Source organism: Malania oleifera, chromosome 1 (genome assembly GCF_029873635.1).
Source record: "Malania oleifera isolate guangnan ecotype guangnan chromosome 1, ASM2987363v1, whole genome shotgun sequence".
NCBI classification, from domain to species: Eukaryota; Viridiplantae; Streptophyta; class Magnoliopsida; order Santalales; family Ximeniaceae; genus Malania; species Malania oleifera.
Genome location: NC_080417.1, coordinates 19182073 through 19254161, shown reverse-complemented (window position 1 = coordinate 19254161; position 72089 = coordinate 19182073). Strand labels below are relative to the sequence as shown.

Sequence of the window (72089 nt, the reverse complement as noted above, 5' to 3'; positions counted from 1 at the left end):
CAGCATGGCTGCAAGCAGATAAAGCACTTAGGTAAGTAATGGAATCAGGTCTAATCCCTGAATCTTTCATCTGTAATAGAAGCGCAAAAGCAGCAACACCATCCCCATGCAACCCATACCCATTTATCATAACACTCCAGGAGACACTGTTCTTTTCAAGTAACCCCTCAAATATCTTCCTTGCAGTTGAGATGTTCCCACATCTTGCATACAAATCTATCAGAGCATTTCCTACAGCCGCGTCATTGTCAAAGCCCTTGCATATTGTATAAGCCATCACAGAATGGGCAAAATTTTCACTAGTTAGCTGAACAGAAGCCGATATCAAGCTCAAGACTGTCACTTGGTCAGCTTGGATACCCATTTGGTGCAATTCACAGAATAAAGCAACTGCCTTTTGAACATCTTTTAATTGGACATTCACAGAGATAATAGCATTCCATATAGAAATATTTGCTTTTTCTCCCATTTCAAACAACAAGGAACATAAATCAATGTTGTCAAATCTAGCATACATGAATATAAGAGACGTGAGTAGAGGAATTTCTACAACAATCCCCATTCTAACTGCTTGAGCATGAATTGACTTACCTTGTGACTGCGTGCAGCATGCAGGTAATATATTTAGCAACGTAATATAATTTGGCTTTTGATTGTCCTTTATCATTTGGCCAAATAAGACCATGACTTCATTATGTAAGTTGTAATATCGATAACCAGTTATTATAGCATTCCAGGATACCACATCCCTTCCAGGAAGCTCCTCAAAAACTAGCTTCCCAGCAACAAGATCATCACAGTTGATGTACATGCTAATCAGTGCATTAGCTAATGTAATGTCAGAGTCAAATCCAGTTTTGACAGCATAGCCATGAATTGCCATACCTTGCACCAAGTTCTCATCCCCATCATAACTTGGCAGAATGCTTATCAAAGTAACCAAATCCAACTTCACAGCCTCTTGCTGCATCTGTTTAAGAAGAGCAATTGCATTTTTTGTTTCCCCATTGTATACACATCCAGATATCAAAGTATTCCATGAAATAGTATTTCTCATTGCCATTCTATTGAATAGGTTAAAGGAAGAGTGCAGCTGACAGCAATCAGAATAAAAAGACAAGAGTGCATTGGATACATTCAGATTTGAGTCCAATCCATTTTTAACACTAAATGCATGGGCAGACTTGCCCAGCAAGATGGTTCCTAACTTGGTGCATGCAGAAAGCATGCTAAGAATGGAGATCGCATCTGGAGTGAACCCTGCACACTGCATTTCACCAAATGCAGCCAAACTCTCATCCCAAATCCCATTATGCACATACCCAGAAATTATTGAATTCCATGAGATAAGGTTTCTTGTGGGCATATGATCAAAAAGAAACCCAGCTGAATTGATATCTCCAAGCTTAGCATACATCGACACAAGCACTGTCATGACTGAGAGGTGATCATCGAACCCATTTTTAATTAGGCAAGCATGAAGTGATTCCCCAACAAAAGCACTACCTAGGTTTTCACAAGAGGGAATGATGGACACAAAGGTGACCATATTTGGTTGTGTATTAGCCCGAAACATTTTCCGAAATGTTTCAAAAGCTTCAAAGGATTTCTGGTTCTGTGTGTATGCAGAGATCAAGGCATTCCAGGCAACAACATTCTTTCCACATGAGAACTCAAATAAATCTTTAGCAATAGACAAATCCCCGCCACCAGCATACATTGAAATAAAAGCAGGCATCAAAGACTCATCGGAGAAATTTCCATATTTCACCGCAAATCCATGGAGACTTCGACCAATGTCCAGACAACCCGCTCGAGTGCATAAGGGAACTATGCTGGCCAAAGTGCTCGTGTTAGGCTTCAAGCCAATCGCAAAAATCTTCCGGAAGACATCAAACGCCTCCTCAATGAGCCCATTCAACGAATATCCGGCAATCAAGGCATTCCAAGAAACCGCATCTGGTTTGGGAATCCTATCAAACAGCATGCGAGCAGTCTCCATATGACCACTTTTCGCGTATAAATCAACCAGAGCAGTCTGTGTTACAAGATATCTCTCAAACCCAGTTCTCAAAATAACACCGTGAATTTCTTTCCCAATCCAAAAGGCACACAGAGCCGAACACGCCTTGATGACAAAGGGAAACGTATAATTGTCCGATGGGCAACCTGAAACCCAACATTTCTGGTAAACACATAAGAGATCTTCGTATAACCCGTGGTTGCAAAGACCCCTAATCATCACATTCTGCAAAAACAGGCTCAGATTTTCGATACTTCCAAAAGCAAAGAGAGCTAAATCTGGAGCACCCAGAAGGAAACAGGACGTGGCAAATTCTATAACAAGAGATTCGTCCCTAATTAGTCCTTGAACGATGAGGAGAGACGTGAGGGGCTTCAAATGTTCCATCTTTCGGCAAAGGCTTAACAGACTAAGAAAGCTAGTAGGCTGTGAAGGAATTGAATTATGAACTGAACTGCTCGTCAAGGGTCGTTCGTTTGCAAGAGACCGGGAATCGATATTGATGGGATGTTGATAAAACGAGATGGTACGAAAGTAGAGGGGTGGAATCAGGTTTAGAAGAGAGGAAGCAGAGAAGAAACGCCATTGGAGACTCAATACCATGTTAATATTTCAGGACCCTTGCTGCTTGGAGTGTTCTCGAGTGTTCCCGCCACCCACCATCCCCCACATTTCACCTCACTTTCATTTTTCATATAAGAATGAAGAAACAAAATGACTACGGAGCTTCGCTCCGGCCGAGTTTGTTATTTCTTTCTTTTCTGTAGTGCGCGGCGGTGTCGTTTTGCTTCTGGTAGGAAAAAATTAAAGAAATGAAAGAAAACCATTACCCCTGTATTTGGAACCTTAGTGTTCGAACCATTATGGAATTTGGGGTTGTATAAATTTAGATAAAATATTATATTAAATTTAATTTAAATGTATATAAAATTTTAAAATTAAATTTATGTTCTCAAATACAATCTTAACTTTTAGCTTTGAAGTTTAATGCATTTTTACAAACTTTAGTTTTTCAATTTTCTTTGAAATGGACTCATCCTAATGATTAAACATTGGAATTTATAAAATTTTAAATATTATGTCATAAGATTCGGAAGGATGAGGTTGGACTATCTTGTTTGTGCAACTTAAACTCAAATAGCCTTTTAATTTGTCAGAAAATTCTCAAAGGTTATGTTCGGCTAAACAAATTTCTAATTTTAGATTTGGATTTATATGAATTTGTACCAAACTCAATATGTTTTATACTACATTTTGTTCAAATCATTATAATTTTGAATTTAAGGTCTAAACATTTAAGATAAGTTATTTTTTTAGAGACTTATAGAAGTGTCCTTTTTTTTTTGTCCTCTTTTAATAATCTTTTAATGTGTATTGATCTCTGTTATGCCGAGCACCCCACTTGTGCCAAACATCAATACTACAACTATTGATATTGAATATATAAGAAACTAAAGTAATGAAGAAACTAATAATAAAACAGTAAAAAAAACAAGACAAGAAATTAACGAGGTTCGGTATAGAATTACATATGTTCTCGGGCGTTGACGATCAATCCACTACTTCTTAACAAAGTACAACTTTGAGGTGTATTTTACAAATAAAGAGTTAGCTCTTTATATAACTTCAACCTCAAGTCTAAAAAATACTTCTCTCCAATGTAGGAAAAATAATATAAAAAATTTAAAATAACTTTTTATACTAATGGGGAACTGTTCTATTAATGTAGGACAAAAAATAACAAATCTCCACCTTGACGATAAATTCAACAAATTTTTCAGTCACCAACATTTTTTGGAGTTCCACAACATCGGCGCCTTCAAAAAATATTTAGACTTGCAAGATATTGATCAAGTCCAAATAATGTTTGAACTTGATTGTTGTCACAATCTTGGTCAACATATTTGCCGGATTTTCAGTTATAGCAATCTTCTGAAAAAGTATCTTGCCCCCATCAATAATTTCCCGCATAAAATGAAATTGAACATCTTTGTGCTTCGTTCGTGCACAGTAGACTTGGTTCTTTACCAAATGAATAGCACTCTAACTATCACAGAACACAACAATGTGCTTCTGAACAACTCCCAAATTTTCAAGTAAACCCTGCAACCAAATTGCTTCCTTACTGTTGTAGACAAGGCAATGGGATTGTGAGGTAGACCTCCAACTCACTGGACCATTAGCAAATGTAAAAACATATCCAGTAATTGATCGACATTTATCCAAATCACCTGCAAAATCAGAATTCACATATCCAACAACACATTGATCAATAGTATTATTTTTCTCAAATACTATACCAACATCAATCGTATTCATAATATATCTCAAAATCCATTTCACAACTTGCCAATGTCCTTTACCCGGATCATGCATTTACTTGCTCACCATACTAACAGCTTGTGAAATATCAGGTCTAGTACAAACCATTGCATACATCAGACTACCAACAACACTTGCATAAGGAACCTGTGACATATACTTACGTTCCTCATCTAATTTAGGAGATAAAGCCACACAAAGTTTGAAATAAAAAGCAAGAGGACTGCTTACTGGTTTTGACTACTCAGACATGTCAAAACTCTATACTACTTTCTTCAAATACTGTTTCTGAGACAAACTAACTCTTCCTCTCATTCTGTCTTTGCAAATCTCCATGCCAAGCATCTTCTTTGCTTCACCAAGATCTCTCATCTCAAACTCTTGATTTAACTGACTTTTCAACTTGTTGATTTATTCCTTATTCTTTGAAGCTATCAACATATCATCAACATACAAGAGTAAATATATAAAAGATCCATTTTGTAGTCTGCGAAAATAAACACAATGATCATGTTTATTTATAATGTACTTCTGACCCCTCATAAACTGATGAAATCGTTTGTACCACTATCTTGGAGATTGTTTTAAACCATACAACGCTTTACCCAATTTACATACCCAATTTTCTTTTCCAGCAACCTGAAATCCATCTAACTGAATCATATAGATTTCCTCTTCCAAATCACTATGTAAAAATGCAGTTTTTACATTAAACTGAACTAGTTCAAGATCAAATTATGCTACCAAAGCCAATAAAATAAGAATGGAAGGATGTTTAACAACTGGAGAAAATACCTCATTATAATCAATGTCTTCCTTCTGTGTGTAGCTCTTAGCTACCAATCTATCTTTGAAGCGAACATTATTTGCATCTAGAAATCCTTCTTTCTTTACATAAATCCATTTACAACCAATTTCTTTCTTACCCTTGGGCAGCTGGGCTAGCTCCCAAGTCTGAATCTGATGAAGAGACTGCATTTCTTCATCCATCGCTCTTTTCCACTTGGCTGATTCAGAGTTTCTCATTGCTTCTTTGAAAGTGTAAGGAATATTATCATCCACAACTAGAAGTGCATAGGCCACCATATCAATATACCGAGCATGTTTCGAATTTCTCGTCTTGGCCTCTGAGAAACGATTGATTCTTGTTGCTGTGAAGATTCTCGAATTGAAATCTCCTCTTCTTGTGCACTATTCCCCAGCATAACTGGAGAGTTACTATTTGCAGTCTCATTTCTCACTGGGTTTCCCAAAATTGTCTCAGCCTCCACCTATTGTTGAATACCACTGGTCTTCTCTTCAACTCGTGACTCCTTGCGTATTGTTTTCTTCATCATTGCAAGTTCATCAAAAGTCACATCCCTACTTAACATCATTTTTTTTTTGTCTCTAGACACCAAAGACGGTATCCTTTGACACTTATCCCCAAGAATATTGCTTTTTTGGCTCTTGGATCCTACTTAGATTCTTTAACATGATAATAAGTCATAGTACCAAATACATGTAAAGAATCATAATCACTAGCAGACTTTTCAGACCATACCTCATAGGATGTTTTTCCCCTTATTGCAGATGATGGTAGACGATTGATGAGATGACACGCATATTTAATAGGCTCAGCCCAAAACCTTTTGTCTAACCCAGCATTAAACAATATACATCGAACTTTCTCCAGCAAAATCCGATTCATGAGCTCTGCCACCCCATTCTACTGTGGTGTATCTCGAGCTATGAAACATCGAGCAAGACCTTCATCCTAACATACCTTCATAAATAGGTCACTTGTGTATTCACCACCATTATCTGATCCGAGCCATTTAATCTTTCTGCCAATTTGAGTTTCAACTAATTTTTTCCACTTAAGGAAAATATCACACACTTCATTTTTATGTTTCATAAAATACATCCAAACTCTTTTGGAAAAATCATCAACAAAAGTGACAAAATAATGCATACCACCCAACAAAGTCGTTTTTGTGGGCCCCCATACATTTGTATGGATGTAGTCTAAAATACCTTTAGTCTGGTAGATTGTAGTGCCAAATTTCATTCTAGTCTTTTTTCCCATAATGCAATGCTCACAAATTTCAAGTCTACGCACCTTTGCACCCTTTAACAAACCTCGTTTAGCTAATTGTTGCAAATATTTTTCTTCTACATATGCTAATCACATATGCCATAACCTGGTTGTATCTGAACCTGCATCTTTCTCAGAAACAACAGCTGCTGAGCCAATAATTGTACTACCTTATAAATAATACAAGTTATTTTTCCTTATTCCTTTCATCACCACCAATGCAACTGATTTAATCTTTAAGACTCCATTTTCAAAGTAATAGTGAACCCTTTAGATTCTAAGGCACCCAATGAAATCATATTCTTCTTTAGGCTTTGAACATACCTAACATAAGTCAAGGTCTTAATAGTTCCATCTTGACATTTCAACTGTATTGATCTTATTCCAGTTGTTTTACAAGTATTATCATTTCCCATAAAAATAACCTGACCATCTAATTTTCAAAATTAAAAAACCATTCTGTTGGAAGTTCCAACCCGGAGTCTATAGTCTAGAGGGGGGGTGAATTTGCGGAATACGTATTTTTCTACAAAATAAAAACTCTCGGCAAGATACAAGAAATTATATCGCAATATAGATATAAATCATGCACAAGATATAAAATCAAGAGTGTAAGGGAGAGAAAGAACAATAACGGTATTTTTACGTGGTTCGGCACCAAGCCTATGTCCACCCCTTAGCACCAAGCCAAGGATTCCACAATCCACTAAAGATACTCCTTCACCAGTGGAGAAGCCTTAAAATTTGAGAACAAATCCCTACACTTGGGAACAAACCCCTACCGCGCTCACCAAAAGCCTTCGCTTCTGTTCACAAAGAACCTTACAACAATGGTTCACAAAGAACCTTACAAGAGATTGGAAATACAATTTAATGCTCTTTAAATGAGCCAATATGAAACACAATCAAATCCTCACTCTATTCTCTCAAGGAATGAATCTTACAAGATGGGTGAGCAAGAGAGGATTGAGCACTTGTGAAGAATAACTAAAATGCAAAGTGCAAAGTACTTAGGTTTTGGATAAAATGATATTTTTCACAAATATGATCAACAATGCTCAAAAACCATTTTAATACAAGTCTAAAAGCTTGTATTTATAGCCCAAGAACCTTAGGAGTCGTTAACTAGCCGTTGGGGGGAAGAAAAAATACTTTATTTAGCAAACTAGCCGTTTTCCGCCCGTTGGGGCGCTTCTGCCCAGAATTCGTCGACGAAATCTAAATTTCGTCGACGAGGTCCCTGAATCAGAAAAAGTCACCAAAATAAAAGTTGTGGAATTTTGTCTTAACTTTCCAAGGACAACAAGATAGTCCCATTTTGAATTTTCTATAAAAAGTTATGCCCAAAATACCGTAAAGTGTTCAGGACTCAAGACTGCACTACGGCAGTGACGATTACTTTATTTTTCCTTATCAAAAAGTGTTTTAATGACTGAAATCATTCTTGGACAAAATTATATGAAATATATTAAGTCTAATGAAGATTAAAACTTGTCCAAATGAGTTTACTTTTGAATATAAGATATTTTAATTAAAAGAACACGTTTGAAAACCCATTTTGATATCTTATATGCTTGGTATGTCCTTTTGTAAATATACTCGACTTTCTTTGAACCTTTAGGACGTTAAACTTGTTTTAACACAATCGGGACTAAGTATAAAAATGTTCTTAAAACTAGGATGTTAAAAACTTGTCCCTTTGAAAACATATTTGAGTTTTAGGATTTATTTGACAAACTCTTGTTTTAACTTAGAAAGCTATGAAAGGTGAGTTTGTGTTTATGTCTTTAGTGCAATCCTATAAACTCATGTGTCCTAGTATGCTTATGCAATGGCTCAACTCTTACTCAGAAATCATGCAAGATACACATCGCAAGAGTTATAATACGCACTCACTCACACAACCCTTATTACACTTAATTTATACACTTAAGCTTTCTTTGGTTGTGCTTGGGTCATTTCGAGTACGTGTCCATTTGATCTTTCCTTCTTGACGTCTACTCGGTCTAATCTTTGCCTTCGATCCAATAATTCATGTACAAGTACCTGTACTAAACATGATCTGCAAATATAGGAAAACACTAGGAACAACATGTAGGTTAATATCATCAAAACACAATTAAACAATGATGGTGTAGCCACTAAGGCTAACACATTCCCTATTGGGTAACATGTGATAGGAACAACCAAAATCCAAAATCCACTCACCAAAATAATGTGACGAAAATGTTCCAACAAGAGAAAAATCTAACTCACTTTCATCATCATTGGCTATATTGGCATTAGAATGTGTTTTATCCTTATTCTTCTGCTGTAATTTAGGGCAATCTTTCTTCTCATGCCCTCTCTCATGACAAAAGGAGCATTCATCTTTAGTAGGTCTCCCCACGAGATTTACTCCCCCTATGAGATTTACTCTTCCTTCTAGGCATACGACTCTGAGAATGTCCCCTTATTGTTAGTGCTTCTGTTGTTTCCTTATGGACCCTCTGATTTTCTTTCTGCATTTAGTACTAATCAATGTAGTACAAACAACAACATAAGTAATTTTATCTTTCCCATACAATAAAGTGGTGATCAAATGTTCATACTCATCAGGGAGAGAATTCAGTAACAATATGATTTTATCCTCATATTTCACCTTTTCATCCAAATTTAACAGATCGGCCAAAACTCTATTGAAAGCATTTATGTGGTCATTAATCGAAATACCTGGTTGATATTGAAAGAGAAACAATTTCTTTTTCAAATAGAGTTGTTTTTCCAAAATCTTGGTCATAAATGTATCTTCCAATGTCTTTTACAATTTCTTTACAGATTTCTCCCTCATAACACAATATTTCTGATTTTTAGCGAGACACAAACGAATCATACCACATGCCTGACAATTGATCTTTTCCCAATCTCTGTCACCCATATCTACTGGTTTATCATCCAAAGCAATATCTAGTTCTTGTTGATACAAGATGTCCATCACCTCACATTGCCACATACCTAAATTATTGGTACCATCAAATTTCTCCACCTCAAACCGAGCATTAGCTATCGTCTTCGATGATGATGTTGAAGCTGAAGGGGCTAGAGTTTGTGTGCACAGAGTTTCTTCTACTGCTGCACTAGTTTCTACCATCTTCTATATGTTCAATAGCAACCAACAAAGCAAAAGGCTTAGGATGAAAAGTACGTACCAACTATGTCTACTCTTTTTTATCCTATAAAATTTCACTTTGACTAGGCCGACCTCCAGGGAGCGACTGAGCCGCAATGGTCTCTAGGCACTCGCTTAAATAAGGTCTTTCTTAGACACCAAACGTGAAATCAAAGATCCTAACAGAGGAACACCTTCGTATCGACACTATTCAACCTAGCTATGATACCAATTGTTATGCTGGGCACCCCACTTGTGTCAAACACCAATACTACAACTATTGCTATTGAATATATAAGAAACTAAAGTAATGCAGAAACTAATAATAAAACAGTAAAAAAAAAAAAAAAAGACAAGAAATGAACGAGATTTGGTATAGAATTACCTACGTCCTCGGGCGCCGACGATCAATCTACTACTTCTTGACAAAGTACAATTTTGAAATGTGTTTTACAAATGAAGAGTTGAGCTCTTTATTTAGCTTCAACCTCAAGTCCAAAAAACACTTCTCTCCAATGTGGGATAAATAATATAAAAAATTCAAAACAACTTTTTATACTAATGTGGAACTATTCTACCAATGTGGGACAAAAAACAACAATCTCTTAATTTAAGCTGATTAAGAATTTGATACTTTGAAAGAGATGTTTGCTTATACATTTCAATGTGCTCTTATTATCTCTTATATATGAAGACATGGAGACTCGTCTTATTCGCACAACACTCTACTAAGGGGATTTTGTTGACGAAATTACCTTCAACAAATAATTAAAAAGGGTAAAAGACACTCACCTTCCCTGAAATTTGACAAAAAGACAGGGATTGCTCCTGAGGTTTCAAAATTTTTATTGACCCTCCATGTGATTTCAAAAATGACACAAACCTTTTATAAGGTTTACCAAAAAGATACAAACCTTCCATCAAAGAACTTGTCTTTTTGCTAAATATAAGAAAATGTTTGTATCTTTTTGAAAAATCTTAAGAAAGGTCCCCTAAAATTCTCAAAACCTCAAGGGAGGTCCCTGAAATTTTAAAACTTCAAGGCAGGTTAGTGTCTTTTATCAAGCCTCAAGGCAGGTTAATGTCTTTTAACCTAACTAAAATTATAATAAAAACATTATATTATCTCAAATATCTTCAAGTTTTGCACTATATCCCAAATATAATGAAAGTTTCAACTTTTCTAGTAGTGAGAGGGCTTTTATAGCCAATCCACCTTGAGGCACAATCATGCATTATATTTTTAATTTTTTTTTTATTGAGAAAAAAGTTTTCAATTGTGGAAAGTTTTTTCTTGTCTTTAAAATGTTCATCAATTTTTCTTGATATATATTTTTAATTTTCTTTAGAACTTTAAAGATGATGCTTTTAAAAAAATAAAAACTATTTTAATTGTATCAATTGTTTGGTTTTTTTACAATTTTTTTACTAAATACCTTGTTGTATTTGCATGGGAACTTTGACCACCGATGAGCCCTTTTAGACCCCCTGGTAAGCCCACTTGGGCTTGCTCAAGTGGTAAGGGCAAATATGTGACTTTGGTAACCTCACAATCACGGGTTCGATTCCCCTACTGTGGATTGCCCGATGAATAACCAGGGGTGCGTCAATGGGCGGGCGGTGACTTCTTTTCCCCAAGACTTCAGATTAAGTAAACAAAATAGGCATATCTATTAAAAAATTAATTATCAAACAACTACAAATAATTAAAATATAAATTCAAAAATATATTCATGTTCCATTCAGTTTTTAGAACCTAATTGAATGTCATTAAAAGTTCATTCAAAATTCAACACTAATGCTTAAAAGCAAGACATTAGAACTTGCCACAGAGAACTTTCAACACCTATGTTTGTGTTTTGAAGATTGTAGACACCCTATTTTGTCCATATATAGAAAAACCTTGGGATTTTTTTTTTTGTTAATATTAGTTCTTTTTAGTTTATTTTTGGTGTCATCTAAGATCTTTTCCTAAGTGCGGTCTCTCATTTCCAATTACTCATCCTCACCACTCGGGTTCAAGTATGTCGGGATTAAACTATTTTATAATAATACCTTTTTCACTAATACAATCAAGAACCTCCCAAAATCTTGCACCTGCAAACATAAAAGAATCCTACACCTGTGCACATAAAAGAAAAGGATTTAAGTTAGTTGCAGCCCAATAGGAAGCCCAATTTAGGCTTGTCTTGTATTTTTGACAACCCATAATGGGTCTGTGTTGAATTTAGGCCCATTGTGGCTTGTGCTAGCATTAAGCTCACGATGGGCTTGTTTTATGTTAGAGGCTCATACTGAGTCTAGCCTAGTCTAAGGCCTGACCTAAGGAGGGGAGGGGGAAGGCTCACTCAAAAATAAAAAATATAGTAATAAATAAATAAATCGTTTGGGTAGCCCACCGTAGTCTGAATCCCCTATTTTCTCCCCTTATAAGCAAGCCTTAATTGTTTTCCCACCAACTCCGCTCTGCAGCCATAAAATGGAGCAAGCTCCCCTAGAGTCTGCTTTCGTTAATTAGCCCCTGCGCCCCCCCTCCCCCCCACCCCCCAAAACAAAATAAATGAGGGACCAATCGGGGCTCTTCTCCCTCTTTTCCCTTGTCTACAAATGACAACTTCTTAAGAAGGAAAGAAGACGACTAGAAATTGGAAATTCTTAATAGAATAAGAGAGAGAAGTAAAGAGTGAGGATAAGGAGATTGAAGAGAATGAGTAGAACTCTTCCAAGAATAGAGAAGGAGAACCAAAGGCTTCCCATGACAAAATAAACAGTAAGGAGTTGCTGAGAAAGAAGAAGGAAGCAACAAAATGAGGGTGTCAAGAAAGAAGGAACCAAGTTAAGGTCATAAAGAAGAAAGCAGGTCTAGAGGGTTGTAGAAAAGGGATCAGGCTGAGGAAGTGAAAGAAGGAAGAGGAGGAGCGAGAAGCCTAGGAGGTAAGTACCCTACCGTCCCATTTTATGAGTCCATAAATCATCTTGTTTGAATTGATTGGCTAAAGAAACTTGAAAATGAAAGTTCAACAAAGAGAATTTTGCAATTTGGAGTTTTGACTTGCCTAAAATTTGTTCTAGTCTCTACCAAAATAGCAAATTCCCCCAAAATGAAAACCTAAAATACCCCAAGTTAGAGACCTTAAACCTTCCAAAATCAAAACCCAGAATCCTATAGGTTACATATCTTAAGTCCCCAAACAAAGCCAACAAAAATCCCAAACAAAGCTCAAGCAAAAATCCTTCCAAAACACTAAAAAAACCCAAAATAAAACCCAAAAACAAAATAAATCGGGTCAACTTGACCCAAACACACTAAAAGGACCCGAATACCTGGGTCAACCTAACCCAAATACCCGGGTCAAACTACCCATGACCGAGGTGAAAGGACCCAAAAACCCACACCTGAATGCCCAGGCCACTTGACTCAAACCCAAGTCAAACCAACCTGAGGACCCGGGTCAACTTGACCCAAGTCAAAAAACTATAAACATACCCAAAACCCAAACCAAACCCAACTCACCCTGACTTAGCCTAGCACACACCTAAACCAAGCCTAACTTAGACCTAAGGTCCATAACCCAAACTAGACCAAACTTAAACCTAAAACCCAAGCTTCCCCAAAGCCTAACCTAGAGGCCTTAACCCAGGCCCAATTCAGCTTGGTCCAACCCAACCTAACCTAGACTAGGCCTAAACATAACCAAAAACACCTAGATCCATTTACCCTAGGCCTAACCCACCTAAATCCTAGGCTTGGCTCAACCTGACCACCCCCAACTTAGACTTAAGCCCCCCCCCCCCCCCCCCCCCCACAAAAAAAAAAAAAAAAAAAAAACAAGACCTAAGGCCCAATTGGGAGATACCAAGCCTAAATCGAGCCTACCCTTACTTATGCCCAACTAGACCTAGCCCATACTAAAACTAAAACCTAGCCCACCCTCAAGCCTAACTGGGTCTAGCCCAACCTAACTAAACCTCTTTCCTAACCTAACTAAACCCCTAGCCCAACTTGACCTAACCCAACCTAAATTCTAAACCCAACTTTACCTGAACCTAACCTAACCCTAATCGTGCCCAACCTAACCCTAACCCTTGACCTAAGCTAATCCAATCTCCAACCTAGCTAACCTAACTTGAATTAAGTACCCAGGTCAACCACCCCCCCCCCCCCTTTAACTCACCTGTTTGGCTTAAGTGAAATGCAAAAAACAAAAACAAAAAAAGAAACAAAAAATAAAACAAAAAAAGACTGAAATAAAATTGAAAAGAATGAGAAAGAGAAAGATTAAAGAGTGAGATAGAGATGTTGGTTTTACCTCTAGTGAAACCCCATCCTTTGGAGGTCTTATTAGATATTTCTAAATCCCACTTGAATTTGTATTCTTTTTAAAAATTTTAGCATTCACTTGATTTTTTATGAGTTAATTAAAGATCATCTAAGCCAAATTGAAAAAGAAAGATTAACGAGAGAGACAGAGATGTTGGTTTTACCTCTAGTTAAACCTTATCCTTTGGAGGTCTTATTAGATATTTCTAAATCCGACTTGACTTTGTATTCTTTTTAAAAATTTTAGCATTCACTTGATTGTTTAGGAGTTAATTAAAGATCATCTAAGCCAATTTGAAATAATCCATAGTTAATTAAATATTATTCATAAAATAGGTGCATAGGGGGTGCTAATACCTTCTCTTTACATAATTATACTCTCGAACCCAATTTTGAAACAAGCAGAACGAAACTATTGATTCCTTGACCTTAGAAGTAGTCTAGAAACCAATCAATAAGTCATAATTAAGTGAACCAACCATACCCAAGTAAATAACATATTAACAGGACTTCATCGAACTTTCAATAAGACTATATCTTTCACCCCTCGCCATTTTGGATCCCTCAAGGACATTGTGACAAGAGGCCACATACAGCCTCTAAAATTTTATAAGTTTATCCAAGTGAAAATTTTCTTAAAAATAGGATCTCAATTACGTCTTCTTGGGTTAACTTGCCTCACCAATTCTATCCAATGCATCCTTAAAATCTGAATTATGAATATATTAAGATATCAATGATTTAAAAAAGTAGAATTATGGTTTACTTTAAAGACTTTATTTTGTAACATACTCTTCATACTATACTAAAAATAATATTAAGCACAATTTTGATCCTCAAGTAAAAAGAAGAGAACATGTTGGGGATGTGGCTCATATTCACAGTGTATCACATGTACCAGAGATAGCTACATGAAGCAAGGGACAATTACTTGAGAGGAGTCTGCATGTATGAGGGCAAACCATCAATGGATTGGGCCCTAACCATCGAAGGTTTCAAAAAAATGCAAAATGTGTTTTTTTCAACACCAAACTGTGAACAGTTTCAATCGGCGGAGATTACTTAAATTCAAGTCGGGGCTTGTAGATTGGGCTTATCAGAGGATTTTCCTCCGAGAAATTGTTTAGTTTATATATACTAGAACACTTTTGTACGCATTGGGTTCATACTTAAACAATATTGTAACCCAAATATTGTAGCTTTAACATTGTTCATAGTGAAAACTGAAGTGTTGCTCCCATGGACGTAAGCTATTGCCAAACCACGTAAATCTTGTGTGTTCTAGTTGTGCTTTTTATTCTTCTTATTATTTTTTTCTTGCTTCTTAAGTTTATTTCATCATCAAGTGATTGCATTGGTGGTTGTTGATTGATTCGTGTGTGATTGTGTGGTTTCGTTGCACGTATCTGGCTAACAAAACAACAACAAGTGGTATCAAAACTATTGGTTCAACAATAGCTAGGGTCTTCGATTAAGTTCGATGTGAACAAATTCAATGGAACCGGTAATTTCGAGCTTTGGCAACAAAGAGTGAAAGATCTGCTAGTGCAACAAGAGATGGTGAAGACTTTGTATGGAAAGAAGTCGGATGACATAAACAAAGCAAGTTGGCAGAGCTTGAAGCAAACGCGGTTTCCACGATCTAACATTGTCTGATCGATGACGTTATATACAAAATCATGGATGAGGAATCACCGGCTACGATTTGGTTGAAGCTCGAAAGCCGGTACATGTCCAAGTCGCTTACGAAAAGTTGTATCTCAAGCAAAAGATTTATTGGCTTAAGATGGCGAAGGGTTTGAACCTTTCTCAGCATTTCAAAACTTTCAATCAGATCATTAGTGATCTGAAGTGCGTCAATGTAAAGTTCAAGGAAAAGGATAAGGCATTGATGTTGCTAAATTCCCTACCGACGTCTCCTACATACGAAAACTTGGTTACAACGCTAACTCGGGGAAAAGAAACCCTGGGGTTGGAGGACATCACCAGTGCGTTGCTAGGGTTCTACCAAAGGAAAAAGGCTAGCGACGAGGGTTCACATGTTGAAGGGCTTGTGGCGAACTTGAATCGGGATCAGGGGAGGAGCGGTTTTCAAGGTGGATCAAGTGGCCATAGGGCTGAGTCCAAGTCCACGAATAAAAAGGATGTGCAGTGTTTTAAATGTGGGAAAATAGGGCACATAAAACCCAAGTGACTGGAGAGGAGGGAGGGAGGTGCTAAAAAAAACGGAAGGTTCATCGACAACAGCGAATGTAGTAGAAGAAGGAGACTTTGGGAGTGGTGACCGTGATATGCTCTCGATTTCAGGTTAGATGAGTTCGCAGATTCTTAGATTTTGGACTTTGCATGTTCGTTTCATATGATGCCCAATAAGGACTGATTCATTACATGCAGACTGGTCAGTTCTTGTTCCGTTTTTATGGGAAACAATGCTACATGCAAAGTGATTGAGATGGGGAATATCAGAATCTAGATGTACGATGATGTAGTGCGGACATTGTGTGATGTGAGGCATATACTAGAGTTGAGCAAGAATATAATTTCATTAGACACCTTGGATTGTAACGGATTCAGTTATAAAGGGATTTGCAGAATAGCCCTAAGATCTAGTTGTAGTGAATACCGATAAAAAAATAATCTGATTATGCAAACCCTAATTACGTGATTTGGATTATACCTGTGAGATATGTCTGGTTTGATTCCAAATCTGTAAGTACAAAAACGAGCTTTTGAAGACAACCAAGAATCTTCTACCGTATTCCTTGAACACACCTTACTCTTGAGAGAGTGGGCTCGTAAGCGGCTGTTAGGGTTTTCTTCTCTCATGAAAAATGTCTGCCTTTGTGAGAGTTCGCTCATCTCACCCTAACAGCTGAATGGAGCGCATGTATATAGGCTACAGAAGGGACCTCTAGGCAAATAAGACTAGGGCTTCCCACGTTATTAAGAATTCCTAATCTGACTTGAATTCATCCTTAATTATGTTAATTATAATTCATACCACTAAAGAATTATAATTGCACTCCTTGTCAAGTTTGAAATTAAATTTCGAGCTCCTATTATTAAATGCTTATTTATCTCCCCACGTAAAGATTACAGATACCCATCTATTAAATTAAATTACTGATAATTTAATTAATTGAAATATTAATTCTCTAAGACCGTCCACTTAATTTATTTGATGTGTCGGATTCAAAATTCACCTATAGGGTTTGACACAATCAAAACTTATAAGCTTCCTCAAGGGGGTATCATCAATCCTGATACTGGGACGTGGATTCCATCAATAATTAATGTTCACCATATACATAATGTCATCACCCAACTTACTGAGTTTTTTGACCCATAAAGAATTTCACTCTTCTATGAATCAAAGTAATAAACAATATATGCACGTGTCCAATAATCATATCAAGATTAAGAGCATAAACACTCATAATAACCATAAGGTATTAATTATCTTATATAGTTAGTATAAAAATAATTACCCCAAGATGATCATGTTCAATACACACAAAGTGTACTAGTATAAGGAGTTGGAACTGTACCATTCCCAATAGTCAAGAAAGACCTATTAAAGCCTTGTGCTACAGTCCTACTAAAGGTGTGTCCAATTTCATTTAAGACTGTGAACAATAAACTTATATTCTATAAGAACTGATGATCTAATCTTCTATATATATGTCGTACTCTACGCACTAGATCACTTACTATATAGAATAAAAGGCACACATGCATAATCATTAAATAAATAATGTCGGGAAAACATTGCTCACAAATATTCTCATTAAAATAGAATAACTAAAGTTATTAATAAGTACTAAAATTGATTAGATAGAGCATGTCTTCCAATATAAATACCTAACGATCTCCCACTTAAACTCAAAGTTATGTTGCTATACATCTCACTCTCATTCGCTCTACATGACTATCAAAAGTCATAACTAGTAAGCTCTTTGTAAATGGGTCTGCCAAGTTGCTTGCCAATACAATCTTGGTCACCATCACATCACCTTTCTGCACGATATCTCGTATCAATTGATACTTACGCTTGATGTATTTTGCCCTCTTGTGGGTCCTGGGTTCCTTTGAGTTAGCAACTGCCCCGCTATTATCACAGTAAAGTGTAATAGGCAATTGTACCGAAGGCACCACTCCTAGATCCAATAGAAAGTTCCTAAACCAAACGACCTCCTTAGCTACCTCAAAAGCTGCCACATCTTCGGCCTCCATAGTGGAATAAGCAACACATGATTACTTGATACTCCTCCAACTACTGGCTCCACCTCCAAGGGTAAACACATTTCCCGAGGTTGATTTTCTGGAATCCTTATCTGACTGAAAATCAGATTATGTGTACCCAATGGGTACTAGACTATCTATCTGATAAACCAACATATAATCCCTAGTCCTTTTTCAGGTACTTGATTATATATTTTACCACAGTCCAATGTTCCCACACTAGGTTAGACTGATATCTGCTGACCATGCCTACGGCAAAACAGATGCTAGGTGTAGTGCAAAGCATAGCATACATGAGGCTTCCTACTATTGATGCATACATGTTCTCTACCTCAATCGGTGTTTTAGGACACCGATCCTTTGATAGAGAGATTCCATGTCTGAAAGGGAGTAACCCTTTCTTGGAATACTACATACTAAAACGTGTAAGAATCATATTGACATAAGTAGCTTGTGATAAGCCCAACATCCTTTGTTTGCAATCTCACAAAAACTTGATCCTAAGGATGTGACCGGCTTCTCCCAAGTCCTTCATGTCGAACTATTCAGATGACCATACCTTAACCGAAAATAATACTCTCACATTGTTTTTGATGAGTAAGATATCATCCACATATAGCGCCAAGAATACCACCACGTTTCCATCATGCTTTTTGTATACACATGACTCGTCAGGGCATTGATCAAAACCATAAGATTCAATAGCTTGATCAAAATGGATGTTCCAAGACCTAGATGCCTGCTTAAGTCCATAGATGGACTTCTTATGCTTGCACAACATGTATTGTTGACCTACTGCTACAAAACCATCTGGTTGCACCATATAGATGCATTCATCAAGACTTCCATTAAGGAAAGATGTTTTGACATCCATTTTCCAAACTTCAAAATCGAAATGAGCTGCAAAGGATAAGAGAATCCAAATAAACTTTAGCATGACTACCGACAAGAAAGTTTCCTCATAGTCGATTCCCTCTTTCTGAATAAACCCTTTCGCAAGAAGCCTAGCCTTGAAGGTTTCCACCCTCCTGTCCGCTCCTCTATTCTTCTTATAGATCCACTTGCATCTAATAGGTTTTATCCCTTTGGGTAGCTCTACAAGATTCCAGATTTGATTAGAGAACATGGACTCCATCTTTGATTTCATAGCCTTCTGCCAGAGTTCTACATCTTTATCTTGAAGTGCTTCACAGTAGTTGTTGGGTTCGGTATCCAGTTCATTAGGGATTCTGTCATAAGACTCTCCCAAAAACATATACCAATCAGGCTAGTGTACAACCCTCCCACTACGATGAGGCACGTTTTGCTATGTTGATCCTAATCCATGTGCACCATCATTCTGCCTTGGTTGTACAACCGGCATATTGATGGTAGCTGCACATGATGGGTCAGACTTAGCTCGAGTTACAACATTCCTCCAATTACGACAAGGCAATGGGATGTCAATAACTCTGTCGTATGGTGGTTCTTCTTGCACTATTGGTATAGCTGATATATCTCCTCTCAACTCTTCTAGAATAATCTTACTTTTGGGTTTGTGATTCATTACATAGTCCTCTTCTAAGAATCGAGCACCGGTGCTAACAATGACCTTCTGATCCTTAGGACAATAAAATAAATCACCTTTCGTTCCTCTAGGGTAGGCAACAAATAAACAAACATTTGTCCTTGATTCCAACTTATCGATTTCCCTTTTTAGCACATGTGCTGGACTATCCCATATCCAAACATGTCGCAGACTATGTTTGTGCCCAGTCCACAATTCTATGGGTGTAGTAGGTACTAACTTAGATGGGACCAAGTTCAGAATATAGGTTGTTGTTTCTAATGCATGCCCCCAAAACGAATTAGGAAAATCTGAATAATTCATCATAGATCTGACCATGTCCATAAGAGTTATATATCTTCTTTCTACTACATCATTTTGTGGCATACTAGGTGCAGACAACTGGGATTCAATTCCCTCCTCTGATAAGTAATCCACAAATTCTCCTAAGATGTACTCGCCACCATGATCAGATCGTAGTGCCTTGATACATTTACCCTGACGCTTCTCCGTTTCTTCCTTAAATACCTTCAATTTCTCAAAGCATTCAAACTTACGGCGCATCAAATAAATATAATCATATCTTAAGAAATCATCAATTAAAGTAACGAAATTCTCAAAGCCACCTCTAGATTGGATATTCATGGGGCCACACAAATCAAAGTGAACCAGTTCTAGTGTCTCTTTTGCTTTATAACCCTTGGCCGAAAAGAGCTACTTGGTCATCTTACCTACTAAGCAAGATTCACAAACTCGTAGTGCCTCAACTTCTAATGAACCTAATGGTCCATTCTAAACCAGCCTTGAAATCCGTTTCAAATTAATATGACCTAGGCATAAGTGTCAAAGATAAGTTTGGTTCAATTCAAAAGGTTTCTTTCTCTTGCATGGAAGCTTATCAGTGTTATTCAATTCATTTACTTGCACTGTAGGAGAAACATGATTAATAATATAAAGACCATCCACCAATGTACTAAAACAGATAAAATGTTTATTTAACTTAATGACAATTGAGTTATTAAAATAAATGGAATATACGTGATCAACCAAGTGGGAAACTGAGATCAAATTCTTTCTAATGGAAGGTATATAAAGAGAGTTTTTCAATATTAAAATCCTATCTCTACCAAAAGAAATGTGAATATCTCCTACTGCAACTACTGACACTCTCATGCCATCTCCCAGAAATACGTAAATCTCCCCATCACTTAGCTAACGAGTTTGCTGGAACCCCTGTAAAGAATTACAAATATGATTAGTGGCTCTCATATCTACACACCAGGTATTGGTAGATATCACCGCTAAATATGTTTCAACTACTAGTGAATGAGATATATCTTTGTTGTTTTGTTTGGCGAAATAAACTAGACATTACGATTTCCAATGCCCTAGCTTCTTGTAGTAAAAACACTTGCCCTTAGGATTTTTCACTCCATCCTGTGGCCCATGTACTACTGAGGAGCTCCCTATGGTTTCTAAACCTTTTTATACTTCTTTCGGCCTTTTGACCTAAAATAAGAACATTTCTCAGTCACAAAAGCAATAGTTGGCTTCCTGATGAGACCCTCATCTACTTGAAGCTCTTTAAATAGTTCTGCCAATAAGTAAGAGAGCTTATTCATGTTGCAGTTCAGGCAAAACTGCTTGAAAGAATCAGGCAGCAACTGGAGAACGATATTGAGCTGGGTTTCCCCATCAATTTTAGCTTTAAGGATCACTAGCTCATTGAGAAGACCAATCATCTTCAGAACATGATCCCTTGTTGGGGTCCCTTTTGCCATAGTAGTATTCATAAGTTCCTTCATAGCAGTCTGCTTAGCAGCACAATTTTGATCCCCAAATATTTCTTTGAGGTTTTGCATTATATCATAAGCAAAAGGCATACACTAATGCTAATGTTGCAGATTATTCGACATAGATGCCAAAATGTAATACTGCGCCATCTCATCAGCCTTAATCCACTTCTGGTAAGTCTGGGTTTCCTCATTGGTTGCCCATTTACCGAGTTTTTGTGGACATACCTCTACGAGCACATACTTGTACTCCTCTGCAGTCAGTACAATCTCTAAGTTCCTTTTCCAATCAATATAATTAGGTCCAACCAATTTGTTTTCTTTGAGAATAACAGCTAGGGGATTGAAAATCATTTTAATCCTGAGAATCACATATTATAACAAAATATAATGAGCAATAATAAACTTTTAATTCAATTAAAAGAATATGATTCCCTCTACCAATATTTTCTTTTAAAGAATCTATCAACAACCTAGCACACCGTGAGTAGTATACCTTGATGGAAGGTCATATGCTATTCAACAGTTGTGTAGACAGGTGAGGACTTATTAATTTTACTATCTAAGCAAGTAATGTCAAGCAAAACTAAACTGTTGGCTTAACTTTGGTACTATAAACAATAGCAGTGACTCAAATGGTGAGGATACTATTATTTATAGTTAAGTGTATACCATTACATAATACTAGACCTATTGTCCCGTAGTGAATCCCCAGATGGAAAGGTGACCCAATACTAACAATTACTAGAGCTTATACTTGGTGAGTCTGTAATTAATTTTCGATGGGGAGGAAGATACTAATATCATCACATAAAATTAATTACTACACCTATAAACTAGTGATGAAGACCATGAGATTTATATGTAATAAATTATCTCGCCTACTTAGTTATTTAATTCATGAGGAAAACAAACACGTGTTTAATATTTCAATAAATTTAATATTCCAATATTTGTAACTAAAATACATGCAACAAATAAAATTCCAAATTCCCTTAATTTTTTTTTATAAAAAAAATTGTATTATAACTTGGGAATTAATTTTATTCTCTAGTTGCACATGCATAAACCAACATTGAAATTTTAAATTTTACATGCTAATGACATAAAACAAGAACAACAAACACGCCAAGCAAGCATATATAAATAAGAAATATGATATAATAAATATTCTGGCTACTATAGTCAAGCAGCTTGCATCATAACATTGTGAATCCTTGTTTGCCATTATGCAATGCTGGGGTTCGGCGGGGTCCCGAGGGCAACGCCCCCGGCGGGGTTCGACTTGCCCAATTTGGTCGTAGGGGTCCATAGGCCAGCGCCCTCGAAACCTAGATGAAAAACTGCATCATTGTTCAAGGGTTTTTCCTATTTTTCGCCATTGCTATGCGCCGCTATCGACCATTTAATCATTATTTCGTAACTAGGGTTTCACCTAGTTTTCGACCACTATTCACACGCCACAACTGTGCCTCCTTCTCGGATGAAGCTGCATCAGATTACAAAATCCTATGCCTCCATAATCAAAGTTCACATGCTATGAATCTTGTAATAAACAATCGCAATCACAAAACATACATTCGTGTTACCATAATTGCCAGACAGAACATTGCAAAACAGAGGTTAGTGCATACACATATTCTACCCTAAGCATGCATTGGTTCAATTTTTGAAGAACATGGTTTTATTATCCGTATACAGTATCAATTGAGACTCTAATACCAATTGAAGGGACTTGCAGAATAGCCCTAAGATCCAGTTGTAGTGCATACAGATCTAAAAAAAAATTGGATTATGCAAACCCTAATTACGTGATTAGGATTATACCTATGAGATCTGTCTAGTTTGATCCCGAATCTACAAGTACGAAAATGAGCTCTTGAAGACGACTAGGAATATTCTATTATATTCCTTGAACACGCCTTGCTCCTCAGAGAGTAGGCTCGTAAGCAGTTGCTAGGGTTTTCTTCTCTCACGAAAAATGTCTGCCTTTGTGAAAGTTCGCTCGTCTCACCCTAGTTGCTGAATGGAGCATGTGTATATAGGGTACAGCAGGGACCTCTGGGCAAATACGACTAGGGCTTCCCACGTAATTAAGAATTCCTAATCTAACCCGAATTCATCCTTAATTAAGTTAATTATAATTCATACTACTAAAGAATTATAATTGTACTCCCTATCATATTCAAAATTAAATTTCAAACACCTATTATTAAATGCATATTTATCTCCACACATAAAGATTACAAAAACCCGTCTATTAAATTAAATTACTGATAATTTAATTAATTGACATATTAATTCCCTGAGACCTTCCACTTAACTTATTTGATGCATCGGATTTAAAATCCACCTGTAGGATTTGACACAATCAAAACTTATAAGCTTCCTTATACTGATTAATCCTAATACTGGAATGTGGATTCCATCAATAATTAATGTTCACCATACACATAATGTCATCACCTAACTCACTGAGTTTTTTGACCCATAAAAATCTCACTCTTCTATGAATCAAAGTAATAAACACTATATGCATGTGTCCAATAATCATATCAAGATTAAAAGCATAAGCACTCATAATAACCATAAGGTATTAATTATTTTATATAGCCAGTATAAAAACAATTACCCCAAGACAGTCCTGTTCAATACACACAAAGTGTACTAGCACAAGGAGCTAGAATTGTACCATTCCCAATAGTTAAGACATACCTATTAAAACCTTGTGCTACAGTCCTACCAATGGTGTGTCCAATTTCATTTAAGATTGTGAACAATAAACTTATATTTTATAAGAACTGATAATCTAATCTTCTGTGTATAAGTCGTACTCTACACACTAGATCACCTACTATATAGAATACAAGACACATGCATAATCATTAAATAAATAATATCAGGCAAACATTGCTTGCAAATATTCTCACTAAAATGGAATAACTGAAGTTATTAATAAATACTGAAACTTATTACATAAAGCATGTCTTTCAGTATAAATCTCTAACAAGTTAGAAGTCCAAAAGTGGAGTAATGAAGGTGAACAAGGGAGTTCTGGCCGTGATGAAGGGGAAGAGAGTGCCGAGTAATATTTACACACTGCTGGGTACCACGGTTGTAGGTGGAGCTGCAGTCTTAAAGTCTGAGTCTGACAATACTTTGATGTGGCATATGCATCTAGGGCATATGGGAGAGTGTAGGATGCAGGAAATTAACAAGAGAGATCTTCTAAAGGGGGTAAAATCCCTAACAAGACAGATCTTCAGGTTCAGTTCATGACATCCACGCACAAGACAGAGAGAGTACTGGACTACATTCATTCTGATGTTTAGGGACCAGTAAGAGTGGCATCACGAGGGGGACATGTGTATTTCGTGAGTTTTATCGACGACTGCTAATGAAAGGTGTGGGTTTACTTCATGCATCACAAGTTAGAAACATTTGTTAGGTTCAAAGTGTGGAAAGATGAAGTGGAAAACTAGACTGAGAGAAAGATCCAATTTCTCAGGACAGATAATAGGACTGAGTACACAAACTCAAGATTCAAAGAGTTCTCTAAGCAGCAAGGCATAAGGAGGTATTTTATCGTGTGTCGGACACCACAACAAAATGGTGTGGCGGAGAGGATGAACCGAACCCTGGCTGAAAGGGCTCAGTGCCTCATGTTGCAGGCTGGGCTTGCCATGAATTTCTAGGCTGAGGCGGTTAGTATAACATGTTTCTTGGTAAAAAAAATCATCTAGGGCATCATAGAATGGAAAAGTTGCAGAGAAGGTGTGAACAGGAGAAAAGGTAGACTACTGTGGACTCAGAGTATTTGAGTGTACAACCTATGCACATGTTCCCGATGAGGAGAGATCTAAGCTTAAGGTGAAGTCTAGACGGTGCATCTTTCTGCGATAATAGAAAGGCGTGAAATGGTTCAAGTTGTGGGATCTAGTGACAAATAAGGTGGTGATCAATAGGAACATGGTTTTCGATGAAAAGTCATGTTGCGACATACTCAGGATGAAATAAAGAAACAAATGCTAGAAAACCGCAATAGCAATGATCGTGCGATTCAGGTGGAGTTAGAGATTTAGGGCAAACATGGAGGGAATCCTAACCTGAGAGATCAGCCAGCAGTGCAGGCGGAGTCAAAAACTCAAAGTGGAGATGACACAGTGAGTTCTAGCTTAGATGACCAACAGTCACGTCGGAGCATAGTTGTAGATAGACCTAGATGCGTCATCAAGCCACCCCCAAGATACGATTTTAACGATCTAGTGTCTTATGCACTTATCACCAACAGTGGGGATCCTATTACCTATCAGGAGGCGATGCATAGCCAGGAGAAGGGTAGATGGATAGGTGCTATGGTGGACGGGATAAAGTCATTGCATAAGAACCAGATGTGGAACTTGGTGGAGCTTCCAGCTAGGAAACGGGCAATTAGATGCATGTGGGTATACGAGAAGAAGGAAGCAGTTTCAGAAAGGGAAAGAGAGAAATACAAGGCTCATTTGGTAGCGAAGGGGTACTCGCAAAGGAAAGGAGTAAATTATGATGAAATCTTTTGCCCTATGGTCAGGCACACTTCCATCAGGGTAGTGTTGGGAGTGGTAGCGCAACATGATGTGCATTTGGAGCAGATGGACGTAAAGACGACGTTCCTTCATGGTGACTTGGAGAAACTGACTTACATGACACAATCATAAAGGTTTAGCCAACCCAGGCAAGAGCACTTATTCTGCAAACTAAAAAAATCACTATACGGGCTAAAGCAGTCTCCGAAACAATGGTACAAGAGGTTTAACACCTATATGACCCATATCGACTACAGGAGATGTGAGTATGATTGCCGCGTCTATGTGAAGAAACGTGTGTACGAATCTCTCATTTTTTTTTTTTTTTTTTGCTATTATATGTTGACGATATGCTGATTGCTATAAAAGACATGCCTAAGGTAAATTGGTTGAAGACTCTGTTGGGAAAGGAATTTGACATGAAAGACTTGAGTACAACCAAAAGAATACTTGGCATGGAAATTCGCAAGGATAGAGCTATAGGGAGATTATGGTTATCTCATGGCGGCTATGTGGAGAAGGTATTGAAGAGGTTTAACATGGCCAATGTTAAGCCGGTGAGCACGCCTTTGGCAAGCCATTTCAAGTTGTCTACCGCCCAATGCCCAAGGATGGACGATGAGACTTGTGATATGTCGAGGGTCCCCTATGCTAGTACATTGGGGTGCTTGATGTATGACATAGTGTGTACGAGGTCGAACCCGACACATGCTATTAGCATGGTGAGAAAATTCTTCTCAAATTCAGTTCAACAGTACTAGGATGCTGTGAAGTCCATCGGGTACTTGAGGGGTACAACCAGATATGGTATAGAGTTCAGTGCAGAATAGAGTGATCCGTCGATAATAAGGTATGTGAATGCTAACTACGCAGGAGATCTGAATGACAAGAGGTCTACCACATGGTATGTATTTATCCTTGTGGGAAGACTTATTTGTTAGAGATTTATGATTGTGGCATTGTCTACTAATAAGTCAGAATAAATGGCAATGGCTGCGGCTGCCAAGGAGGCGTTGTGGCTTACGAGGTTCATCAGAAAGCTAGGTGTCCAACAAGGTGGAGTTTAGCTACAATGTGATAGTCAGAGTGTCATCTACTTGACGAAGGCTCGGGTGTACTATGTGAGGACGAAGCAAATTGATGTGTGGTATCATGAAGTCAGGAAACTAATTGCTTCAGGAGAACTTCTTCTTGAGAAGGTTCATACATCTAACAATGCGATTGATATGTTGACGAAGCCGATCACAGCGGACAAGTTCAAACATTGCCTAAACTTGACCAACGTCTCCAAGTGCTAGATGGAAGATGGACCCAATCTGTAGGCCCGAATGGAGCAACAATTATGCTTTCAGATTTTCAAGGTGGTGAATATTCACTAAGGTGGAGATTGTTGAGGATGTACCTCATATTCAAAACGTATTGCATGTATCAAAGAGAGCTACGTGAAACAAATGACAATTGCTTGAAAGGAGTCTGCAAATCTAAGGGCAAACCATCAACGAATTAAGCCCTAACTGTCAACAATTTCAGGCAAAATGTAAAATGTATTTTTCTCAACACCAAACCGCCGACAATTGGTCAAATGATCGACAATTTCAATTGACGCAAATTACATAAATTCAAATCAAGGGCTTATAAATTGAGCTTATCGGAGGGATTTCCTCCGAGAGATTGCTACAAATGTAGTTTAAATACACTAGAATACTTCTATAGCATTGAGTTCATACTTTAACAATATTATAACCCAAAGATTATAGTTTTGACATTGTTCATATTAAAAATCGAAGTGCTGCTCTAGTGGACGTAGGCTATTGTCGAACCACATAAATCTTATGTGTTTGTGTTTTTTATTCTTCTTATTATTGTTTGCTTGCTTTTTAAGTAGATTTTATCATCAAGTGATTGCATTGGTGATTGTTGATTGATTCGTACGCACAGCTAACAAAATAATAGAACAATTGCAGAGAGAGAGAGAGATGAAACGAAAAACGATGCATTCAAGAAATGAAATTTGATAAGCAACAAACATATGGTACGAGGATAACATGGTATTAACATGCACAAATAGCTTCATTTTGGTTCATGAAACAAATGAAAACCCAAGTAGCATATCCTATTAACATGTATTTTTTCCCGTATATTTTGCAAAGAAAGCAACCCCGCTACCAAATCAAAATAAAAATGAAATAGTAATATTGTCAAGGCTATAAAATTATGTCATTCCAACCACATTATAGTAATAATAATAAATAATAATCTAGAGAACTTATATTACAGTATAGCAGAAACCAAAACCAAAGTTTCCGCCCAGATTTGACTCTAAAACATTGACAGCACATCTAGCATTGGGACTCTAATAGCCATATCCAGTTGTCCTCATCATCCTCATGAAATCGTCAAAGTGCACTTCTCCATCACCTGTGGATTTCCAAGCGCAGTTGAATTTGTTGCGGGGGATAAATGTTACAAGGGACAAAATCACAAACAAACAGATGAAAGTTCAATATGGCACGACACTCGTGCAATTTGCAAAAATAGCAGTCAAACAATGATGCCCGCATGAGGAGACTATCAATAGCCCTCCCTCAAGCAGCAAAGTTTGCTGGGGAAGAACTGCACAAAACCCTAGGCTTTTTGCAAATTAACCAAAACCATGCCCGTTGCTTTTCAGTTAAGAAGAGAATGACGGGATTTAAACCAACAGTTGACCATATTTACCAACAAGATCTGAAGTAGTTGCATCCCTTTACCACAAGTCTGAAGTAAAAGGAACCGTTTTCTGCATATGAATTGGATTCCTTGGACATAACAATTTCATCATATCCTCCAGTCCTACTCTTCTCCTTCTCTCATAATATAATTTCTTCTTTCATACAAATAAAATGAATGTGCAGAAAAATGGAAGATTTAAAAAACAAATAAGCAAAAGCGCTGATTTACCGATGCTCAGAAAAGTGAGACGACCCAAAATAAGAAAACCTAGTTTCACTAAATTAACAAAAATGTAAATAGACAGATTAGAAATAAAATTAAAAACTCAGAATCCACCGGGTGAAGTGACATGCGTATTTGGCCATAAAATCCTTCGCTCTCATAAGGTCCTTATAAGTGGCTTTTGAAATGCATGGTTGAAAAGGAACACTTTTGGCAGAAGGTTATTGTCGCAAGATATGGCAGTGGGAGGAGCAGTTGGAGGTTGATTTAGCGAGGGAACTGGGTGGTGTGGAGCTGTAAAGACGGATTAGCAATGGTTGGAGTGACGTCTTCCTGCACTTTCCCTTTTAGGTGGGAAATGAGGGAAATGTTCTGGATAATTAGTAATTTGGGAGTACTCCATTGAGAATAATACAAGTCTCTGCTCTCTTTCTTGGTTGATAGAGAGAGTTTGAGTGTGGCTTAACTGCAGGGGAACCAAGATTGGAAGCTAGAGCTCAAGATTTTTAACTTCAAGTACAGATAATGATTGGTTTCCGAAGGTTAGAGTCAGATGGAGACTTTCTAAAGGAGTATGTTTTAATATTAAATCCTGTTATTGGGTCATTGCAGCAATGGTGAAGCAGAAGGTTGGGTTAATTTTCTTTGAAGGCTGTTTTGAAAACTCTACTCCAAAAGTAACGTTTAAAGATAAAATGATCAAAGATGGTGATTGAACCATAGAGGATGGTGTAAACACAAACACTCTTTGGAGTAGGATAACTAACTCTATTAAAAAATAGAAAGAGAGATTTTAGGTGAATTAAGGGGAAGATTCTCGAATAACAAAGAAAGTAAGTGGTGGGATCAAGATGTTCAAAAAGCCGTAAAAACAAAGAAACATGGAAAAAACGTAGAAACATGGATAACTTTGAAAAGTATAAAAAGGCTATTAAAAGATGCAAGAAAAAGGTCATTAGTGAAGCTAAACATAGATCATTTAAAAATTTCTATAATAAATTAGATGCAAAAGATGGGGAAAGAAATATATTTAAACTTGTTAGAGCTAGAGAAAGAAAAAGTAAGGAGTCGGGTCATGTAAAAATGTATAAAAAGTGAGGATGATATTATCTTGGTCAAGGAAGACATAAAAGAAAATGGCGAAGTTACTTTAGTAAGCTATTTAATAAAAACTAAATCGAAGGCTTAAACTTAGAATTGACAAATGAGAAAAAGATTAAAAATATGAGATTTATTTACAAGATTAGAGTTAACAAAGTTAAGTTTGCACTGAAAAAGATGAAAAATGGAAAAGCTATAGGATCGGATAACATTCCTCTTGAAGTTTAGAAATGCTTAGGTGATAATGGAATTATATGGTTAACTAAGAAAATGTCAGATGAATGGAGGAAAAATACTTTAATACCTATATACAAAAATAAAGGAAATATTTAAAACTGTCATAACTATCACGGAATTAAACTTATGAGTTATACGATGAAACTGTGGGAAAGGATAGTTGAACAAAGATAAAGGTAGAATTGAAGGTCTCAAAAAATCAATTTGGTTTATGTCTGGAAGATCTACTACAAAAGTTATTTATCTTTTAAGAAGATTAATGAAAAAGTTCAAGAAAAGAAAAAAGGGATTTGCATATGGTATTCATTGATTCAGAGAAAATGTATAATAGGATTCTATGTTAGGTTTTAGAAAAAAAAGAGTGTATATAATAGGTATACTGATGTCATTAAGGATATGTACGATAGAGTAATGACTAGTGTAAGAACTATAGGTGAAAAGACTAGAGAATTTCCAATCACCATAGGTGTACATCAAGGATCTACTTTGAGCTCTTATCTTTTTCCATTAGTGATGGATCAACTAACTGGAAGTATCCAAAATGAGGTTCCTTGGTGTATGTTGTTTGAAGATGATATTGTATTGATTGATGAAACTAGGAATGGAGTAGAGGTTAAGTTAGAATTATGGAGAAAAACTTTAAAATCTAAAGGCTTTAGGATAAGTAGAAATAAAATAGAATGTATGAAATGTAATTTCAATAATAGTAGGAGGAATATTGGAGACAAAGTTAAACTTGATGATGTAGAAATAAATAGCACTTGTAGATTTCAATACTTTGGAATTATTATGTAAGCTGAAAGAGAAATTGAAAAGAATGTAATGTATAGAAATAAAGCAGGTAGGGTAAAATGGAAAAGTGCTTCAAGTATGCTTTGTAATCGTACAATACCCTTAAATTTAAAAAAAAAAAAAAAAATTATAAGACGGCTATAAGACCAGCTATGCTTTATGGATCAAAATGTTGGGCAACTAAGAAACAATATATCCAAAAAGTGAAGAGTTGTCGAGATTAGAATGTTTATATGGATGAGTAGTATAACATTGAAAGATAAATTAAAAATTGAACATATTCATAGTAAGTTAGGCATAGCTACTATAGAAGATAAGGAGGGGCGACTCAAATGGTTTGAACACTTACAACATAGGCTACATAGTGCACCGGTGAGGAAGAATTAGTTATTATATGAGGTAGTAGAAGGGGTAGGGATAGACCTAAAATAACTTAAAATGAAATGATGAGTAAGGATTTAATAACCCTGAATTTGTCGAAAGAAATTGTCCATGATCGCATAAATTGACAGAAAATGATTCATATAGTCAGCCCTACCAAGTGGGACTTAAGACTTGGTTTTGTTATTTTGTTGTGTTGCTGTTACTTCAAAAGTAAAGTTTGTTTGCTAACTAATCAATCCACTTTGAAAAGCTTATAGGGGTGAAAAAGAAAAAAAAAAAAAAAACCAAAAACCAAAAACAAAAATCAAAAGGCAAAACTATCAATCAAAAGCATTGATTTTGTGGGACGATGGCAAGGGAAGCTTGACCTCGGAGTTGAATTGAATTTCACTGCACTGTAGCAGAAACAGGTTGAGGCTAATGTAGCAATGTTTTTCAATTTTCACAAGGATGTTTCAGGTTATTTTTATTTTACTATGGTTCCTATTTTAGGGGTGCTTCGGCTCTTTACTAGAGTTATTTCCTGAGTTTCTTTTATTTTATTTTTTATCTGATTTATATGATCAAGATTTGTTCATTTCAGCAATCGAGATGAATTATTGATGGGTTGGGAAAGCAAGAGTCATATATAAGCTTTCTTCTAACTTTCTTTGGAGAACTTGTGAAGAATTATCTACTTCGCTGCTAACTCTGTGTCCCAAACCCTGTAAAGTGCATTGGTTTCTTCTTCATGAGAGTGATTCCTAGAACCTTTTAGTGCAAGGCTAATAATTTTATGCCTCATTGTCTTTACAATTCTCATAAATTGGAGTCTGAATCACATCAAATTCTTACTTTCTAGCCTTAAATTTTTTCTTTTTTTCAATTTTCTTCACAAACCCTAACCTTAAATCAGTTCCCCTACTTTCCCCTAGTTGTCTTCAGTTTGGTATCAGAACTCTGGTTGGCGAAAAACAGAACATGTCCACTAGAGGGGGAGGATGTTTGGGGCAACTTTTATTTATTTGCCTTTGAAGACTGTTGAGAAGGGGGATAATCTTGAGGTTCTCATGAATGATTGGAGACTCACAATATGCTACATATGGCTGACCCAATGGCTGGAGTTGCAGAACAAAATGTGGATGGATCTAGCAATAGCACAGAAACATCTACCAACAATAAACCAAGGATAGGCCACCCCAGACCTGTTGGAGGATGATCATCCAAAAGGGTTGCAAGGAGATACGGCACAAGAGATGCAAACAAATTTCAGCACCAGGATCTATTGGGAGATATTACAAGTGCAACGTGCGCTTCCTGATTCTATGAGTTAAGATTGATCCTCACATTGATTGGCTCGTTACCATGGATTATTATATTGATTGGTATGAAAAGACTAAAGATAGCAATTTTTGATTTGTGAACATTAAATTGACTGGACATGCAAGTGTGGTGGCAATATCAATGATGGCTGTTGTCTAGCAGGGCCGCCACCAATTGCCAACTGGGAAGAGTTGAAATTGAACTTGAAAGAGAAGTATCTACTAGCTGATCACCAAGATCATTATGACCAGCTCAAAATTTTCAGCAAACAATGACTCATCAAATTTTGATTTGCTATCCATTCAATGTGCACTAAACAAAGATGAAAAATAGGCTCTCTTCAGATATAAGAATGGCCTGCCGTCTGAAATTTGAAGGGAACTCACCAAGCAAACAAACAGTCTTGAAGATGCTTTTCAAATAGTTTTAAAGGTAAAGCTGCATAAAGCAACCTGCTAGTAAAAGGTTGAGCACAAGCCAGGATGACAAGTGCTAAAACGGTAACCAGCTCAAGCCAAACAAAGGCAATTGCTTTTCCTTCTAATGCAGGTCAGCTGTTTGTTCTTGCCCTTTAGAAGGAACTAATACAAAGGGAGACACAAACAGAGATGTAGTACATCCATTTTGGATTGTGTGCAAAGAACTATTTGGATTCTTGTTATCGAAAATGAGAACAGTCGTGTTGTGCATATTCTGAATTCAAAAAATGTTTTGAATAATTAATCCAAATAGAATTTTCGAAAATGAAAAGCAAAGAATGTGTTTAGATAATTTGGAAACATATCTTTTCCTCTTCTGTCTCATGGGTGGACGGCATTCAGCAGTTGGTGGGGGTTATGGTGCAGTTAGTGGTGAGTGATGACAGTTTGCAGTGGTGGCGCGTGGTATTGGCCAATGGTGGTTGGTGCTAGCAGTGGTGGTTGTTGGTGGCAGTGGGAGATGGTTAAAGGGTGTGTGGCTGGAGGCAGTGGGTGCCAGCATGAGTGGTGATGAGCGGAGGTGGATGGATGGCAGTGGCAGTGGCCACTAGCCAGTGGTGGATGACAGCGGGTGGTGGAGGTAGGTGATAGTGCATGATGGTGGTTGGCAGTGGTGAGTGGTGGTGGAACAGGTGAGAGATGGAATAGGAAAGGGTTGGGAGTTTTTGGTCCTTTCTTGGATTGTACTTGGAATCACAACAACAACAACAAAAAAAAAACTCATTTTATAAGATCTTACAATTTTTTTTATGACAGAACCCCAAAAACAATTTTGTAAAAATGACTAATCAAATCATGGTTTTAAGTCGCGGTAGCGGGTATAGTAACGTAATGATAACAGGTGTAATGGGAAGCGGGAGCAGCAGATGTTACATAGCAGGAAGCCGGTGTAACGGCTGTGAATTTTTTTAGCTCACACAACCTTGTGCATTTAGCATACTTGCATGTTTTAAACTTTTAGCCCTTCTTAGAGTGTGTATTTTGAATCCTTTAATTCGAGTAACTAAGTTATTTGGTAAGGGCAACAAATTTACATTTGTTTTAAACCACCATTGATAGAAAAATTACGTATAAATATTTATACTTTTCATTGTTCTTATCTGTGATAAATTCTTATGTGTGCTAAATTAATTAATAAAACAAAATACATTATACACTCCATTAATCTGTCAGACACATAAGACATACGAATAATACAAATATACAATAGATAGAAAAGAAAGACTGAAGTTGAAAAATATAGAACATAAATATCACACTACTAATATTATCAAAATAAAATATTTTCTTAAATTGTTAATTAATACATCTCTTGCGAGAGTATTTAAAGATATAGTTAATTTTGTATCATTGTCATCCTCATTATAATCTTTTCCCCCTCTCGCCATATGGTATATTGAGAATGATTTATGAAAGTGAGGAAAAAAGTGAGAAGAAAAAATTAAAAAAAATTAGTGTACCAGTCCTGTAGCGGGCCTTTACGTAACAGTCCTACAGCTGTGATTTTTCTTCCCACTGATTTCGTGGTATGTAACAGTATTGGTAACCCAAAAAATCATTACGTAATGGCATTACGTAACAGTCGCAGCTGTTTTTTAAAACCATGTATCAAATGCATTATTTTGTATTTTCTTGTATCCCTTGTTCTCAGATACAGAATATTGTGTCTGAGAACTTAAACAAACAGGCCCTTTGGTTTAGAAGGCATTACACTTAGATTTGCAGTTTATGTTGGATTTTGTGGATTTTTTATATGCAAATTAGCTTCTTTGCAATTGGCTTCGCACCCCATTCATGTACTTTTAATTTCAGATGTTATTTAATCATAAAAAATAAAAAATAAAAAATAAATTAAAATTAAAAATGAAGAACTCAGGAAATGACCACTGAAATTTAAAATGTGAAAAAAATAAAGTTTAAGATCTAATATTAGAAAAGGCAAAAACACACACATAAATTGAAGTAGAAGACACAACAGAAGCTAAAGAAACAAAATATCAGACATCTATAAACCTGAAAAAAAAATATTACATCACCCCAAAAAAAAAAGGGAAAATGAAAATATAAAAATCAAAAAGTGATTTTGAAATGCACTTGGATGGGAAAAAAAAATTGTTAACATGACTATAGGTGCATATATATGTATATATGTACAAACAAAAATGCTTATTACAAAGACAAGCACACACACATTCATGTGTGTTTTATTAGTATCCCATTTTGCAAATCTACCAAATTTTATTTCACCAAATACCCCATGCCATTATTACTTTCCTGCAGCTTTGCATACCAAAGCCATACAAAAATCCTAAACACCTCTTTGACAGTTCACAAAGGGCCCGTTTAGTTAGGAAAATAATTTTCATTTCCATTTTAGTTTTCTGAAAAATTAAAAGAGTTATCTAATTTTTCATTTTTACAACATTTATAAGATATAAATGAATGATAACAAGCAATTTCCGCACTATTTGTTTGAGGAAATAGTTTTATTTTCAATTTCTATGTTTTCAAATAATTACAAAAAATGCCACTTTGTTTTCCAAGTTTCAAAATTTATATAGAAAAGTTTGAAAATATATTTTAATTATTTTCTAGACTTCTAAATCTTACTTTGCGCATGAAAGCATAAAATTTAAATCTTGGACTTTAATTTGTGTTTGATTATGTATACAATTTCTTCCAAATCCATACAAATTCAAATTCAAGTCTCAAAATTCATGACGTCAAATGTTATCTTATATAATATTTGAAAAATTGAAAAACAAATTATCCTTTTGGTAATTATTTTGAAGTCTAGAAATAAAAAATAAAAAATTATTTTACACATTGAAACAAACTTTTTATTTTCTACCTTTTTTAATCCAATTCCAAGGAAAACTAAAAAAAAAAAAAGATAATTTTTTCATATTTCTTTGGAAAACTAAAAAAGTGGAAGACAGAAAATTTTCTCCACAACAAAATGGGCTCTTAAATTCTCTCTCTTATTTTAATTTTCGCACCCTCACATAACTGCTTCCTGAAAATGAAATATTCGCAAATTTGTATTCGATAAAAATATTCCCCCGTTTCAGAAGGTATAATTAGTTAGGTGCACACATGCACATGCATTGTGTGTGCACAACTTGCAGCCCCAAGTTAGGTGCAAAATAGGAATACATATTTTGTTGCAGAAGGGAGATTTTTATGAGGGTTTCGACCAAAAGGTTTGCCATTAGATAAAAAATCCTTGGAATCCATAATTCAAATCAAAAGTTTACCAAGTACAGCAAAGAGTCAAAAGAGCCCATATACTTGCCATTTTTTCATGTGGCAAGCCCATTTTGTTGCAAAAACCTTTCTCCAAACAGCAAACCCATGGAAAGCAGAAATAAAGTTCAGCTATGTTTGGGATAATGCCATCTTTATTTTACCTTGTTATTATGTTTCATAAAAGGGTTGAGGTGCTGTTTTATAATCAGGAATTGCTTCTATGAATCAGCATGGTCAATTCCAATTCTAACATTTAGTTTGCAAGAATCCCTTTCCAATTCTGTCTCAAATTGTGTTTAACATTACATTTTGATTCTGGTCTCCAAATCTTGAAACATAGTCCAATTCTAACTGGAATTTTAGGAAATTATAAGAACCCAAAATTTCCCCTCACTAGACATACATATACATCTATGCATAAAACAAACATCCATCCATCCATCCATGCATCCATGCATATGTACATATAAACATAGCATATCTACATACATATATACATATACCCATACATATATACACATACCCATACAGATGCAACATGATACATTATAGGCACATACACAAGTACATACATGTAAATACACATTCATACATAGTACTCACACAGTATGTTTATGTACTTACATATTGTAAAATAATACACTAAATATCGTAATATTTTTACAATATGTATAATGTCCTATAAAAAAATAATGTTAACATACTTATATCATTAAGTACATAATAAAATTTAATAATATTAGTTCAACTGGAAAAGAAAAACAAAAGAATAGGATAGGACTTAGTGTACCGTATACAAAGGCTTAAAAAGGAAAATAGTGCTGCCAACTTGTAAATGTTAAGAGAGTAGGAGATGGAATAATAAAAAATCAAAATGGTCTTAGGACAAGAAAACAAAAGTCATTGCTCCTCAAAATAGGCAAAGTGGAAAACATTACGAAGCAAATTTGGGAAGATACAGATAATATAGTATGCAGGATAGTAAGGAGTGAAAAATAATCATAGGAGCAGATCCCAATAGTCACATTGGAAAGGACAACAAAGGTTATGCGAAGATACAAGAACATAGATACAGAGATAAAAATGAGTCCAATGATATAATCTTAGACTTCGCCATTCATATGTTCTTATAACAATGAATATGTGCTTCAAGAAGAGAGAAGAACAGTTAACAACCTTCAAGAGTGAACAAATAAAAAACAATTAGATTTTTCTAACTAGGAGAGTAGATTGCTTATCATGTAAGGAATGTAAAGTTAACCCAAGTGAAAGTTCAACTAATCAACATAGAGTATAATAAAATTTTAGGATAAAATGAAAAAAGAATTGTGGCTGGACAATAGGAGATAATATAGATACAAACACTCTTTGAAGTAGGAAGGCTACTTCTATTGAAGAGGTAGAAAAAGGGGTTTTAGGTCAATTTAAAGGAAGGTAAACAGAATTGGAGGTGGGATCAAGATGCCCAAAAATCTGTTGAGACAAAAGGAATGCGATTAAGACATGAGAAAAATGCAGAAACCTGAAAAAAAATTGAAAGGTAAAGAGGCAAGAAAAAATGCAAAAATGATTGTCAATGAAGCTAAACATAGAGCATACAATAATTTATACACCAAACTAGATACAAAAGAAAGGGGAAAAAGACATTAAACATACTAAAGCCGGAGACAGAAAAAGTTGAGACTTAGATAACATCAAGTGCAAAAAATTATCGTGATATCTATTCTATTTAAAGAAAATATTTTAAAAGAAAAATTGATAAACTTATTTTAATAAACTATTTAATTAAAACCAAGTAGAAGGCTTAAAATTAAAATTGACAAATAAGAAAAAGGATAAAATTGATATTTATTCCCAAAATTTAGAGTCAATAAAGTTGAGTTTGCATTAAATAACATGAAAAATGGAAAAGTTACACAACTAGATGACATCCCAATTGGAATTTGAAAATGCTTAGGTGATAACAAAATGCAAAATAATTTATTTAAGATAATTATAAGAACTAAGAAAATACTAAATGAATGGAAGAAAAACATTTTAATACCTATATAAAAAAATAAAGGAGATATTCAAAATTGTAATAATTATCATGGAAATAAATTGAGCTGTACAATGAAAATTTGGAAAAGGTAATTAAACAAACACTAAAGTTAGAACAGGATTTCGAAAATCAGTTAGGTTTTACGCTCGTGAGATCAATTACCAAATGTATAAATCTGTTAAGAAGATTAATGGAAAAGTGCAAGGGAAAGAAGAGGGATTTGCATATGGTTTTTATTGACCAAACAAAGCCTATGATAGGGTATCTAGAGAAGTTCTATAGTGGGCTCTAGAAAAAAATGGTACTATGCAGTGGGTCTGTGTGTGTGTGTGTGTGTGTGTGTGTGTGTGTGTGTCACTAAGGATATTTAATCAAGTGATGACGAGAGTTAGGGCTAAAAGTGACAAGGCGAAGGAATTTGCAATCACAACAGATGTATGTCAAGGGTCTAATTTGAGTCCTTATCTTTCTGCATCAGTGATGGATGAACACACTAGGTATATCCAAAAGAGATTCCATGGTGTATATTTTTTGCAGATAATATTGTCTTGATCAATAAAACTAGAGATGGAATAAAATCTACACTAGAATTCTAGAAAGAAGTAATAGAATCTAGAGGTTTTAAGATAAGTAGAAAGAAGTTAGAATATATTAAATGTAAATTGAGTCATTTTAGGAGGGATATTGGAGAAAAAAATAAACTTGATGGTCGTGAAATTATTAGCACAACTAGTTTCAATATCTTGGATTTATATGCACACTCATGGAGAAATTGAAGATGTTGTGTTGGGCTTGTGATCATAGAAATATAGAACACCCTTCAAATTAAAAAGAAAGCTTTGCAACGCAGCTATAAGACCAACTATGTTATATGGATCATGAATCCGAATTTTGGATAACTAAGAAACAACATATCCACCAAGTCAAAGTTGCTCAAATGAGAATGTTAATATGGATAAATAGTATAAATTTAAAAGATAAATTAGGAAATAAACACATTTGTCATATGTTACACATCACATAAGGAAGGCTGGTTAAGATTGTTTAGGCACTTGCAGCGTTGGCCTATTAATGCACAAATGAGGAGTGAACTAGTCAACGTTATTGGCGTAGGGATAACAGTAGATTTAGTATAACTTGGATTGAGATACTGCGCAAGGATTTGAAACCCCCAATTTGTCAATGGATATCCTAGATCATGGGGAAGGTAGACTAGGATTCACTTAAATGGCACAACCTAGTGGGCTCATGTCTTGGTTGTCTGTAACAATAGTTTGATACCATCATATAACAAAATAAAATGTTATTATTTTGGCATGATTATTTACTATATAATAATCTGATCTTAAATTGTATAATATGTAACATAATAATATATTAAATTATATCATATTTACTGTTATACGTATTCACTTGATAAGATAGATAGTACTAGAATATAATAATTATAAAATATAACCTAGTATTCATAATACAGTAACAAAAAATAGAATGATAAAAAGAAATTATAATAAAGTATTACATGGTAATGGTGATTTAATAGCTATTATTTATTACAGAATAAAACATAATATGTAGAGGCACATGTGGTAAATTAGATGGATTCCAATTTTTATGTCTGCATGCACCAAACATAAACAATACAATTTTGATTTCTATTCTTTGTTGAACCAAACAGCTAGGGGAAATCTACCATTGGATTTTCAATTCTATTGCATTCCAATTTTGATATTGATTTTGATTTGAGTTGTGAACAAAACCTACTTAACTAGAGAACACTAAAATATGGTCTGAGTTTCTAATAATTAGGTCAATATAACCACTTCTGTACATGGACTGACCAATCAAATCCAAATGTGGTAGGAGTGTGGTGCACCATCTCAATTGACACGTCAAAATTTGGTTCATGCATACACAATACACCACACTAGCTTTGCCAAGGTTTGGTCCAATTGACCAACCCATATACAATGGCAGCTACACTACAATCTACCTCATTAAAATTGGTGGCCTAACTGACATTTAGACTATACTTTATTGGTAATCATTAAATGGATTTTAAAGAAATCTCCTATTTGTAGTGCCTTGGAATCATAAATTTTCAAACAATTTTGATCATTGGACCATTAGATTATAAACCCCACATAGTGGGACTAAGGCTTGGTTTTGTTGTGTTTTGTTGTTGTTTGTTGTAGACCGTTAGATTATAAACTTTGACACTTCGACAATTTAGAGATGACTTTTTATGCTAAAAGAAATACTTATTTATTTTTTATTTTGTGGGAAAGGTTTAGAGGGAGATCCAGCACATCCAGAAAATACTGTTGCCAATCAATAAAATTTCCAAGTTCCGACACAATTTAGAATCTAAAGTCAACTTCTCTAATGAAAAATATTCAGCTTCTACAGCAGGTCACCTAAAAAATACAAGCAATCAGAAAAAATAAATAAATTAATAAGTCTAAGGCTGAAACCAGATATAAATTGTTCACTCTGAAATGAAATCCATAACAATAGTAATATTCATGCACCCAAAATACAAGGAATACTTACGATCTCGATCTGCTTCGTCAATCATCTCTTGAATTTCATTGTCAGTAAAGTTCTCACCCAGTTCTTTTGCAATATGCTTAATGTCTGACGCAGATATCTTTCCCTAAACATGGGCTAAAAAATTAGCCATCGACAAGTAAGAAACAAAAAAAATTCCACAAAAACAAAACATTACATTGTTATCTTGATCAATGACACGGAATGCCTTCATAAGCTCCTCCTTAGTATCCCTTTCTCCCATCTTGGCAGTCATCATTTGCACGAATTCATCAAAATCAATAGCCCCACTGCCATCCTTGTCCACATCTGCAATCATTTGATTGATTTGCTGGAATGACAATCAAGAAACATGTTAGATAGAAATTCAAAGTTCAATCTAAAGATTTCTGCCAATAAAATACAAAAGAAAAGCTGTTATTTGAATACCATAGCTCCCAACCCACTCATGCACAAAACAAAAGGACAAAAAAAAATTATTAAAAAAAAAAGAGAGACATAAATATAGAAGTCCCCCTTTGTGCCAAAACTAGCAAATTCTACAAGGATTATATTTGATTTTCCTAAAGTTCAGTCTGTAGAAATCAAAATTCTCCATTTTTCAGCAAAGATTTTTATTTTGTCTCTGTGTGTGTGTGTGTGAGAGAGAGAGAGAGAGAGAGAACTGTGACAAAATATGCAATACAAAAAAATGAGAAGTCCGTCACAGAGATTTGTAAGCTGTCTAGATGTCATTTCATTATTTTTAAATCAGGCATATACACTTGTTCCTTATAGTTACTACCATTAGTTGTCAAATTGGATTTGAAGCGTGAATTTGAAATATTGAGAATCTAACCAAAGCATAAGAACCAACACAAGTTCGAAAAACTTGTTGAATAATCATGTTCCTTAATATGCATACATACATGCATATCTATATATGAATGAAGACTATGTGCATTTTATTAGAAAGTTGAAAACGTAGAAGTAGCTCGCCTTTGTTAAAATGTCTCCATATCTAAACACTACTCACTTCAAAACAAACTATTCTTAAGAACTGTTAATAGTTCTTTTTTAGTCATTTAGTATTATTATTAGTGTGTTAGTGTTATGTTAATGACTGAGTTAGTAAGAGTATTATGGTCATTAGAATGTATATGACGTATAATATAAATAGAGGAAGAGACCTACACTGTGTTAGGTCTTCTGTTTTACTCCAAATTTCAACTTGCTGTCAAAGCAAGATCCAAGATCCAACCTAAACACTACCACCACCACCAAACCAAACCCTAAACCTAGCCATGCTATGCAAAGCATCCAGTATAGGAGGATCAAACATACTCCAATAGCCGAGAATCCAGTCCAGAGATTGCCAGAATACTCAGCTGTCACCAAAAAATTCCTGGGCCGTCACTGCCCATCTAACCTTCAAACCCTTCCATATTCACAAAAGCAACCATATAACCAACAACAGAACCCTCCAATCTGTAGATATGCAAAACCTCATCGCTGGAACCCTCCTCAGGCACACCCACGTGCCAATCAACTGCCAGTAGTACCAACCCCATGCACCAGTGCATGGGACACTTCCCAGACACCTTTTTCTGCAATTTTTTCAGCAGAATGTATTTATTATTTCCACAGACCATAATATCAAGCTTTTAGGGCATGTTTGCTGTTTAAAAATCCAACCTTTTTTACCATGCACTCGGGACAATCCGGTGGTTGTTGTTCAGCATTAGTTAAGTCCACTGGTGTTCCTCTTGGAGCGGTGGCAGTGTTCATACATTGATTTTTCGGGGCTGTGACAGTGTTGTATTAGGCTGCTGGTGACTCATCCATGGTTGTTTTGGTGGCTGACCTTGTTCATGGTTGTTCTAGTTAGTCCAATTATTCCTCTTGTTTGACATTGGTTTAGTTTGTGAGTGTTGGGATGGAGTCTATGAATTCCAAAAATATGCTTCCTTCATCACTGCTGCAGATAACAACTAAAAAATTTGATGGAAAGAATTATGTTCAGTGGTCTAAGGCTGCTAGGGTCTATTTAACAAGGTTAGGAAAATCTGACCACTCATTCCAATCTAGACCCTCTGATAAGAAGAGAAAACAGTGTGGACTCAGGAAGATGTTTGATTGTTTCCCTCTTGTGGAACTCAATAGAACCAAATTGCACGTAAGTGCATGCATCTAGACGCATGAAAGAAGATCCGGGATTATGTCAAGTTGTTGTATTCCAGTAACATTACATGTATGTACAATTTATACCCAGGGTACTTTCAGTTACAACAAGGAGATAGAAGTGTTTTTAAGTATTTTGCAGAGATGAAACGTAATCATGAGGAGCTTAACATCGTGCAACCTATGACTGCCAATGTTCACAAGATAGAAAAGCAGAGGGAGTAGATGACAGTTCTTCAAGTTCTGGCGGGTTCGAAACCCAAGTTCGAAATAGTCTGATCTCAGATACTTGGTAGTGCAGAGTTGCCATCATTTGTCAATGTTTATTCTCACATCCTTTGGGCTTCCTCTAGTATACATTCCCCTACCCATGCAGCTGGGCCCCAAAGGGCAATCTTTGCTCCACGCAAAGTGATTTTAGTTTTCAACCAAGTAGCTGCAGAAGTTATTGAAGTGGTTCGAGAGGACGTGGTGAAAGAGGTAGACGAGGCAAAGGTGTCACGAGCAAAGCTTGTTCAGGGCATTATGCTTGCCTGTGACTGCTTGTTTTGTGTGCTTGGGATGGGTTTCCATCATGTAAGTACTAGTGTAGGGTTATTTTCTAGTATTTGTTTCTCTGTATGCCAAATAAGACAGTATGACTCCTAAATCACTTTGATGTTTCCTAGTGCTAGGATGATATTTGCATATAAAGCTCTTTAGGGAAGGGTGAGTGTTTATCGGTCTTGTAAAACTCAATAGCTATTGTCAACGTGTTTAGCCTACTTGCCTCCCTCACTAAACACACAAGGTCAACAGAGGTGTTGTTAATGAATTACATTGCTTCAATGTTTACTGCGTACTTGCCACTACTTTCATAATTGCTTACTATTTCCGCTGCAATTTAATTGAATGCTAATGAAAGTATTTCATGGATGAATTGTGGTAAACGATAGGTTAGCTAGTTAAGCAGGAGTGCTTTAGCTACCGCCACACGGTCCTTTCACAATGGTGTGAAAATAGTTGGCCCGTGACACAGAGGCACTCCTTGCAAGTGCACTCATTGTGCTCGAAGAGGTCATACTACTTACCAGTGTTGGAATCTTCACAGTAAACCTTCTTGGGTTGCGAAATCAGCCACCGCATATCCCTCACCTTTAGGGCCAAGTAGAGAGTAGTGTACTATATCTATGTTAGAGGAAGAATGCTCCAAATTCCAGCAGTATCAAGCAGCCTAGAAAGCTTCTCTTCACATTGCATCCCTTGCCTAGACTAATAACACGACAGCTTGCCTATCATTCATTACTTCTCGTCCTAACCCTTGAGTTGTAGATTCTGCAACCAGTGATCATATCACAAGAATACCTAATTTTTTCTCTACTCTCTAGCACCCTGAAAACTTACCTCATGTTATTCTTACTAATGGATCCACCAATAACCTTATGGGAATTGGGACTATAAATCCCACTTCCTCTATTTCTCTTCCTTCAATTTTGTACATTCCCAATTTACTTTCAATCTTGTGCCAATTAGCAAGATTACCAAATCCATGAATTGTTCAGGATTTGAAGATAAGGATGATAACTGAGCCATTACGTCCTTCTACCGTCTGCACTGCTGCAGCGACATCTCTCCAGATCCATTGTTTTCTTGGTCATCCTTTGTTGGAAAAATTGAAACTACTAGTTCTTAATTCGAGTCCTGTGTCTAGTCTTGATTGTGAGTCTTGTCAATTGGGTAAGTATCATCGTGTCCCCTTTGCTTCCTGAGTCAATAAACAAGCAATGAGCCCTTTCATGTTAGTCCATTTTGATGTTTGGCATCCTAGTTGAGTTGCGTCCATGTTAGGGGTTTGATACTTTGTAACCTTAGTGAATGATTATTCAAGGATGACTTGGCTATATTTAATAAAATATCATTCTGAGTTGTTTCATATATTTTGTGCCTTTTGTTTTGAAATAAAGATTCAATTTGGTTTGCCAGTTCGGATACATTGGAGTGATGATGCTAAAGAGTATTTCAGTATTCAAATCACTACTTATATAACTCAACTTCATATTGTTCATCAATATGACTACACTCCTCAACAAAATAGGGCTGCAAATAAGACAAATAGGCAAATACTTAAAGCCACCCGCACCATACTTCATCAAATGCGTGTACCTAAAGTGTTTTCGATACATTCTTAATGCTAGTTATCTTATCAATAGGATATCGTCCTCTATTCTTAGTGATAAAATTCCCTACTACGTTCTATTTCCAGTTCACCTTTATTCTCTTTACCTCTGCGTATATTCAGGTGCATGTCCTTTTGTTCATCAACTAATTCCCAAGGTGGATAAGTTGGATCCTCATGCTATAAAATGTACCTTTCTAGGCTACTCATGCACTTAAAAGATATAATATTGTTATAGTTACACTCTGCATAGTGTTTTCTTTTTGGCCAATGTTACCTTCTTTGAGTCTACACCATACTACTCTCAGCCCCTAAGTGCTTCTAATCTGAAAGGATCTCTTCCTCTACCTAATCTTCCAAATTCTAGTTTGTTTGTCCTCACCCAGTCATCCACCTGTCTCCATGTAGTTTGAATCCTTCTCACATTCTGGATCGTCCTAATTTGTAGCTGCATTCATGACAGCAGCTCCAAGTAAGAGAGTTCCCTCTAGATTCTATTACCATGCCTTTGGTTCTCTCGTCTAATGATCATATTTCCCATGGTGTTGATCCTCCTATTATTTGAAAAGGTAAATGCACATACACATAATATCCCATTTTCAACTTTGTTTACTATGACATTTTGTCAACCTTTATTATTGTTTTATTACCATTTATCATCTGTTACCCTTCCTAAATCTGTTTCTAAAGCCTCAGCCCACTCGGGATGGAGGACTGCAATGATTGAAGAGACAAGTGCATTAAAAAACAATGATGGGAATTGTTACTTCTCGTGACAAATTTTTGGTTGGTTGTCGCTAGGTAGCTTCAAGCCTAATTTGTGGTGGCACAACCCCCACACAAGCACCACCTGACTACTCTTGGATGGGGTGTAGGCCTTGGTGGAGAAGTTTATACTACAAAAGTCAACCCTAATGGTTCTATGGCTCGTCTAACAGCACTTCTTGTTGCTAAGGAATATACTTAAGTGCAAGGTTTGCACTATTCAGATTCTTTTTCCCCAATTACCAAACTTACCCCAATACGTATATTCATTTATTTGGTCACCACTTTTCATTGGCCTATGCATCAGTTAGATGTGAAGAATGCCTTCTTGCATTCTGATTGAAAGAGATCTATATGGAGCAACCACCTAGGTTTGTTGCTCAGAAGGATTCAGGCTTAGTGCGTCAACTCAAGAAGACATTATATGGTTTAAAACAATCTCCCATAGCATGGTTTGGTAGATCCAATGTTGTAGTACTTGAGTTTGGCCTTTGACGATGTGTGGTGAATCACTCTGTGATGATCAAGGTATTCAAAGCCTAAAACATTTTCTACATACAAAATTTCAACCAAAGATTTTGGACCACCAAAATACTTCTTAGGCAATAGAAGTATCCACATCTTGCATGGGAACTATTTTAACATAGAGGAAGTATGTTCTTGATTTTTGGATAAGACTGGCAGTTGGGATCTGAACCGATTGAGGCACTCATGGATCCTATTCCTAATAGCAAGTTAGTGTCAAATATGGGTGATTTGGTAACTAATCTAGGACGATATTAAAGACTTTTTGGAAGGTTGAATTATCTCACAGTCACTCGACCAGATATATCTTTCGCAACAAGTGTTGTGAGTCAATTTCTACATTCTCTAAGGACAACTCATTGAGACGCAATAATTTGCATCATGAGATATCTCAAAGGTACACCTAGGAGAGGTTTCTAATATCGAGATCAAATACACACTTATTTCAGGGATATATTGATGCAGATTGGTCTACATCAATTTCAAATATAAGATCCACAACTAGGTATTGTATATTTGTTGGTTGTAACTTGAATTCTTGGAGAAGTAAGAAAAAAACCATAGTGGCTAGGTCAAGCGTTGAGTCAAGGTATAGGGCCTGGCTACACTACAGGTGAGCTTGTCTTATTGGAAAACATGTTGGATGAGTTGGGTTTTTCACCTTCTCGGTCCATGGAATTGATGAGTGATAATCAAGTTGCTCTTCTCATTGCATCCAACCGAAACTTCCATGAGTTGACAAAAGACATTGAAGTTGATTGTCACTTTGTTCGAAGGAAACTTTTGTAGAAGCTTATTACCACTACTTATGCGAAGTCCAATATGCATCTTGCTGATTTGTTTACCATAGTTTTGAGGGGTTCTTGTGTTCAATTTATTTGTAACAATCTAGGAGCATATAATATCTATGCTCCAACTTAAGGGAGAGTGTTAATGATTATTTTAACCATTTAGTATTATTATTAGTGTGCTGGTGTTATGTTAATAAATGAGAGTTCGAAAGGATATCATGGCGGACAAAACACACAGAAGTTGATTGTCACTTTTTTCAAGAGAAACGCGCGCATAAGCTTATTACCACTACTTATGTGAAGCCCGATATGCAGCTTGCTGATTTGTTTACCACGATTTGGTGAATTCTTGCATTTAATTTATTCATAACAAGCTAGAAGAATATGATATTGTCACGGTCCCACATCAAATGTGTAATGGGGACATATTGGACTTATAATAAGGATTTGGGTTCCATCAAAGTGAGACACATTTTATAAGACAAACCCGTGAGGCCAGTGGGCCAAAGCGGACAATACCTCACTGGAGTTGGACCCTAGACCGTTACATTTGGTATCAAAGCCTCCCTAAAGGTACTATCATGTGAATGGATCCGCCATGGGGGCACTATCATGTGAGTGGATCTGCCCTCGAGGTACTATCATGTGAGTGGATCCTACACAAAGGTACAAGTCACTCTAACAAGGACGTCAAAGAGTGGACAAGAGGGCCTATTGCAGTCTCACATTGAATGCATACTAGAGAGATTATGCTGACGAGGATGTCAAAAACCCCGTGAGGCCAGTGAACCAAAGCGGGCAATACCTCACCGGAGTTGGGTCCAAGACCATTACAGATATCTATGCTCCACCTTGAGGGGGATGTCAACGATTATTTTAGTCATTTAGTATTATTATTATTGGTAGTGTGTTAGTGATACGTTATAAGAGTAAGGATATTACAATTCTTAGAGTCTACTTGATCTATATACATTATGATTAGAGGAAAAGACCTATCGCTGCATTAGGTCTTCTATTTTACTCCAAATTTCAACACGAACAAACAAACAAAAGAGACTTTCTAGGACTGTCAAGCTCTTTAGAAAATGTTTAGTAAAGGAAAAATTTTAGAACAATTCAAAAGAGAGCTAAAAGTATACAAGATTTTGCGTTAAAAAGTAGTGAACTTCTTGTATTTTTAAAAAGTTGGATTTGATTGGGAACAAACTGCGTCAATTGGATTTAAGTTGGATCACGAACCAAAAGATTTGAATTGTAGATCATAAGATTCATAGTCTATTCTTGCTTATTTCAATCAACCCACTAGATTTGAGTTGATAGGCTAAAGAATTGAATCAAATCGCTTGATTCAAATTAAGAATCAATCAAATTTGACTGCTACAGTTGCTACACACCATGTACAGCTCAGTAGCACTACCAATTTAAATAATAATGAACATGTAAAAAATAATATACTTTCTCATACACACCCAATCCAACAAACACAGATTGGTTGGCTGGCTGGATGACATGCCCGGGGAAAAAAAATAAAAAATAAAAATAAACCCTTAATTCAAATAGGTATGAGCCGCGCCACCAACCTAAGAAATAATGGGCGTGTAAATTATACTCATCATCAAAATATGTACTGCAAATTAGCAGACACTGCAAATAATGAGTTGTCACCTTGAAGTGACAAACATGCGGTCCTCCATATCCAGAAGTTAAAGCTAAGACAGCATTGATAACATTCCGAATGACCCCTGAACATGTTTCATGCATTAACATAGCCCATATATCTCCCCCAGCGAATAAGACACTTAAGGACAGGCACCACAATAAGAATTTTTCTTATCTATTCCATTTAAATGTCCAGGTAAACAAATCAACTTTAGGACCATAGAAATTAGGATGAGCCATTTTCACCTATGCATGGTCCTAAAGAGGCAAAACCAAATAAAAAATCTCAATTCTCAAATGAAATAATTAAGAGAGATGAATACAATGTAGTTGTAAAACACCTCAAATATACAGTGAGAACCTAGCATCATACAAATATCATCTTCCAGCAATTTACAGATATATGTTTCTCAAAACAAATAGCATGTGGCTCCTAATTCCATTGCTTGAAGCTACACAGCTTTCAGGCACAAGCACTACATATAGTGATCACTGATGACAGACACCCTCACCAAAAATTTCTAAGCTAAAGGCTAAAGCTCATTTGATTAGTACTTATAGGAAGTTAGATAACTAGTGTAAGCATATAAATATTATCAATGCGTAAAATTACTGCTATGTCCTAAACTGTGAAATTGGTGACCAACATCAACTTTGAATGTGCACAATGTTAAATTAATTATTGATTATATTACGTTTGTATTCTTGCAAGAGCTCAAGACTGACAGCGCTCACCGGGATTGGACATACAAACACATGGTGGGGTCTCTATCAATCCTGTTTTTGGGATTTTGTGCAGATTTTTTGATTGGTAGGATTACATCAGGATTCGATAAGGAGTCCCTAACCCTTAGCCTTCTCTTAAGCTACTCAAGCATCCACTTGCCATTCATAACACGTGTTTCCTCTTATTTTCTCTCATCCTAATCATACATCATGACTGAATTTGCTCAAAGATCCATCTTTTTCATTAGTTGAGTTATGACATGTGAGTCTATTATTTAAGGATGACATACTGCACCCTTTTGCCTCTCCCCTATAAATACCTTCGATTACTCTTCAGGGGGGATTTTTTCCGATGCTTGAGCAATTAATCACCCCTTCTCTCTCTCTCTCCCTTTCTCTCTCTCTCCTCTATAAATATCTTCGATTATTCTCTAGGGGAGATTTTTCCCGATGCTTGGGCAATTAATCACCCCTTCTCTCTCTCTCTCTCTCTCAGCTACTCAAGCATCCACTTGTCATTCATAACACGTGTTTCCTTTCATTTTCTCTCATCCTAATCATATGCTATGACTGAATTTGCTCAAAGATCCATCTTTTTCATTAGTTGAGTTGTGACATGTGAGTCTATTATTGAAGAATGACATACTGCACCCTTTTGCCTCTCCCCTATAAATACCTTTGATTATTCTTCAGGGGGGATTTTTTTCATGTGTTTCCTTTTATTTTCTCTCATCCTAATCATACACCATGACTGAATTTGCTCAAAGAGATCCATCTTTTTCATTGGTTGAGTTATGACATGTGAGTCTATTATTGAAGGATGACATACTGCACCCTTTTGCCTCTCCCCTATAAATACCTTCGATTATTCTTCAGGTATGATTTTTTTTTATGCTTGAGCAATTAATCACCCCTTCTTGGGAATTGCCTAGTTGTCCTCTATAGGCCCTCTCTAGAACGTCCACTACTTATATGCAACAAAGCTCTCCTCCTCCAGACTCAAAAACCCCCTCCATAAATAACATTACAACATCTGTCCAAAGCTCATTTCTTGTTCTTTCCAGAAAAGTAAGCTTTGATATGCAAATCATTAGGACAATATATCCACACACTGATGAGGCATTCCCTTCCCAAAATTTCTAAGGCGACAGCTAAAAGCTCACTTGATTAAAAGGCATAAGTTTGAAAACTTGTGCATGCATACAGATCTATATGAACTTGTATCAAAAGCTTAGTTACTGCCAAAAACCAACTTGAATAAGCAAATAATTAAGAAAATTTCTAATCCAAGTACAGTAAGGTGGGTTGGCATTCTAGTTTCTGGCTTTCTGCACCATTTTAGCCCTATGTTGGAAAAACAGTGTTAAATGGATGAACTATTGAAATCATCAAACTGTTCCTACACAATTTCAACATCATCAAGCATCCATTTCATCCCATACCAATGCAACTAAAAACTCTCCCATTCTAGACTTCTATTTTTACTATTTCAATCTATAAAACTGAACTGAGTCCAGGTTAAGAAGAAAAGAAATTGCAGCATTGGGACTTCAAAGAGAATACAACGGCAGAGGCACTTCAAAGAGAGTATCTTAAAAAACCTATCTAGCAGCAACTTCTGTCAAGCAAGAGCAACTGACGGAAACAAGAAAGATTATGCCACGGAGAGAGAGAGAGAGACAGGGGTATTAAATAATTAGGACTAAAGGAGCTTAGACATCACCTCTTCTGTCATTTCAAAACCCAAGGCCCTGTCATGAAATAATTTTAGTTTTAGCTTTCACATGATAAATCACCGCAACAAAACAGTTAGTATCTCTAAATCTGTGATCACAAACCAACCTCATGGCAACATTCAGCTCTTTGGCATCAATGGTGCCTACACAGAATAAATCAAAAGATAAAATCAATTAAAAATGTGAAACACATAAAATCAAAGATATATACTTTTGCAATAATTTCAATACCTGAGCCATCAGTATCAAATAACTCAAATGCCTCCTTTATCTCCTGCTTCTTCTGTGTTGTCAATCCATGATGACGAGATCTCTGTTTATCTTTCCTAGATGCACCTCTGTATAAGCTAGCCTGATGAGCAATTTATTAATCCACACCACAGCAAAAAAAGAAATAAATCAGTATATATCTATGGAAGATTACACACAAACACACACAAAAGAAGTATCTGATTCTAGTGGAATTTTAAGCATAGTATTTGTAATGTAAATAAGACCTAAGAAAAAAAGGTCTAAAATTAATGACAATGCAACAGCTGCCACATTATCATATCATCAAATAGGCTTCAGAATTATTATGTCATAAAAAAATTTGAAGCAATATGTGCAGCAAGACATCAACTCAAAACCCAAAATATCTCACTTAATCAATTCTTTAATTGAAAAAAGACCGAATGAGGACAATATAGTTCATGATCCAAGGAATCAAAAGTGCATAATAATTCTTTAACAATTTACACAAATGCACATGCACATGTGTGCACACACACTATCTGCGGACTTGACCATGACAGTGCCAGAATAGCCGCTAGCCAACATAAACCTAAAAGAACCATATGCATGTTCCTATTTATAAAGTTGAGAATGTTTGGGTTGCCCTAAAGGTATGGCTTCATTAGACCATTTACACAAACCATAACACTGGATTCTGACATACAAAAAGCTTTAATATTTTTTAAAGAAAAAAAAAACTCAAAACAGAAATAAATGCTGCCAAGAATAGTTAAATTCGTAGAGAATGGGTATTATGAAGTTTTTTCTAAATGTCTGAGTGATAAAAGGGGTAACTTTAAAAAATCCAAACTATCTTTAGTCACAGTTTTAACTCATTGGTGACCATAATTCAAATCCAACAAGAACATAACCCAGATGGAACAAAAGCTAAAATAAGGCCACAAGGCAATCCAAAATTGGTTGCCTAAATTTCCTAGTCATCGTGGAGGCTCCTGTTCTCATGAGACAAAAACCTAGGAGACAAAAAAGCAATTGTTAGAAGGAGCTCTCAGCAAATTCTCCACCAAATGATTTCAGCAGATTGAAGATGTCTTCTCATAGCTTTTAAAGGTCCTTCTACAAACGCATGCATAATTCAAAATTAAAACATCATTAATGAAATTTCGCAAGGATGAACCTAACTTCTACAACACAATGAGTGTCCTATACTGAACGCGTTCTTCGAATCAACATTCCCTAGTTTGAATATAGTTCCATTGAAATAATAACAAGTGCATAAATCAATCAGCTAAATTGGTCCACTGAGCATAATAATAAAAAATTTACCGTCCAAAAGAATCACCAATTTTAACTATCAGGTATTAAACCCTGAACAATAAATTTTTCACAATCTTGAATGCGCACAAGAAGGAGGGATCAAACAAACGATGCGTAAACATACAAAATTCAGCCTAATAATAGGAATTACTCAATCGAACAGAAACTCAACTATTATTGAGCAGAATAGAATAAAAAAAAAAAAAAAAAACGCAAGTATTTCAATCGAACCAACGCACCATAGCCTTGACGGACGCTGATCTTCAGCCTTCGCGAGCAACGGGCGCTTCTTCGTCCAAGAGGAACCTGTGGAATCTCGGGCGTCTACATTACTTTTTTATTTATGGGCATGGGCATGGACTAATGGGCTATTGCGGAGTCCACGTTTTACAGGCCCATTCCGTTTTTTAATGGGCTGAATTTAGGTGAAAGAAAACGTTGGGCTTTCACGTGATGGGCTTTCAAGAATATGGTGGCGATGTACCACATCGCAGCGGCCCAACTCCGTGAATGTGGGGCATTGATTTTGATACAAATTGCCACTATTAATTAAACAAAGTCATTCTCAATCATTTTTTTTTATTCCAATCATCTTTCCAAAAATGTTATTAATTTATATATTATCTTATAATCACAATATTTTACAAATTACAAAAGTAGTTATCTTCCTAACTCCCTCATTAGCCCACACTACTTTATTCAGTGAATACGTGCCACATAAGCCCGCGTCATTACGAGTTTCTATTACTCCGCATTTTTCATATATAAATACCTACCAACCAAAGTAGCATAGCATGCACATTGTATGTGCTAGCAATTAGTTACTAAACTAGGCCTAGAAGCATAAAGGAAAAATTTTGGTAGCGAGTAAGTGATAAAAATTAAAATTCCAAATTTATCCTCCACTTGCCATTCGTACAAATTTTAATTCCCTCCATATCCCAAAACTCGTAATTGAGGAGCTCATTCCATCTTGTCTATTGTCCCTTCATCTTTCGGGTCGTTATGCACAAGGGATCTTGATGGCTAGAACTCAATCGTCCCTTCATTATGGTTGTTACCCTTAGCTCAACAACGTTTCTTATTTCTATGTTCCTATAAATTTCATTTATTTAGTCATGTATTCCACTTAGATCTTGAAGGAAAGTTTCCTCTACCAGTAATTAATTTCTACCAAGAAAGTGCATCAAAAGTTTCTCTATACAACAAAAATGAATACCAAGTTACCAATTAATTTTCAATTTTATAATTCTCTGCAACCTCATGTGCGTTAATTACACAAAAAGTTATTTTTGCAATAGTCATTGATGAATACTTAAGACACGAATTTATACATTACTCTTTAGTACAATATACTTTCCAAGATATGAATATTAGCTATGTTTTAAATAATTATTATATTTTTGTGTTAAACCCCTAAATATATGTGTACAATGCTTATCATATTTTTTTAGAATGAAGTTTGGTGAAATGTTTGTGAGAGGTGGCCTATTTGACTATATAAAATTTCTTGTTTGATATATGTGGATCATACAAATATTCACATCATAAGATTTCTTCATTAACATTACACTTAGTAATAGACATAATTGTCGCAACGTCCCGGAGGGCCTGAAATGGTAAGAAATAATAATATTAAAAGTTCGATGGAATCACCACTAACATGGTATTTACCCAAGTGCGGTTAGTTCACCTACTTACTACTTGTTGATTGGTCTATGGACTAACCCTACAGTAAAAAAACTAGCTAGTAGTCTTGATCTGCATTTTTCAAATTTGAAATCGAGAGTTCAGTTATGCGAAAGGAAAGTACAAGTAATCCCTACACATCCAATATACGAACGGTACCTAATTAACTATAAATTATTCATAAAATAAATCTAATGGTCTTTAATTAACCCCTTAAAATAAATAAATAAATATTTTAAAAAGAAAAATGTGAAATAAAGTATGATTTAGGAATGTCTAATAAAACTCCAAATAAAGGGATCTTATTAGATAAACCTCCCTCAAAACTAATATAGGTGAGATCTGAAATACTTTTTTACCCTTTGTTTAATCATTGGAACACACACCCACAAAAATAAAATACATAAAAATAATAAATTCATCAAATTTGATCCAAAAGAGTCTTCAAAACATTCCTAAATTTTTTCAATTTTTTTTTGAATTTGCCGCAAATTTTTCAACATAATTTTTGCAATTTTTTGAAATTTTTAAAGACTTTTTTTCCTTCATTTTTTATATTTTTATTTTTTTCATTTTTTTGTTATCTAAGCCAAAATAAATCAACTAATTTTTTTTATTTTTCCTAGTTTTTAAATATTTTTCTAATTTTTTTCTAATTTTTAAAAATAAAAAATCTTTTTTAAAATTAAATAAATGAATTGGCGACTTGAAAAAGTCAGACCGATTCAACTAGTCTGAACCAGGTTTGACCCGGTTAGGAAGAGTGGCCACATGTCATCTAACGGTGGCAACACATGACACTACTTATTATTATTTTTTATTATTTATTATTATTTTTTGAATTTTCTATAGTAGAATGATATCAGCATGACTTCACCTATTATATGGTAAAACGTAATTCGTTTTGCATATTTCTCACAAATCGCTAATGTTGCAGTGATCCAATCATCTAGAAAAAACATTTATTAGATGATTAGGATTGCACCACGTCACTTCCAAACGCGCGATCCTGAGCGCTCCACATGTCATTGTCCATACGGTGACATGTGTTCCACTAATATATATAAAAACTCTTTTTTTTCTCTCACTCCTTTCTTTTCTCCACTTCTATCCCCTCTTTCCTCTCTATCATGCATAACTTTCTCTTCGTGTCTCTCTGCTCTTCACTTTCCCTCTTTCTCTTTCTTTCTCCACTTACGTTCTCTCTCGCATACAACTCTTTTTTTGTTTCTCTCTGCTTTTCACTCTCCTTCTCTCTCTCTCTCTCTCTCTCTCTCTCTCTCTCTCTCTCTCTCTCTCTCTCTCTTTTTGTTTCTCCAATCTTTCTTTCTTCTCTCTATCTTTCCTTTCTTTCTTCTCTTTGCCCGAACCTCTCTCTTTATGTCTCTCACTCTCTCTTCCTCTCTGAATTCTCCAATCTACAACGTTTTTCTTCAAGCCTCTAGAATTCCCTTTTACTGCACTTGCACTTCAAACAACCTTTCCTTTAATCTTTCTACTACCAATTCATAGTTTTTCTTCATAATTCTTTCAAAAACTCTCAATAAACTCTCTATGTTTCTATCTTTGTGTCTTGGCCTCTGTATTTGTATGTCCCTTTCTTTCCTCAGAAGCCCACTATTTATAGGCTTGTAGGATCCTATTTAATCAATTCTGATAACATTTAACTAATCAATCCAATTTAAATTGATTAGCTTAAATTATACTTGCACCAACCTCACATTTTACCCACATGTTAATCTTGAAAATTTTCACATGTTTAATTTCTTTCTTTTTTTTCCCTTTTTTGCTTGTAGGTTTCAAGATACTGGTCCATTAGATTTTCAGCTACAATTTCTTTTTTTGTTTTTTTTAATGTATTCATATTTTTTATTGGTTTTTTCCATGTATTTAATAATTTCTGCCTCACCAACGTTTTCACTGCGCACTCTGATTACTGTTATACTTCTCATGGCATCTGAAAAATGATTGATCATGATGGGATGAGACACCTCTCCGTAAGAAGGAATAAATTATTATCAGTGTGTGACCAATGAGTTTTAGTGTATCATATATATAAATAACATTTAATACTGTGTCATTCATGTTTACATATAAAACAATTAAACATTTCCATAAACCAATATTTCTATTTCCTCATTCCCTAGATCATGTTTACGTATAAGCAATTATATATTTCAGTGACCACATCTGGTGCATACCCAAACACTCGCTGTGGGGCGTTACTTATTGTCGTCCCCTACCAACAAGCTTTTGGGCTAAGTCTCAAGAATCGAAGTGTTACGTATCGTCGTCCCTCTGTGCCTTGATATCACCAAACATATCCCACAGATAGACAATTGCATCATACAACGATACCATATATCTGACAATATTTCCACTTTACTTTTAACAATCCATGCGATTTCAACAGATTTAAATTATACAATAAACTGAAATATTCTCATACCACACATTTAAATAATAAATCATATTTTAATAACATTCATATAATCATGTACCTCATAATATACTCAGATTAAAACCCACATAATTTTCACATATTTATAATCATTAATTTAATCGGTTAATCTTTAAAAATAACTGATATAATTTATTTCTCTTACCTTATCCCAGAAGTGGTGCCTACAACGCTCAAACCACAAAATCTCCTCAATTAAAACGTTGATGACCGAAATTGGAACTCAGAAATATTTTTCGTTATTCAATCGGCGCACATTTGTTAAGAAAATTGAGGAGAAAGAAAGAGTGTTTGAGGAGAGAGAGAGAGAGAGAGAGAGAGAGAGAGAGAGAGAGATGTGAGAGACAGTGAGAGAGAACACTAAGAGAGCGAGAGAAATATCTAGGGAGGTTCTCAGGATATAATTTCAATTTGATCTTGAAGCTTCTAGATTTTTAATATATATATATATAAAATAAAAATAATAATAATATTATTATATTATATTAATATATTATTATATTATTTATTTATTTAGTTATTACACTTCCATACATAGTATTTTGAGGTCATTACATTCTCTCATCCTTATAAGAATTTCGTCTTCAAAATTTGTTAAATATACTCCTAAATAAAATCTATTGTTAACGCCTAACACTAGAAAATATCCTAATCTACCCATTCTTATTCTCGTTATACTTCATACTGATAATTAGGTAATAATCATCCTTAAAGTCTACAAAATCTGTATCCTAAGCTCTGATACCACCTATAACATCCTGAACCCGAAAAATGGTCCGAAGGGTTATATTAAATAAATCTCTGATACCAATAAACACACAGCGGAAGATCTCCATAATAATTATCAGAGTACTAAAAATCATCCTCTATTACAATAAAAATCTCGATATCACAGTAAAGTTCTGAACTCATCAAAAATATAAATAAAATAATAACAATTCTAACCAAAGACCTTCTACCCTACCATCGCTTCCACTACGCCCTCTAATTATTGTTATGCTTCTCATGGCATCTGAAAAATAATTGATCATGATGGGGTGAGACACCTCTCACTAAGAAGGAATATGTTATTATGAGTGTGTGGCCAATGAGTTTTAGTGTATCATATATATAAATAACATTTAATACTGCAACATTCATATTTACATATAAAACAATTAAACAATTCCATAAACCAATATTTTTATCTCCTCATTCCTTGGATAATGTTTACATATAGGCAATTTTATCTTTCGATGACCACATCTGGTGCATACCTAAGCACTCGCTGTGAGGCGTTACGTATCGTCGTCCCCCACCGGCAAGCCCTTGGGCTAAGTCTCAAGGATCAAAGTGTTATGTATCATCGTCCCTTTGTGCCTTCATATCACCAAACATATCCCTCAGATATACAATTGCACCATACAACGATACCATATATCTGATAATTTTTCTACTTTGCTTTCAACAATCCACGCAATCTCAACAGGTTTAATTTATACAATAAATTGAAATATTCTTATGCCACACATTTAAATGATAAATCATACTTTGATAACATTCATATAATCATATACATCATAATATACTCAGATTAAAACACACAAAATTTGCATATACTTATAATCTTTAATTTAATCGGTTAATCTTTAAAAACAACTGATAATTATGTGCTTAAATTACATAATTAAGTGTTTTAATTTATACATTACGAATTATATTTTTAATTAAATGTCTAATTACTCTCAATATTTTAACATTGTGTTCTATTTATAATATTTTGATTTTATTGAGTAATTTATGAATTTTTGGTTATCGTAGGACAATTATTGAAAGCTAAAATTGACACTACTTTATATTCTGAGCGTAACTTTCTCATCCGAGCTCTAATCAAGACGATTCAAAATTCAGAGGAAAGTTGAGGGAGTGCTATACAATTTTCATATTTCGAGCTTTAAGAGATATGGACTTTAGGAGGGTCAAAACTAGGCTTATTTGCTTGCAAACAAAAAGAAGAAAAAAAAGAAAGAAATAAGAGAAACAAAAAATAAAAAATAAAAAATATAAAATAAAAATGAGTGTGATTTGACCCGGCCATGGAGTCGGGTCCTCTTCAATTATGCGTGTAGGGCTTCTTCAGTTGGGGGCCTTTATATTTATATTTTCTTTCTTTTTGGAGAAGCATCTAGCCATGCAAGTGGACACAAGAGGCGCTTGAATAGGCATTTTAGTGGTGGGGGTGAATTGTAAAAAGGAGGGGGAGTTATGAATTTATTTTGAAAAGTCAAAGGAAGCAAGTAAGTAGGGTTACTTTTAACTTTTAGTTAGAGTTTTTATTTTATTTTTCTTTTGGGGAAGCAGCTGGGCAGCCGTGAAGCTCTCTCTCTCTCTCTCTCTCTCTCTCTCTCTCTCTCTCTCTCTCTCTCTCTCTCTTTCTCTCTCTCTCTCCTCCCTTACTCTCTCATCTCTCTCTTTTTTTGAACTCAATTTTGTTAAAATTAATTTTATTGTTAAGTTTTTAATTTATTCAAAGTTTGAATTAATTTTTGTTTAAAAATAGTTTATTTAATTTAAAAACCTTCTTTTTACTAGATAAATATTTGTTTAAATCTCTTTATCTCTCTTTCTCTTGTATTTAAATTCTTATTTGAGCATTATTATTGTTAATTTCAATTTGCCTTCTCAAAAAAATCTCAAAAATATTTTCATGCTTTGATTTCCATAATTTTTATTTCGTGCTATTTCGAAGTTCGGGAAAAAGATTGAAAAATCACAAAAAAATCACAAAAAATGTTTTCACACTTAATATATATATATATATATATATTAATATATTTTTCTATTATATTAATTAATTAATTAATTAATTATTTACTTATTTTTTACACTTCCATGTATATTATTTTTTTGGTCATTACATTATCCCCTCCTTATAGGAATTTTGTTCTCGAAATTTGTTAAATATAATCCTAAATAAAATCTATTGTTAACACCTAATACTAGAAAATATCCTGACCTACCCATTCGTATCCTTGTCCAACTTCATACTTATACTCTGGTAATAATCATCCCTAGAGTCTACAAAATCCGTATCCTAAACTCTGATACCACCTGTAATACCCCAAACTCGGAAAGGGGTTTGGAGGGTTATATTAAATAAATATCTAATACCAGTAAACACACAGCGAAAAACCTCCATAGCAATTACCAGAATACTAAAAATCATCCTTTATTATAATAAAAATCCCAGTATCACAATAAAGTTCTGAATTCATCAAAAACATAAGTAAAATAATAACAATTCTAACCAAGGACTTTCAACCCCACCAAAGCTTCCACTACACACTCTGATTACTATTATACTCCTCATGACATCTGAAAAATAATTGATCATGATGGGTGAGATACCTCTCAGTAAGAAAGAATAAATTATTATCAGTGTGTGGTCAATGAGTTTTAGTGTATCATATATATAAATAACATTTAATACTATAACATTCATGTTTACATATAAAACAATTAAACAGTTCCATAAATCAATATTTCTATCTCCTCATTCCCTGAATCATGTTTATATATAAGCAATTTTATCTTTTAGTGACCACATCTGGTGCATACCCAGGCACTCACTGTGAGGCGTTACGTATTACCGTCCCCCACTAGCTAGCCCTCGAGTTAAGTCCTGAGGATCAGAGCGTTACATTTCGCCATCCCCCTCTGCTTTGATATCACCAAACATATCCCTCAGATATACAATTGCACCATACAACAATACCATATATCTGATAATACTTTCACTTTGCTTTCAAAAATCCACGTGATCTCAACAGGTTTAATTTATACAATAAACTGGAATATTCTCATGCCACACATTTAAATGATAAATCATACTTTGATAACATTCATATAATCATATACCTCTTAATATACTCAGATTAAAACCCGCATAATTTCTACATACTTATAATTTTTAATTTAATCAGTTAATCTTTAAAAACAATTGACATAATTTATTCACCTTAACTTACCTTATCATAGGAGTGGTGCCTACAATGCCCGAACCACGAAATCTCCCTGATTAAAACAATTGGTGGTCAAAATTAGAATCCAAGAATATTTTTCGTTCTTCAATTGACGCAAGTTTGCTAAAAAAATTGAAGAGAGAGAAAGAGTGTTTGAGAAGAGAGAGAGAGAGAGAGAGAGAGAGAGACGTTAGAGACGGTGAGAGAGAACACTGTGAGAGTGAGATAAATGTCTAGGAGGGTTTTCAGGATACAAGTTCAATTTAATCGTGAAGCTTAGAAGCTTTAGGATCTTTAACATTTATATATATATATATATATATAATATAATATTATATTATATTAATATTTTTATATTATATTATGTTATATTATTTAATTAATTATTAATTAATTAATTAATTATTTATTTATTTATTTTTACACTTCCATGCATAGTATTTTTAGGGTCGTTACATTTTTCCCTCCTTATAGGAATTTCGTCTTCGAAATTTGTTAAATATAATCTTAAATAAAATCTATTGTTAACGTTTAATACTAGAAAATATCTTAACCTACCCAATCATATCCTCATCCTACTTCATACCTATACTCTGGTAATAATCATCCATAGAGTTTACAGAATCTGTATCCTAAACTCTAATACCACCTATAACGCCTCGAACCCGAAAAGGGGTCCAGAGGGTTATATTAAATAAATCTCTCATACCAATAAATACACAGTGAAAGATTTCCATAACAATTACGAGAGTACTAAAAATCATCCTTTATTACAATAAAAATCGCAGTATCACAGTAAAGTTTTGAACTCATAAAAAACATAAATAAAATAATAACAATTCTAACCAAAGACCTTTTACCCCACTAACGCTTCCATTGTATACTCTGATTACTATTATACTCCTCATGACATCTGAAAAATAATTGATCACGATGGGGTAAGACACCTCTCAGTAAGAAGGAATAAATTATTATAAGTGTATGGTCAATGAGTTTTAGTGTATCATATATATAAATAACATTTAATACTGTAACATTCATGTTACACATAAAACAATTGAATTGTTCCATAAACCAATATTTCTATCTCCTCATTCCCTAGATCATGTTTACATATAAGTAATTTTATCTTTCGATGACCACATCTAGTGCATACCCAGGCACTCGCTGTGAGGCGTTACGTATCGTCGTCCCCCACCAGCAAATCCTCGAGTTAAATCCCGCGGATCAGAGCATTGCGTATCGTTGTCCCCCTCTGCCTTGATATCACAAAACATATCCTTTAGATATACAATTGCACCATACAACGATACCATTTATCTGACATCTTTCCACTTTACTTTCAACAATCTACGTGATCTCAACAGTTTTAATTTATACAATAAACTGAAATATTCTCTTGCTACACATTTAAATGATAAATCATACTTTGATAACATTCATATAATCATATATCTCATAATATACTCATATGAAAACCCATATAATTTCCACATACTTATAATCTTTAATTTAATTGGTTAATTTTTAAAAACAACTGACATAATTTATTCCCCTTTCCTTATCCTAGGAGTAGTGCTTATGACACCCAAACCACCCGATTAAAATGTTGGTTGCCGAAATTGGAACTCAGGAACATTTTCTGTTCTTCAATCGGCGCACGTTTGCTAAGAAAATTGAGGAGAGAGAAAGAGTGTTTGAGGAGAGAGAGAGAGAGAGAGAGAGAGAGAGAGAGAGAGAGAGATGTGAGAGATGGTGAGAGAGAACACTGAGAGACTGAGAGAAATGTCTGGGGGGGGGGTTCTCAAGATAAAATTTCAATTTTATCCTGAAGCTTTGAAGCTTCAAGATCTTTAACATTTATATATATATATATATATATATTATAAATTATAATATTATGATAATATATTATTATATTATATAATTAATTATTTAATTAATTAGTTTATTATTTATTTATTTTTTATTTTTACACTTCCATGCGTAGTATTTTTGGGGTCATTAAAATAAGCCCCAGACAAAATGGGGTGTCAACAATAATTAGAGCCCACTAAGCATTAGACTAGGTTTCAAATGTCACCAGATTACTTCCTATAGTTCCTATTTTTAAAAACTTGGCCTTTTCCTTTGAGAATTGAAAAATATAGTTTGCTTAACTCATTACCATAAACAAGCTTTCTGAGAAGTTAAACTTCTTCGCAAACCACATCAACTCCCTCACTATAATTTTTTTTTTTCTATGTGGGAAAGGAGGGAGGGGTCTCGAGTTCGAGCTCCTTCTCAGTAATCGGCTGAGTAAATGTGCCCTAAGCACATGCCTACCTGCCTAAACCAAAGCATGTCATAGAGGCCGATCGCTGCGCGCCCTCCATGTTTGGTGCTGCTGGGGAAGGCCGAAATGGTCAGTCCGAGGCTAGAGTTCCTGGGTTACAAAAAAAAAAAAAAGAACTCCCTCACCATATTACCTATAAAGAAACAAAAAAAGTTATCCTTTGGGAATGATTTACGCAATTCATTTACACCAACATCCTTTTTTATATGTAAAACTTTCTTAGCATCTCTCTTTATCCCTTCCTCACCTTATAGCCCTTCCCAAACAATATTACCACAAACAAACAAAATCCCTTTAATTTCATCTTATGCTATTTGATAGAAGTGCTTTTTTTTTTTCCCAATGGAAACATGTTTTCCCAACATTCATACCCATCTATTAACTTTCCAATTCATCATCAAGGCAACTATTTTGTTACATTGTAAATAAAATAATCTTTGAATGTAATAACTGGAAAGTTAACACAGAACTCTTACTTACAGATTGTTGTGGAATAAAAATTCGAAGGACCTCCAATGAACTTTCCGATCTTGATTGCCTGAAAAAGAAAGAAATGAGTGGCTTGAAGGACTCGGGGTGTACTTAAGGGATGTCACTTCGATGCTTAAGTAAGAGACTGCTCTTGAGACGTTGTAAGCAATAGTAAATTTGGGTTATAATGAGATACCTTTGCATCTCAGTGATCCCCCCCTTTTATAGTGGCGAAGTTTGACTCTTGGAAGATCTACCATTATGGCGCTCGCCATAGATCACTCTGGCCATTACAACATCAGTGCGGATATCTCTGGTCATTATTGGGTTGGAGCTAATTGCTTTGTATGAGCAATTGACTTGGGTAATGACCGCTCTCATCAATGCTGGGACTTAACTTCCTTTTACTCTGTGGTTGATATATTTAGGGCATATCAGTTGCCCCCCCTTAGTTTCGAATTTTTGGAAACTGTTCTTAAAAGTTCAAAAGTTGTCCTATCTCTCTCTCTCTCTCTCTCTCTCTCTCTCTCTCTCTCTCTCTCTCTCTCTCTCTCTCTCTCTCTCTCTCTCTCTCCTTTTTTTGACACCTTGTATGGTTGCTTCTTTGTCCGCGGCTTGGCTTATTCGGACTCGAAGGAGGTCGGCTGATCCGAGTCGATGTGGAGGCCTTTTCGACTTTGTTGAGCTGATTAGGCGCATTTTTTTCAAGCCAATAAGGCGCATTCTTACCGAGCTGAACTCAAGGGAGGTATACTAAAATGAGCCGATATGGCAACCTATTTGGCTTTACCAAGCCGATTAGGCATGTTCTTGCCAAATCAAACCCAAGGGAGGTTGGCTGAACTGAGTCGATATGGAGGCCTGTTCGACTTTGCCGAGCTGATTAGACACATTTTTGCCAAGCTGAAGTCACAGGAGGTCAGCTGTTCCGTGTTGACAATGCCGAGAAAGTTCTCACCTGCGTTTTGCGCCGAGCCACTTTTTGCAAGCTGTTTGTTCCGAGCAGCTTTTCGTGAACATTTGTGCTAGCCAGCTCTTCTGGAGGCATTTTTCTGTCAACCAGCTCTTTTGGAGGCACCTTTCTGCCGAGCAGCTCCCCTGGAGGCATTTTTATGCCGAGCAGCTATCGTGACGTCCCAGACCTAGCCCAAAGAACCGCTCTCTGGTGAAACTGTGGGTTTGGCTGCGAACAAGAAAAAATGGGTGTGTATTTTGAAAAAAAAAATTGTGGAAACCAATGTGTGATGGAGTCGCCACTAACCTTTTGAAGTGCAGTTAGAACACTTGATTGCTACCCCGTTAGGGGTAGAATCGGTCTGCATTACCAGAGGCAGGCTCGGGAGTACGGTTACGCGAGGGGAAGGTATTAGCACCCCCTACATGCTCGTTCTTACAAATAATACCAGATTAATAAAGAATTATCCCGAAATAAATCTAATAAGTCTTTCAAAATTACTCCCTTCCAAAAATCAAAAGAATGAAAATATTATATAAGTATTCCCTCAGAACCGGGGCAATCCAATACTTCGAAGAGTCCATGCCCTTGGTGTTAATCATCGGGAAGGAAAATCAAGAAAATAGAATACGAAATACGCTCATGGGGGTTTTGAAATCCATAATTTTTTTTTAAGTAGGAAAATACTATTTCTTGAGGTTTTTGAAATTTTTTCGGGATGGAAATAATTTTCTGTGCCTAAAAAATATTTTTGTGATTTTTTCAAGTGTGTAAACATTTTTTGTGAATTTTTTGTGATTTTTCAATCTTTTTCCCGAACTTCGAAATAGCACAAAATAAAAATTATGGAAATCAAAGCATGAAAATATTTTTGAGATTTTTTTTGAGAAATTTGTGATTTTTGTGAATTTTTTGAATATCTAAATAATAATAAATGGAGAAAATAGGCGTGAACTAGTTTAGGGGAGGACGAACCGGTCAAGCATTGACCGGTTCGGGGGAAAACCAATTTAAGGTCTTGGTTGAGACCATTAATGTTTCAGGATTTTTCAATGTTTTTCTGAATACCACAAGATTCGAGGCAGAAACCATGAAATTCGGAGTTTGAAAACATGACTTGAAATTTAAAACATAACAATAACAACAGCAAAACCAAGTCTTAGTCCCACTAAGTGGGGTCGGCTATATGAATCCCTTTCCGCCAATTTATGCGATCATGGACCATTTCTTTTGATAGATTCAAGGATATTAAATCCTTACTCACTATCTCCTCCCAAGTTATTTTAGGTCTACCCCTACCCCTTCTATTGCCCCCCACAGTAACTAAGTCACTCTTCCTCACAAGTGCACTATAAGGCCTACGTTGCAAGTGTCCATACCATCTGAGTTGTCCCTCCCTTATCTTATCTTCTATAGGAGCTACACCTAACTTACCACGAATATGTTCATTCCTTAATTTATCTTTTAATGTTATACCACTCATCCATCTAAGCATCCTCATCTCGACAACTTTTACTTTTTGGATATTATGTTTCTTCGTCGCCCAACATTCTGATCCATATAGCATAGCTGGTCTTATAGCTATATAAAACTTCCCTTTCAATTTTAAGGGTATTCTACGATCACATAGAACACTTGAAACACTTCTCCATTTTACCCAACCTACTTTAACTCTATGCATTACATCATCTTCAATTTCTCCTTCTGCTTGCATAATAGATCCAAGGTATCGAAATCTACAAGTGCTATTTATTTCTTCATCATCAAGTTTAACTTTGTCTCCAATATTCCTCCTATCATTACTAAAATTACATTTCATATATTCTATTTTATTTCTACTTATCTTAAAACCTCTAGATTCCAAAGTTTCTCTCCATAATTCTAACTCAGCCTCTACTCCATCCTTAGTTTTGTCAATTAATACAATATCATCTGCAAACAACATACACCATGGAACCTCCTTTTGAATACTCTTCGTCAATTGGTCCATCACTAAAGAAAAAAAAAGAGGACTCAAAGCAGATCCTTGATGTACACCTATGGTAATTGAAAATTCTTTAGTTTCTCCATCTATAGTCTTTACACTAGTCATTACTCCATTGTACATATCCTTAATGACATCGGTATACCTACAACATACACCCTTTTTTTCTAAATCTCACCATAGAACTTCCCAAGGTATCCTATCATATGCTTTCTCAAGGTCAATAAATATCATATGCAAGTCCCTCTTCTTTTCCCTAAAGTCTTCCATTAATCTTTTTAAAAGATAAATAGCTTCTAAGGTAGATCTCCTAGGCATAAAATCAAATTGATTTTCTGAGATCTTTGTTTCTAACCTTAATCTTTGTTCAACTACTCTTTCCCATACTTTCATCGTATGACTCATAAGTTTAATTCCACGATAGTTATTACAATTTTGAATATCTCCTTTATTTTTGTATATAGGTATTAAAGTGCTTTTCCTCCATTCATCTGGCATTTTCTTAGTTTTTACAATTGTATTAAATAAATTAGTTAACCATATAATTCTTTTATCACCCAAGCATTTCCAAACTTCAATTGGGATATTATCTGGTCCCATAACTTTCCCATTTTTCATCTTTTTTAGTGCAAACTTAACTTCGTTAACTCTAATTTTGCGAATAAATCTTATATTTTTAGTCTTTTCCTCATTTGACAATTCTAAATTTAAGCCTTCTATTTGGTTTTCGTTAAACAACTTACTAAGGTAACTTTGTCATCTTTCTTTAATATCTTCGTCCTTAACCAAGACAATATCATCCTCACTTGTTATACATTTTACATTTCCTAAGTCCTTGTTTTTCCTTTCTCTAGCTTTAGCAAGTTTAAATATATCTCTTTCTCCTTCTTTTGTACCTAATCTATCATACAAACTATTAAATGATCTATATTTAGCTTCACTAACGACCATTTTTGCATCTTTTCTTGCCTCCTTATATTTTTCAAAGTTATCTCTGTTTCTATATTTTTGCCACGTTTTATACCAAATTCTTTTTGTCTTTATGATTTTTTGTACATCTTTATCCCACCACCAACTTTCTTTGCTATTTGAGAATCTTTCCCTTGATTCACCTAAAATCTCTTTTGCTATTTTTTTAATAGAGCTAGCTAATCTATTCCAAAGAGTATTTGAATCTATCCCATCCTCTAAGGTCCAATCCCCATCTTTGATCATTTTATCTTTAAATTTTATTATATTTTCTCCTTTTAGGTTCCACCATCTAGTTCTCCTACATTGGTTTATTTTATCCTTTTTCTTCCATTTTTTAATGCATATATCTAACACTAAGACTCTATGTTGTGTGGTTAGACTTTCACTTGGAATAACTTTACAATCCTTGCATGATAAATGATCTACCCTCCTAGTTAAAAAAAAATCTATTTGACTTCTATTTTGTCCACTTTTAAAGGTTATTAAGTGTTCTTCTCTCTTCTTAAAGCAAGTATTCATTATACTAAAATCATATGACATAGCAAAGTCTAAGATCATCTCCCCAGACTCATTTTTGTCCAATATCCATATCCTCCATATATCCTCTCATAATTTTTATTATCTCTTCTAACGTGTCCATTCAGATCTCCTCCTATAAATATTTTCTCAGTCCTTGGTATGCCTTGTATAATACTATCCATATCTTCCCAAAATTGTCTTTTAAGATTTTCTACTAAGCCAACTTGAGGAGCATAAGCACTAATGATATTTATTATCTCTTGTCCTAATACCATCTTGATTTTTATAATTCTATCCCTTACTCTAGTTACATCCACAACGCTATCTTTTAAGTTTTTGTCTATAATAATGCTTACTCCATTCTTATGTTTTTCTTTTCTAATGTACCAAAGTAAATTGACCAACTTTTAATTGAACAAGTTGAATAATTTTATCACGAAAGAGCCTGGTGATTAAAGCATGAACTCAACATCCAAACAGAACCCCAACTTTTAAATCAAAGGACTCATTCGATTAAAAATCTCATTAAAAGTTTAAAAGATCGAATTAAATCTTTAAAGCTCAGTTTTCAGCCACATTGCTTAATTTTGAAATTTAGCTCAAAGATTGCCATTTAGATTTGAATGGAGACTTTTAGAATGAACATAAAAAATGAACATTTCCCAACACTAAATACATCTTATGAAAAACTTGATTTAAAACCATAGTGAAAAAGGCTCAAACAGCTTTTTCTAGAACACTGGGACTCGACTCGCAATTACAAAACTATCTTGGGACAACCAAGATTTCAGAATGGGAACCCCGTTATCAAAGGGGCTAAAAATTAGAAGATCAGGACTTAATTAGGCTCAAAGTTAACTTTATTACACTAGGTCTTTCCAGAATGGCTTGGTAAAAATTAAGGTGTCTACAACTGCCCCTCTTTATAGGCACTGTTGCTCGAGAATAGCGGTGGAGCTTGCTCCTCTTGTATTTTTGGAGTAACATGGCTATAAAGATAGGAGACGCCAATTTTTACCAGGCCAAGGCAAATTAATCATTAAGTTTTTTTTTTTAAAGAAGAGGGTAACATGTTTGGATCATTCAATCCGAGTTTACACGCCTCAGGAGGGGATGAAGTGCGTCGGAATATTCAATTCGGGCTTGTATGTCACAAGAGGGTAATGGGCCTCGGAATATTCAATCCGAGCTTGCGCACTTCAGGAGTGATGACGAGCCTCGGAATATTCAATCCAGGCTTATGCATTATAAGAGGGTAACGGGCCTCTGAATATTCAATTTGGGCTTGTACGTCACAAGAAAGGGGTGACATGCCTCGGAATATTCAATCCGGAATGGAGCGTCACAAGAGGGTAACTAGCTTCGGAATATTCGATCTGGAATTCCGCGCCTCAAAAAGGGGTGATGTGCCTCGAAATATCCAATCCAGGTTTGTGCATCACAAGAGGGTAATGAGCATCGGAATATTCAATCCTAGTTTCCGCACCTCAGAAGGGGTGACGTGCCTCAAAATATTCAATCCGGGTTGGAGCATCACAAGAGGGTAACGGGCCTCGGAATATTCAATGTGGGTTTTCGCACCTCAAGGGGGAATGACGTGCCTTAGAATATTCAATCTGGGCTTGTGCATCACAAGAGGGTAACGAGCCTTGGAATATTCAATTCGGGTTCCTTAGAAAGGGGTGACGTGCCTCGGAATATTCAATGGGCTAGAGCATCACAAGAGGGTAACGTGTTTAGAATATTCAATCCGAACTTATGCGCCTCAGGAGGGTATCCTAGGCCACACCATGAGTGATAAATGATCATCTAGGCATAGGCTACCATAAGGCCCTTTGGAGCAAATGTCTTTTAGGTTTGAAACATGGTTGTCCTGCTAGGGATGATCAGACGGGATCGAAATTCTGAGATCTCCTGGAAAATGTTCTCAAACGTAGGGCTCAGAGTTACTCCACTGGGGATGGTCAAACGGGATTGCAATCCTGAGATCCTTTGGAAAATTCCCTCAAATGTAGGGCTCAGAGTTACTCCGTTGGGGAGGATCAATCGGGAATGGAATCCCGATATCTCTTGGAAAATGTTCTCAAGCGTAGGGCTCAGAGTTACTTCACTAGTGGTGATCAATCAGGAATGAAATCCCAAGATCTTTTGGAAAATGTTCTTAACGTAGGGGTCAGAGTTACTCCACTAGGGATGATCAATCGGGAATGAAATCTCAAGATCTCTCGAAACACAAGCATTCAAGTGTGGGATTCAAAGTCTTGGAAAAGTTGCCCTACTGGGGATGATCAATTGGGAGCCAAATCTCAAGGTTCTTTAGCCATGAGCATTCAAATGTGGGGTTCTAGATCCCGAAAAAGTTGCCCTATTGGGGATGATCAATTGGGAGCCAAATCTCGAGGTTCTTTAGCCATGAGCATTCAAATGTGGGGTTCTAGATTACCCCACTGGGGACGATCAATCAAGAATGAAATCCCAAGATCTCTTTAGCTATTTTAGGTTTCCCGATTTGAAGCTCAAAAACCAATGTCTCAATTGGTTTCTGGGGCCTAGCTGCCCCAGTCCCAAAGTATGTCGATCTGTGTCTAGGGTCGACTGCCTCAATTTCAGGTATTGTCAAGACAAGGATGGTTTGGTCAGGGATACCAAAAGATTATTCAAAATCCTACTCCACAAAATAAGTATAGATGAAATGCTTTTTTTTTTTTTGGCTATATATATGCATGTTACTAAATTGTGATGCTCGAATGCAGGGGCATGTTGTCATATGTACATGATGCCCGTTACATGATGTGTCAGTATGCTGCTACCTATAATGCAAATGCCTTTCCTTAAATGCATGAAACACATGAGGATGTGTGAAATGCATGAGGATGCATGGTCTTCAACTCCCAATGTGACTGTGGTCCACGATTCAATCCTGGATTTTGGCCACACTTTTAGGTTCCACTCTGATATGAAGGTACTTGACTTCGCTCTAAGGGAACTCAGAAACTGCCTTGGTTTCATTCATCGGCCACTGATCTTGGGTAAGTGCTCAATTAGCATTTTGATAGGAAGACGCTTGAATTGGATCCAATGGGACTGCCCCAGTTACATTCATCGGTCATTGAGCTTTGCTATGTTTCAGATTTCAATAGGGTCTCGAAATCTGTCCCAATGTCTTCTTGCCACTGGTTCTGGCCATTTTTAGTTTCAACAAGCACTCGCAATCTGCCCCAGTGTCCTCATTGATTTTGTCCATCTTTCAGTTTCATTAGGCACTCAAAAATTTTCCTTAGCGTCTGGCTATCAACACTCTCTTCAAAATTCAAAAAGATACTCAAAATATGCCCTAGTGTCTGGCTGTCGGTACTTTCCGTGATCTTCAAAACTCAGAGAGTGTTCAGAATCTGTCCCAGTATTCGGTCACCAATGCTTCCAGTTATTTTTAAAGCTTGAAAGAGTACTTCAAATCCGACCTGATATTCCTTCATTACTGATGCTTGACATGCTTCAGGTTCCCCATTAGTGCCTGAACACTCTCCT

General features: G+C 35.6%; 2 protein-coding genes across 3 annotated transcripts in view; both read right to left on the bottom strand.

Annotated features, from left to right (window-relative positions):
- Nucleotides 1-2739, bottom strand: part of LOC131159187 (pentatricopeptide repeat-containing protein At2g04860-like) — a 4236-nt gene extending 1497 nt beyond the window's left edge. The window contains exon 1 of the mRNA XM_058113904.1: nt 1-2739. This exon is cut by the window's left edge and continues 1497 nt beyond it. Coding sequence (XP_057969887.1) covers nt 1-2626 — 2626 coding nt within the window. The 5' untranslated portion in view covers nt 2627-2739.
- Nucleotides 2740-28067: 25328 nt separating this feature from the next.
- LOC131165257 (probable calcium-binding protein CML20) lies at nt 28068-53552 on the bottom strand. Of its 2 annotated transcripts, XM_058122893.1 has the most exons (7): nt 53414-53552; nt 51855-51975; nt 51730-51766; nt 51611-51638; nt 41285-41437; nt 41110-41212; nt 28068-28455 (listed from the first exon to the last, which is right to left on the bottom strand). In XM_058122893.1, the coding sequence occupies exons 1-7, from the start codon at nt 53414-53416 to the stop codon at nt 28391-28393; spliced, it is 510 nt and encodes a 169-aa protein (XP_057978876.1). In that variant the 5' UTR covers nt 53417-53552; the 3' UTR covers nt 28068-28390. The 2 variants fall into 2 exon arrangements, with proteins under 2 accessions (XP_057978876.1, XP_057978867.1); XM_058122884.1 differs by lacking the exon at nt 51730-51766 and having other exon boundaries at nt 51611-51664; nt 51835-51975.
- Nucleotides 53553-72089: the final 18537 nt, after the last annotated feature.

Bases quoted from the DNA above. Each gene is read 5' to 3' on its own strand.
- LOC131165257 (XM_058122884.1), bottom strand. The intron at 41,438-51,610 runs GTGATGTCTAAG...TTGTCATTCCAG, and splicing joins GTTTTGAAATGACAGAAGAG to CAAATCAATCAAATGATTGC. The intron at 28,456-41,109 runs GTAAGTATTCCT...GGAAATCCACAG, and splicing joins TGACGAAGCAGATCGAGATC to GTGATGGAGAAGTGCACTTT.